At 46.4% G+C, this 72,089-nt stretch overlaps 1 protein-coding gene across 1 annotated transcript; it reads left to right on the top strand.

Annotated features, from left to right (window-relative positions):
* Positions 1-18,725: 18,725 nt before the first annotated feature.
* Positions 18,726-36,980, top strand: LOC138663509 (oocyte zinc finger protein XlCOF22-like). Its single transcript, XM_069749746.1, has 7 exons — positions 18,726-18,875; positions 19,587-19,736; positions 19,866-20,045; positions 20,129-20,252; positions 22,149-22,246; positions 25,891-25,981; positions 35,420-36,980. The coding sequence occupies exons 2-7, from the start codon at positions 19,659-19,661 to the stop codon at positions 36,775-36,777; spliced, it is 1,929 nt and encodes a 642-aa protein (XP_069605847.1). The 5' UTR covers positions 18,726-18,875; positions 19,587-19,658; the 3' UTR covers positions 36,778-36,980.
* The last annotated feature ends 35,109 nt before the right edge of the window (positions 36,981-72,089 follow it).

Genomic DNA, 72,089 nt, shown 5'->3' with positions numbered 1-72,089 from the left:
CACCTCAGGCTCGTGAGTGCCCCACCACCGCCAAAGCTCTTTCAACTCCTTCCTGTAGACCGAGCGCCCATAAATCCATCCCGATCTCGTTAAGATGCACTCCATCATCCCTCCAAAAATTACCGACCCCGGCCTCCAGCTCGAAATGCCTCACGGCAATACCCCCATTCCGGGACACAAAACTCGCCACCATCCTGTTCAATTTTACCCTGGCTCTGTTAATCCCTTTATGGGAACGGGCCTCCCGCCACGTCTTCCGCGGCACAATGTCTGACCACACAGTCAGCATACCGGGAAAAGATACCCACAGCCTCAACAAGTCATAACGGATATCCCGAATGAGTTCCCTCACGGGTTTTGCCCCCAAATCATTACCCCCCAAGTGAACCACTAAAATATCCGGAGGGCGATCCAGACGGGCGGCGCGGGAGAATTCCGGCAAAAAACTACGCCACGACATACCACGAGTCTCCATCCAACGGATGATCACTGCCTCTCGGCCGAAACCCAGTTGCCTACCATTCGCACGCGCATCAGCCCGGAGGGCGCCCCAATAAACGAAAGAGTGTCCGACAATCCACGCCAAAAGAGGGGTACGACCTGAAAAACACAACCATAATTAACAATCCGCAAAGACGTCCCTCCTCACCCCGCATTGTTGATTTAATGCCGCACATAAGACAGGTAACGATTAGAACTCCATCTGCCTATTTTCTTGATCACCTCCGGCCCAAGGCCCAAACCATCGGCCTCAGATGCGGCCCCAATCCTAAAAGAATGCGAGCCGAAATTTTCCGGGTTAACACCCAGCAAACCCAAGCCCTTCTTCAAAATGGCTACAAACTGGAAACGTGACAAGAAATCCCCCTCTTGGTGTTGCAACAGAGGGCCTGACCTGACTGATGACAAATTCCAATATGCCTCTAAGCAGCGTTGCGGACACATCCCGCTACCCGCCACCCTTCCTAGCACTATTTTCTTTCCCCTACCTAGCTGATCCGTCTTTGAACGCCTTATCCAAAAGGCAACTCCCCCTTCCCAAAAAACCACATCTTCCGCCAAAAGACCACCTGACCTGTCCTTGCTCGGGGAAACCAATTCACCCAGACGCAAAGCACCAAAAAACGCTAGAGAAAAGGCCAATTGAAACAGTACCACCTCAAACTGAGATGAACAAATTACGCCCAAGGCCTCCCCTAACCGCTGCAACAACCCAAAAGAAATGGGCCTGCGCTTATCAAAAGTCGAATTACCCTTACGAAAACCTTTCAACGCCTGCCGTATAACAAAGTCCTTTGTGACGTCCCTCAATCCTTGCAACTGAAAACCAAAAGCCAAACCTGCTATAAACTTGTTTAACCTAGACACGGACCAACCCCACTCCACGACCTTACCTACCAGTGCCAATAACGCCATTGCCCTGTCGCTATCTGACTCAGCCGAGCCGCATTGAAACAACCAACTTTCCCACATGGCCCATGACGCCGCATAATCTGACCATGTCCTGTTTGACACCGAGGCTTGGATCAATCGGCCTCCCCTTCCGTAACCACCTGCCACAGATGCAAAGGACATGCTGCTCCTGCCGCCTCCGAATCTGGAGCCAAATCCCGGAATCGGTCCCACTGCAAACGAGACAAAGCATCAGCTATATTGTTCTGAACTCCTGGCACGTGCACCGCCGTAATCCATGCATTCAACTCCAAGCATCTCAGTACCAACTCCCTGACCAACCTAATTACTGGAGGGGAAGAAGAAGATAAGCTGTTAATCACGGCCACCACGCTCGAGTTATCGCAATGGAAACGTACTCGCCGATCACGAAAGCTGTCACCCCAAACAAACACTGACACCACAATCGGGAACAACTCCAACAATGCCAAATTCTTGGTGAGCCCCTTCTTTCGCCAATCCTCTGGCCACACCCCGACGCTCCATTTTCCTCCACAGTAGGCCCCATAACCAACTCCACCTGCTGCGTCTGTGTAGATCTCGCAATCAAAAGCATTCAGATCCTCCTGCTGAATAAGCGACCTGCCATTATAGCCTTCCAAAAAACGTTGCCAAACAAGAAGGTCCTCCTTATGCTCTCTACCCAAACGAATAAAATGATGAGCCGACCGAACTCCAGCCGTCGCCCTGGACAATCTGCGGCAAAATATCCTGCCCATTGGCATAATACGACAAGCAAAATTCAGGCGGCCCAGCAGCGACTGCAACTCCTTCAATGAAGTCTTCCGCAATTTTCCAATCCGACTCACCTCTCGCTTAAGCAACTCCAACTTATCATCAGGCAACCTACACTCCATTTTCTCAGAATCAATGAGAACCCCTATGAAACTCAAGACCATGCAGGGGCCCTCCGTTTTTCCCTGTGCCAAAGGAACACCAAACTGTCCGGCCACCCATTCCATGGTCCCAAGTAAATGACAGCACACTGCTGAATCCGGTGGACCAACAAACAAAAAATCATCCAAATAGTGAATGACAGAAGGAACGGCCGATACATCTCTCACTACCCACTCTAAAAAGGTACTGAAAGTCTCAAACAATGCACAGGAAATAGAACATCCCATAGGCAAACACCTATCCAAGTAAAAACCACCCTCCCACCAACAACCTAACAAAGGAATGCTCTGCGGGTGCACCGGCAAGAGCCTAAATGCCGACTCGATGTCCGTTTTTGCCAGCAATGCTCCAGGCCCGTACATTCGCACCCACCGAACAGCCGCATCAAACGATGTGTAAACAACGGAGCACAACTCCTCCGCAATCCCGTCATTAACCGAGGATCCTTTGGGATATGAAAGATGCTGAATTAGCCGGAACTTGTTCGGCTCCTTCTTGGGCACCACCCCAAGCGGGGAAACAATTACACCCGCCATGGGCAACGAACTAAAAGGCCCCGCCATTCTTCCCAGCTCAACCTCTTTTGCCAATTTAGCCGAAACCACCTCCGCATGCAAGCCAGCTGATCTCAAATTTTTTGTAGAAAAAGGAACAACATGCATCGGGTGAGGGATCTTAAACCCCTCAAGAAAACCGTCCCTAATAACCTCCGCCTTTTTAACATCCGGGTATCTACTTAGATAGGGGGCCATCTTTTGAACCCTCACCGGAGTCACCCCCTTGACCGCCACCCACTGATGGCTTACCACGTGATTTCTTGAAACACTTAGCGGCTCCGTGAGAGGCCCCGTTGCAATGGGAGCACACGTGTTTAAATTTACAAGTGGTGCCATACTTGCACTGGCCCTCATTAAACTGCCAGCATGTCCCAGATTTTTCCTTTGAACCCTGAGACCCGTGTCCTCCACTTTGTCCTGACTGCTGACTGCTACCCCCCCCTCCCCCCTGAAAGGACTGCCCATAACGCACCGGAGCCATCACCTTCAGCCACAACCCGATGTCTTTTTGGTCCCACCTTATCTCCGGCCTCACTGCTTTTCGCTGCCTGAACTGTTCATCGTATCTCAGCCAAGCCTGGCCCCCGTAGGTACGATGCGCCTCACCAATAGCATCCAAATAACAAAACAGGCCCGAGCAATTCTCGGGGAATTTCTCCCCTATAACACTCGCTAGAATGGCAAAGGCCTGCTGCCAGTTAACGAACGTCTGAGGAATAAGGCGCCAACGCCTCTTTTCTTCCTCTTCCTTTTTGCTGTCGTCTTTCTTTCCTTTATCCAAGTTAAATTTTTCTAAAGGAAGGAGAGAGAAAATCTCTACGTATTCATCTTTCCAAATCTTTTCCTTGACTTCTTTCTTCAAATGGGCCCCCAGCGGACCCTCAAAACACACATATACCTCGCCTTTTGCCCTGTCGTCTAACTTAACGGTATCACCTTTTCCCGTTTCCGTTTGTACCGACACCGACACCCCCGCCACAGAACCAGGTGTCCCGCTACCCGAGCTCGCAATCTCGTTCGAACCCCCTGCTACGCCCCCGGCAACTGACACCCAGGCACCAGCGGGCGACGATCCCACACTGTTAGCAACTGAGCTACCCCCGCCCCCATCCAATCTACGCAAAATCTGCGACATACCCGCTAGAAGTTCTCTGACCCCCGGGACCTCATTACAGCCCCCACCCCGCTCCACCACACCCGAAACACCCGGCACTGGGGAAAGACTGGACATGTACTCACGTGGCTGCGCAGGTGCTGTGTCCCCACCAGCCGTGCTTCCTGAATCCTGCTGGTCCATTTCGTCGCGATGTTCGTTCCCGGAATCATCGCTTCCGCTCATCTGCCCCAGGCCCGCGCCCCTGGCCTCCACGTCACCAGGGGGGACCGAGACTGGCGAAGGCGACCGGTCCCTCGACCTCCTGCTGGATCTGGATCTGTCCGGCTCCGTGATTCCTCTGCCTCCAGCCGCTGGACTGTCTCCTCTGGACGCCGCTCCTGCGGCCCGACCGCGACCCGCTCCTTGCCGTGATGCCGCCGCTGTCCTGCCCGATAGTCTGGTCTGCCGTCCTGTCGCAGAGCCAGGCGCACTGGGGGGATGGGATCCGGGTGCCCCCGCCGCAATTGCGCCCGCCGCGATACTTCCCGGCTCCTGCCTGGTGGATGCTGCCGCCGCCGCTGGGCTCCTTCCCCGTCCCCCTGCTCGTGTTGCCGCCACCGCGGGAGGTGCTCCCCGGCGGGTAGAAGCTGCTGCTATCGGTGCTGCGGCGCCGCCGCGCCCTCTGCTAGGCCGCACCGGAAGTGCGGCCCTGACATCCTGTGCAGCGCCGGCGTCCTGCCGCGTCTGCACCGCTCGCCCAGCACCGCGCCGCCTCGCGCCGGCAGGGCCGCCAGGTGGATTCCTGCCGGGGGAGGGGGCGGGCAAGGTGGATCGGCCGCGTCTCCCAGCCCCCGCAGGGTCCCTGGAGGGGCTCCGCGGCCTGCGCCTGCCGCGCGGTGTAGTGTCGGGGGACAGCCTGTCTGGCGGCCTAGACCGCCTGGTTCTGCTGCCCCGGCTCCCGCTGTCCTGGCTCCCACTGCCTCCGAGCAGCCCTGTGAGCTGCTCCTCCAGCCATCCGGCCCTCCTGGAACTGGCCTCCCGACGAAGCTGAGCTACCAGGCTGTCCACAGAAGACATGGTGAGAGGGATGTGGCAGCAGGTCCACTCACTTCGCCCGTCTAAGGTAACTGATCTCCCCTTTTCCCGCACTTTCCCAAGCCCCCACCTCCCTTTTTGCATAAATCCCCACCCCAAATCCTACTCTTCCAATCCCCGGGCTCCTTTACTCAATAACACCTTTATTTTTTAAAAGAAAACCTACTGCACTGCTCCCATGGCAACGCAGTCATGTGGGGGCCTCCTTTTAGCTGCGCCCCATACAGCCCCCCCTCTGTACAGTGGCCACTTTCTCCAGTGAATGTTCTCATGCAGCTCCTAGGTCACCGGATCATAACAACAACCCCAGACGATGCAGTGGCCGGAGCAATGTGTCACAGGGCTACCACGACAGAGAGGTTCCAGAGAACCGCAGCACTCTGGACCTCGTTCACACACAGTGAACAGAAGCTCTTCACCTGTATTCTGACCTGGCTGCTTTGTGCCAGCAGTGCAGGAGTTAACCTTATTGCTGAGTTGCTGAGAGCTGGGTCTCTCTCAGCTGAAGTGGATTTTGTAATCTGATCCTCTATATAGACCCAGTCCTGACTTTAGATATTGTCAGTGATCAGTTCTACTGCCTGGCTTGGAGGTTGAAGGAGCGTAGTGTTGGCGTTGGAGGTTTATTTACAGAGATTGGTGTCTGCTGTTTTGGTTGCATGTTAAACCTGTTTTCCTTCCTAGTTTATTCCTTCTCTTCCCTTCTCTGTGTTTCCTCTGTGGTTGTGTGAGCATTTGGTGAGTTTGAGACTTTCAGTTACCTTTTCTGTATACCCTGTTATTTGTTGTGTTATTACACTGGTGCAGTCCACCTCCTTTGGGGGAAGAGGGGGCCACTGATAGGGCCTGCACAGGAGACAGGGATACGCTGGTGGCTCGGGCCTCCTAACCATCATAGGTACCCCTGAGATAAGGGAAAGCCAGGGCCCCATTAAAGTGGTAGGGACAAGTGTGGGTCCCAGTACGCCATCCTGCCCCTTTAACGCCGCTTACGGCGTGACACAATGTTATTGATGGAGGGAATTTCTGAGAGCAGCAAATTAATAAGAATGTTTTACCAGAACCTCCTGGGGCATCAAGGAAAACAGTCCCATTTCCACCTGGAATCTGAGCCATAATTGCCAAATACCCCGATCTGTGGTCATCAACCAGAAAAGGCTTATTTACTGGGACAAATCCTTTCATCTTTCCCAAATCCTGGCTTGTCTCTCACAGAATATCTCTCCCTGTAACACAAAGGCTGGTGGAGCTAGTGCCGGTAGCCTGATGCTATTAGAGTGTTACTACTGATATATTTGCTCCTTTCTTCTAGAGTCAGGAGGACTTTGGTGAATCTGTCGGCAGTGACATTTATGTCTAAGTCCGGATTACCTCTCCTGTGCTCTCTATGAATATCTTCTCTAGGATATTCTGTGTATTTGTCCCACAGAGCCCGGGGATTGGAATGTGCACAGGTTGTAGTTATTATAGGGAGCAGGTTTAGAAGATGAGGAGGAAAGCGAGTGAGGGACGCCTCCTGCAATGTCATGTCCCAGTGTGGGCCATCTTCCATCAGACCACGCTTTTAGCATGGCCTCGCTGTAAGTGTTTGTTGGTTCATTTGTATGTACAGAAGACGCTCGCTTTCCACCTTGGCATACATATCTACTATACATTGAGGCGAAAGTTGCCTCCATTGCTGTCTGATCATTATTTGGTAGGTGTAGAAGTCCATAGCTGATATTTTATCAGTTGGTTTATTGGTTGGCCTAGCAGTGTTGGTATCAGTCGGTGATTCCTTCTTGAATGTCCCCAGCGCCTGCGTCCCCGGCGCACGAAGGCCCTGAGTGACAACTGGGAGGCGTTTGTGTCAGGGGGGAAAAGACCTGCCCCCCTGACAAACTTCAGGTATGAGGGGCACATTATAAAAGCGATTATTTTAGAGTTGGCAGGGTCCCGAACTAAAAGAGTCACCTTGGCAGAAAGCAGCATTAGTGCAGCACAAGGTGGTTCTTTTAGTTAAAAATGCCTGGGGGAGGGGGGGGACAGGTTCCCTTTAAAGTTAAACCTTTTTTGCTGAACAATGTTCTCATATTAGGTCCATTTTGCTTATTATGACTTTCAGATGTGACCTAACTTCCAAACTCAAGTCAGCCTGCCTGACATTCCCATTGCTCAGATGTTTCTGCATGCTTTGATTCAGCCTGTCTCATCCATTTCTTTTAATGCCAGGACTCACATTGTTCACTTGTCTCAGCTGTTTGAGAAGGTTCACTTTCTTAGCTTTTGGATTAACTTGGCCAATAGAAGGTCGTTTTTGGGGCAGCATTTTAAAAACCATTTCTTAGTGTTATGACCCTTAGTAATCAGGCCACACTGATTAGAGAGCTAATAGGTGAATCTATATATATAAAGCAGAAAATGTGTGACTGCCTCCCAGTCAGGCTGTTCTAGTTGTCCATAGCAACCAATCAGAGTTCAGATTTCACTTTACCTCAGCAGCTTCAATGCTGAAAGCTGCACTCTGGTTGCTATAGGTAACTAGAACGATCTTACTGTGAGGCAATTCTCATAAATGAGGCCCCAGTTACTTCTGCAACAGCCGCTGCTATAATTACAGACGTTAGAGCAACTTTTCTGGTTGCCCCACCTTAGCGACTCTATGGTTGCTGTCCCCTTTAAGAGCGACTCTTTGGGCGTTGTCCCCCTAAATCTTTCGGACCTTTTGGGCAGCAACTGTCGTTTTGCATTCAACACACAGACACCCATTTTCTCCCTTTATTTCTATAGAGTCTTAATTCTGGGGGGCAAATCTTGCGAACAGGACCGCCATAGGGCATCACTGCCCTGACTAGCGTATGGGGTCCGATGAGCAGAGGGGCCCCACATCGGTCCCTGTCTCTTCTGCTCATCAGACCCCAGTGGCAGGCTTTTGCCGGTGCAATAACTGAACCTGCGTCCGGGCCCGTGCGGCAATAGTTAAAAGCCGCTAGCTAATCGGAGGCGGGCAGCTGACGTCAGCGCACACATCGCTGACGTATGACGTCATTGTCATTTGCTGGTGATTGCACGCTTGAACTGCATGGAGGGAGCATTGCCGCAAGAGCGCGGCCAGGTGAGGAAAAAGGTTCTTTATTATTTTTATTGAAAGCAGCACAAGGCAGGACGAGAGACACAGTGGGAAGAATGGAGACACAGTGGGAAGAATGGAGACACAGGGGGAAGAATGGAGACACAGGGGAAAGAATGGAGACACGGGGGAAGAATGGAAACACGAGGCAGGATGGAGAAACGGGGCAGGATGGGAGCATAGAAGGCAGGATGGGAGAAATGGGGGCAGAGTGCAGACATATGGGGCAGAATGGGAGACACAGGAGCAGGATGGGAGACACGGGTGCAGGATGGGAGACACAGGGAGAAGAATGGAGACACAGAGGGAAGAATGGAGGCACAGTGGAAGAATGTACATACAGGGCAGGATGGAGACACAGGAGGCAGGATGCGAGAAATGGGGGCAGGATGGAGACAGATGGGGCAGGATGCGAGACACGGGGCAGGATGCGAGACACAGGGGCAGGATGGGAGACACGGGGGCAGGATGGGAGACACGGGGGCAGGATGGGAGACACAGGGAGAAGAATGGAAACACAGGGGGAAGAATGGAGACACAGGGCAGGATGGAGAAACAGGGGGCAGGATGGAGACAGGATCATAGGACAGATGGGCAGGATCACGGGACAGATGGGGCAGAATCGCCGTTCAGATGGGGCAGGATCATGGGGCAGGATCGCCGTACAGATGGGGCAGGATCATGGGGCAAGATCACAGGACAGATGGGGCAGGATGGGACATCACATGTGGGCAGAATGGATGCTCATGAGAGCAGGATGGGAGAACATACAGTTAGGTCCATATATATTTGGACAGAGACAACATTTTTCTAATTTTGGTTATAGACATTACCACAATGAATTTTAAACAAAACAATTCAGATGCAGTTGAAGTTCAGACTTTAAGCTTTCATTTGAGGGTATCCACATTAAAATTGGATGAAGGGTTTAGGAGTTTCAGCTCCTTAACATGTGCCACCCTGTTTTTAAAGGGACCAAAAGTAATTGGACAATTGACTCCAAGGCTATTTCATGGACAGGTGTGGGCAATCCCCTCGCTATGTCATTCTCAATTAAGCAGATAAAAGGCCTGGAGTTGATTTGAGGTGTGGTGCTTGCATTTGGAAGGTTTTGCTGTGAAGTAAACATGTGGCCAAAGGAGCTCTCCATGCAGGTGAAACAAGCCATCCTTAAGCTGCGAAAACAGAAAAAAAACCATCCGAGAAATTGCTGCAACATTAGGCGTGGCAAAATCTACAGTTTGGTACATCCTGAGAAAGAAAGAAAGCACTGGTGAACTCATCAATGCAAAAAGACCTGGGCGCCCACGGAAGACAACTGTGGTGGATGATCGCAGAATAATCTCCCTGGTGAAGAAAACCCCTTCACAACAGCCAACCAAGTGAACAACACTCTCCAGGAGGTAGGCGCATCAATATCCAAATCTACCATAAAGAGAAGACTGCATGAAAGTAAATACAGAGGGTTCACTGCACGGTGCAAGCCACTCATAAGCATCAAGAATAAAAAGGCTAGACTGGACTTTGCTAAAAAACATCTAAAAAAGCCAGCACAGTTCTGGAAGAACATTCTTTGGACAGATGAAACCAAGATCAACCTCTACCAGAATGATGGAAAGAGAAAAGTATGGCGAAGGCGTGGTACAGCTCATGATCCAAAGCATACCACATCATCTGTAATAAACGGTGGAGGCAGTGTGATGGCTTGGGCATGCATGGCTGCCAGTGGCACTGGGTCACTAGTGTTTATTGATGATGTGACACAGGACAGAAGCAGCCGAATGAATTCTGAGGTATTCAGAGCCATACTGTGTGCTCAGATCCAGCCAAATGCAGCCAAACTGATTGGTCGTCGTTTCATACTACAGCTGGACAATGACCCAATCCATAAAGCCAAAGCAACCCAGGAGTTTATTAAAGCAAAGAAGTGGAATATTCTTGAATAGCCAAGTCAGTCACCTGATCTCAACCCAATTGAGCATGCATTTCACCTGTTAAAGACTAAACTTCAGACAGAAAGGCTCACAAACAACCAGCAACTGAAAACCACCGCAGTGAAGGCCTGGCAGAGCATCAAAAAGGAGGAAACACAGCGTCTGGTGATGTCCATGAATTCAAGACTTCAGGCAGTCATTGCCAACAAAGGGTTTTCAACCCAAGTACTAAAAATGAACATTTTATTTAAAATTATTGAATCTGTCCAATTACTTTTGGTCCCTTTAAAAACAGGGTGGCACATGTTAAGGAGCTGAAACTCCTAAACCATTCATCCAAATTTAATGTGGATACCCTCAAATGAAAGCTGAAAGTCTGAACTTCAACTGCATCTGAATTGTTTTGTTTAAAATTCATTGTGGTAATGTCTATAACCAAAATTAGAAAAATGTTGTCTCTGTCCAAATATATATGGACCTAACTGTATGGGGCCAGGATAGGAGAACATATGGCTGGAGCCAGGAATGAAACACACAGGGGCCAGGATGGGGGATATTACCATAAGGGCTAATTAATGAATATTATTATTGGAGTGATGTATTTATTTTATTTTTTGAGGATACTGTTTTAAATGCGGGTGGTGGTCCTGTTACTGTGCAGAGTGACACTGTCACCTTTTTTTTCTTCATCTGGTGTAGTGTAGAAGTTGGGAAAAGTTAAGTAATGTGTTCTGCAAGCGGTGCTCTAGCTAACTGCAGAGATGAGCCCTGGATGAAAGAAGTGATGGTGGTCTGTGACGGATGAAGATGAAAAGCAAAGATGAAGGACTTCACCTGGAGACATCACTGGTTAGTCAGTATGTTACCTGTACATTGACACTATACACTGTATATTATATACAGTGGTCCTGTGTACAATATCATCAGTGATCACTGCATTACCTTTACACTGACACTATATACAGAGCTCCTGTGTATAATGTCATTGATCACAGTATAACCATTACATAATTCTGTAATGCTGTAGATAAGCCCCTGATGTAACCTGAAAGATGAGAAAAAGAGGTTAGATTATACTCACCTGGGTGGGCGGTCCTTTCCGATGGGCGTTGCGGTCCAGTCCGGGGCCTCCCATCTTCTTACGATGATGTCCTCTTCTTGTCTTCATGCTGCGGCTTCGGCGCAGGTGTACTTTGTCTGCCCTGTTGAGGACAGAGCAAAGTACTGTAGTGCGCAGGCGCCTCCTGCACCTGCGCACTGCAGTACTTTGCTCTTCCCTCAACAGGGCAGACAAAGTATGCCTGTGCCGAAGCCATAGCGTGAAGACAAGAAGAGGACGTCATTGTAAGAAGATGGGAGGCGTTGGACCGGACCGCGACACCCATCAGACCACACCACAGCGGGCCCGCCCCTGCGTGAGAATAATATAACCTCTTTTTCTCATCATTCAGGATACATCGGGGGCTTATCTACAGTATTACAGAATGTTGTAGATAAGCCCCTGATGCCGGTGGGCTTAGCTCACCTTCAATTTTGGGGGTGACAGGTTCCCTTTAATATATGTATTTACTGTATACGGTATGAATATATATAACTGCAGAATTATACTGTTTAAAATAATTACAAATGATTAAATAATACATTGTATAACACATTTACACATCATATAATATAATTACATTTTTAGACAATTTCTAAACCAATTTTTGTCTCCTTGTTGATCATTTCCTGAAAAACTCTATTTAAAATTGCCATTCTTAGATTTATGGATTCTGTGGATTATGGAGTCTTCAGCTCACCCCCCATGCTCACCTGTTTCTTTCTGTCTGTCAATTTCCGCCATCTTTACAGACAGATCTTAACCTTCAGCTTTTAACCCATTCAGAGCAACTTCTTTATTGGACTCTTGAAACTTTTGATAGGGCTTGTAACAAATATGTAATTTTCTTCATACTTCATAGATTTGATTTTGGGGATAACTCAGTTTTGGAGATTTTGATTTTGGCTTCGGATAAGACTTAATTCTATCTGTTTTCAAAAACCTATTATGATTTATTTTCCTTTCAAGATTCTCATGTTTTCTAGAAAAATCAAGGGATTGCGCACATTCAAATAAAGAATCTTTTTGTGATGCAATAACACGAGATACAGAATTTAGGAATCCAAATTTGTTTACAAAACAATTTATCATTACATAGTAACATAGTTAGTAAGGCCGAAAAAAGACATTTGTCCATCCAGTTCAGCCTATATTCCATTATAATAAATACCCAGATCTACGTCCTTCTACAGAACCTAATAATTGTATGATACAATATTGTTCTGCTCCAGGAAGACATCCAGGCCTCTCTTGAACCCCTCGACTGAGTTCGCCATCACCACCTCCTCAGGCAAGCAATTCCAGATTCTCACTGCCCTAACAGTAAAGAATCCTCTTCTATGTTGGTGGAAAAACCTTCTCTCCTCCAGACGCAAAGAATGCCCCCTTGTGCCCGTCACCTTCCTTGGTATAAACAGATCCTCAGCGAGATATTTGTATTGTCCCCTTATATACTTATACATGGTTATTAGATCGCCCCTCAGTCGTCTTTTTTCTAGACTAAATAATCCTAATTTCGCTAATCTATCTGGGTATTGTAGTTCTCCCATCCCCTTTATTAATTTTGTTGCCCTCCTTTGTACTCTCTCTAGTTCCATTATATCCTTCCTGAGCACCGGTGCCCAAAACTGGACACAGTACTCCATGTGCGGTCTAACTAGGGATTTGTACAGAGGCAGTATAATGCTCTCATCATGTGTATCCAGACCTCTTTTAATGCACCCCATGATCCTGTTTGCCTTGGCAGCTGCTGCCTGGCACTGGCTGCTCCAGGTAAGTTTATCATTAACTAGGATCCCCAAGTCCTTCTCCCTGTCAGATTTACCCAGTGGTTTCCCGTTCAGTGTGTAATGGTGATATTGATTCCCTCTTCCCATGTGTATAACCTTACATTTATCATTGTTAAACCTCATCTGCCACCTTTCAGCCCAAGTTTCCAACTTATCCAGATCCATCTGTAGCAGAATACTATCTTCTCTTGTATTAACTGCTTTACATAGTTTTGTATCATCTGCAAATATCGATATTTTACTGTGTAAACCTTCTACCAGATCATTAATGAATATGTTGAAGAGAACAGGTCCCAATACCGACCCCTGCGGTACCCCACTGGTCACAGCGACCCAGTTAGAGACTATACCATTTATAACCACCCTCTGCTTTCTATCACTAAGCCAGTTACTAACCCATTTACACACATTTTCCCCCAGACCAAGCATTCTCATTTTGTGTACCAACCTCTTGTGCGGCACGGTATCAAACGCTTTGGAAAAATCGAGATATACCACGTCCAATGACTCACCGTGGTCCAGCCTATAGCTTACCTCTTCATAAAAACTGATTAGATTGGTTTGACAGGAGCGATTTCTCATAAACCCATGCTGATATGGAGTTAAACAGTTATTCTCATTGAGATAATCCAGAATTATCATTGATTGTGTATTGAAATTTGTAATGACATTTTTGTGCAACCTTTCAAATATGGACATGAATGTAAAAGTTCATTCTTTCTGGCCAGTCCTTAATTTTAGAAGAATATCAATATCTGGATAATTTTCTTTTAATCCACAGAATATCAAAATTTTCACTTTCAGTTTCATACATTGTAAGTAGGGGGGTTGGGGCAGCATGAGGTTAACCAAGTATAAAATTAGATAAGGGCAGTGGAGAACAGTGACACACAAGAAGTAAGAAATGTCTCTATCTCCAGCAGAACTGCTTATAACTGTTTTTCATAGTTTGATAGAACATATATATTTGAGTAACATTTATAAAATTCATATGAAAGTTAAATTATGAAATATTAATACATTTTTTTTAAAGCTGGAGTCGGAGTCGGTACATTTCTACCGACTCCGACTCCAACCAAAATTAACTCCGACTCCACGACTCCGACTCCACAGCCCTGGTTCTTACACAGGACACAGAGATCAGACAAGGTCTCATATTCAGGCCGCAGAGCCATGCCCCATTATACAGAAGAATAGCGCGATCTCCATAGTTCTTACACAGGACACAGAGATCAGACAAGGTCTCATATTCCGTCCCCAGCACCATGCCCCATTATACAGAAGAATAGCGCGATCTCCATAGTTCTTACACAGGACACAGAGATCAGACAAGGTCTCATATTCAGGCCCCAGCACCATGCCCCATTATACAGAAGAATAGCGCGATCTCCATAGTTCTTACACAGGACACAGAGATCAGACAAGGTCTCATATTCAGGCCCCAGCACCATGCCCCATTATACAGAAGAATAGCGTGATCTCCATAGTTCTTACACAGGATACAGAGATCAGACAAGGTCTCATATTCAGGCCCCAGCACCATGCCCCATTATACAGAAGAATAGCGCGATCTCCATAGTTCTTACACAGGACACAGAGATCAGACAAGGTCTCATATTCAGGCCCCAGCACATGCCCCATTATACAGAAGAATAGCGCGATCTCCATAGTTCTTACACAGGACACAGAAATCAGACAAGGTCTCATATTCAGGCCCCAGCACCATGCCCCATTATACAGAAGAATAGCGCTATCTCCATAGTTCTTACACATGACACAGAGATCAGACAAGGTCTCATATTCAGGCCCCAGCGCCATGCCCCATTATACAGAAGAATAGCGCAATCTCCATAGTTCTTACACAGGACACAGAGATCAGACAAGGTCTCATATTCAGCCCCAGCGCCATGCCCCATTATACAGAAGAATAGCCCGATCTCCATAGTTCTTACACAGGACACAGAGATCAGACAAGGTCTCATATTCAGGCCCCAGCACCAGGCCCACATTATACAGAAGAATAGCGCGATCTCCATAGTTCTTACACAGGACACAGAGATCAGACAAGGTCTCATATTCAGGCCCCAGCACCATGCCCCATTATAGAGAAGAATAGCGCGATTTCCATAGTTCTTACACAGGACACAGAGATCAGACAAGGTCTCATATTCAGGCCCCAGCGCCATGCCCCATTATACAGAAGAATAGCCCGATCTCCATAGTTCTTACACAGGACACAGAGATCAGAGAAGGTCTCATATTCAGGCCCCAGCACCATGCCCCATTATACAGAAGAATAGCGTGATCTCCATAGTTCTTACACAGGACACAGAGATCAGACAAGGTCTCATATTCAGGCCCCAGCGCCATGCCCCATTATACAGAAGAATAGCGCGATCTCCATAGTTCTTACACAGGACACAGAGATCAGACAAGGTCTCATATTCAGGCCCCAGCACATGCCCCATTATACAGAAGAATAGCACAATCTCCATAGTTCTTACACAGGACACAGAGATCAGACAAGGTCTCATATTCAGGCCCCAGCACCAGGCCCACATTATACAGAAGAATAGCGCTATCTCCATAGTTCTTACACAGGACACAGAGATCAGACAAGGTCTCATATTCAGGCCCCAGCACCATGCCCCATTATACAGAAGAATAGCCCGATCTCCATAGTTCTTACACAGGACACAGAGATCAGAAAAGGTCTCATATTCAGGCCCCAGCACCATGCCCCATTATACAGAAGAATAGCGCGATCTCCATAGTTCTTACACAGGACACAGAGATCAGACAAGGTCTCATATTCAGGCCCCAGCGCCATGCCCCATTATACAGAAGAATAGCGCGATCTCCATAGTTCTTACACAGGACACAGATCAGACAAGGTCTCATATTCAGGCCCCAGCACCATGCCCCATTATACAGAAGAATAGCCCGATCTCCATAGTTCTTACACAGGACACAGAGATCAGACAAGGTCTCATATTCAGGCCCCAGCGCCATGCCCCATTATACAGAAGAATAGCGCGATCTCCATAGTTCTTACACAGGACACAGAGATCAGACAAGGTCTCATATTCAGGCCCCAGCACCATGCCCCATTATACAGAAGAATAGCGCGATCTCCATGGTTCTTACACAGGACACAGAGATCAGACAAGGTCTCATATTCAGCCCCAGCACCATGCCCCATTATACAGAAGAATAGCGCGATCTCCATAGTTCTTACACAGGACACAGAGATCAGACAAGGTCTCATATTCAGGCACCAGCACCATGCCCCATTATACAGAAGAATAGCCCGATCTCCATAGTTCTTACACAGGACACAGAGATCAGAGAAGGTCTCATATTCAGGCCCCAGCACCATGCCCCATTATACAGAAGAATAGCGCTATCTCCATAGTTCTTACACAGGACACAGAGATCAGAGAAGGTCTCATATTCAGGCCCCAGCACCATGTCCCATTATACAGAAGAATAGCGCGATCTCCATAGTTCTTACACAGGACACAGAGATCAGACAAGGTCTCATATTCAGGCCCCAGCACCATGCCCCATTATACAGAAGAATAGCGCGATCTCCATAGTTCTTACACAGGACACAGAGATCAGACAAGGTCTCATATTCAGGCCCCAGCACCATGCCCCATTATACAGAAGAATAGCGCGATCTCCATAGTTCTTACAGAGGACACAGAGATCAGAGAAGGTCTCATATTCAGGCCGTTTCTATTTTACTCCAACCCTCTTTATATGACCAAGATCAGAGTCTCATTATACCGAGGAGAGAAGCTCCAGGGACAAAGACCCCGTCTGGTCCTAACACGCTGGGGGCCCGGAGTATCCAGCCACGGGACCCGAATTCTCTCATTTGTGGCCCCAGCGTTTCTTGTAGAATAAATCCCTTTCTCATACAGCCCTGTAGTAATTACTTTGTTCTCACATTTTGTAGGAGGGTTCGTCTGACTCCATCTTATGTTATGAGTGTATGTGCGAGAGACGAGAGGCCAACGGCTGCAGTGTCACCATGTGTGTCCGGGGTCAGTTCTACAGGGGGATAGAGCGCCAGGGGTCTGTGACCGAAGCTAGGCGTATACAGATGTATACAGCATACAAAGAGGGGGTCTGCGACCGAAGCTGGGGGTATACGGGTGTATACAGTGTACATAGAGGGAGTCTGTGACCGAAGCTGGGGGTATACGGGTGTATACAGCATACACAGAGGGGTCTGTGGCCGAAGTTGGGGGTATACAGGTGTATACAGTGTTACACAGAGGGGTCTGTGACTGAAGCTGGGGGTATATGGGTGTATACAGTGTACACAGAGGGGTCTGTGACTGAAGCTGGGGGTATATGGGTGTATACAGTGTACACAGAGCGGTATGTGACGGAAGCTGGGGGTATACGGGTATATACAGTGTACACAGAGGGGTTTGTGACCAAAGCTGGGGGGATACAGGTGTATACAGCATACACAGAGGGGTCTGCGACCAAAGCTGTGGGTATACGTGTGTATACAGTGTACACAGAGGGGTCTGCGACCGAAGCTGGGGGAATACGTGTGTATACAGTGTAAACAGAGGGGTCTGCGACCGAAGCTGAGGGTATATGGGTGTATACAGTGTACACAGAAGGATCTGCGACCGAAGCTGGGGGTATACGGGTGTATACAGTGAACACAGAGGGGTCTGCGACCGAAGCCGGGGGTATACAGGGTACACAGAGGGGTCTGTGATTGAAGCTGGGGGTATACGGGTGTATACAGTGAACACAGAGGGGTCTGCGACCGAAGCCGGGGGTATACAGGGTACACAGAGGGTCTGTGATCAAAGCTGGGGGTATACGGGTGTATACAGTGTACACAGGGGCTCTGTGACCGAAGCTGGGGGTATACGGTTGGTCAGTACACAAGACCCTATACCAACAGGGCTCCGCTCAGTACACACACGGCTCTGCTCCGTACACACATGGCTCCGCTCCGTACACACACGTCTCCGCTCTGTACACCTCGTACACATGACTCTGCTTTCCACCTTTTACACACATGGCTCTGCTCCATACATTTCGTACACACACGGCTCTGCTCTATACACCTCGTACACACACGGCTCTGCTCTATACACCTCGCACACACACGGCTCCGCTCCGTACACCTCGTACACACACGGCTCTGCTCTGTACACCTCGTACACACACGGCTCTGCTCCGTACATCTCGTACACATGTGGCTCCGCTCCGTACACCTCGTACACACATGGCTCCGCTCCATACACCTCGTACACACACGGCTCTGCTCCATACACCTTGTACACACATGGCTCCGCTCCGTACACCTCGTACACACACGGCTCTGCTCCGTACACCTCGTACACACACGGCTCCGCTCCCTACACCTCGTACACACACGGCTCCGCTCCGTACACCTCGTACACACACGGCTCTGCTCCATACACCTTGTACACACACGGCTCCGCTCTGTACACCTCGCACACACACGGCTCTGCTCCGTACTCCTCGTACACACGCAGCTCTGCTACATCCACACTGTAAACCCCTCCTGACCCCACACATAAACTTCCCCTCATCCAGCACCATGACAACCAGTACAGCAGAGTCCTGCATACACTGAGGCCCATGATCATGTGACCCCTGACTCCTCCCCTCCCGTGACCTCATCACAGGTCCTGTGCGCACAGAGCAGCCATAGAAATCTCAGGCCTCGGTGGTCTCACCCAACTTTTGCTCTTTCTCACACTTTTCTTGCAGGGGCCGTAATGGATTTCATCCTAGATCCATAGATCCGAATAGAGGAGCGAGGTTCCTTCAGTCTGACGGTAATTGATGGTGATATTTGTCCAACGTCCTCTTTACCGAGTAAATCCCACCAGGACTGTAGCAGATAAAGACCCCAATATCCTCAGGTGTCCCTTCTAATGGGGGGAAAGTACCAAAGAAAACCCATCATATCCTGAGAAAAATAAACCCTGTACATGGAGACATTGGCCTCATATATCTCCTGTCTTGGTTCTTACCAACAATCTCCTATAAAAGCCTCAAACTTCTGTGTGTGAATCAGAGCTGAGATCTAACGTGATAGAAGATTCCAGTGCGGGGAAGACGGGAAACCTTCATATAGACGGCCGGTGGTGATGGAGTCAGTGACGGACTCTGGACAAATATGTTTCTAGAGCCGTAGTAGAAGATGAAGATGTCGTCCTCATCATGAAGTAGTTATTTCTCCTGTCACGTGTAATGAATATCTCCTGCAGTATTGCTAATGCCGATTCCAGTGTCGGTAAATGAGACGAGAATTAGCGTTATGGAAGATGAGTCTATGAGGAACGTATTCAGCTGCCGACTCCGAGGAAGAAACTGCTTGTTGTCTGTGGCCTAAAATATATAGGTTTTATTAGTAGATGGAAAGAAGAAAACTAAATACTGTAAAATAATAAATCTCCTCATATGTTTCCCTTATTATCTCCAGTAATTGTATTATTACACAGGATTTTTATGATGTTACATCAGATCATCTTCTTCTCATTCAGGTCTCTACAATACCGGATCCTCTCAGTGAAGATCTTCTATATAAGAGAATTTTCCTGATTTACCCATCACAGATGGATATGGACAGAGACAAGATGGCGGAGAGGATATTACACCTCACCCTAGAGATCCTCTTCCGGCTTACTGGAGAGGTGAGAAATTCTGATGACGTCACATTACATCATTCTTATCTATGGGAATAACAGATGGACAGAACTAAAGAGGTGAGGACTCTGGAAATGTATGTAGTGAGATTTATTAATGTCTCTCTCCATAACCAGGATTACACAGTAGTGAAGAAAACCTCTAGTGAGCGCTGTCAGGATCCTGTGTCTGTGGGATGGGGAAGATCCCTGAGCCCAATCACAGGGCCTCCACCTCACCCCCTGATCCATGAGGACATCAATGACCAGAAGATCCTAGAACTCACCTACAAGATGATTGAGCTGCTGACTGGAGAGGTGACACTGCTGGGAATGCTGGGACATTATACAGTAACACTATGAAGGGATCGGGGGGATGACGGTATCATTGTATGTGTCAGGTTCCTATAAGGTGTCAGGATGTCGCTGTCTATTTCTCCATGGAGGAGTGGGAATATTTAGAAGGACACAAAGATCTGTACAAGAACGTCATAATGGAGGTTCCCCAGCCCCTCACATCTCCAGGTAATAGACAGGACTATTATAGGACACAGGGCCTATACAGTTAGGGCCAGAAATATTTCGACAGTGACACAATTTTCGCGAGTTGGGCTCTGCATGCCACCACATTGGATTTGAAATGAAACCTCTACAACAGAATTCAAGTGCAGATTGTAACGTTTAATTTGAAGGGTTGAACAAAAATATCTGATAGAAAATGTAGGAATTGTACACATTTCTTTACAAACACTCCACATTTTAGGAGGTCAAAAGTAATTGGACAAATAAACATAACCCAAACAAAATATTTTTATTTTCAATATTTTGTTGCAAATCCTTTGGAGGCAATCGCTGCCTTAAGTCTGGAACCCATGGACATCACCAAACGCTGGGTTTCCTCCTTCTTAATGCATGGGGCAGCATGGTGGCGCAGTGGTTAGCACTACAGCCTTGCAGCGCTGGGGTCCTGGGTTCTAATCCCACCCAGGACAACATCTGCAAAGAGTTTGCATGTTCTCTCCGTGTTTGATAAATAAATATTATAAAGATTATTTATTATTTATTTATTTGCCAGGCCTTTACAGCCGCAGCCTTCAGGTCTTGCTTGTTTGTTGGTCTTTCTGTCTTAAGTCTGGATTTGAGCAAGTGAAATGCATGCTCAATTGGGTTTAGATCTGGAGATTGACTTGGCCATTGCAGAATGTTCCACTTTTTGGCACTCATGAACTCCTGGGTAGCTTTGGCTGTATGCTTGGGGTCATTGTCCATCTGTACTATGAAGCGCCGTCCAATCAACTTTGCAGCATTTGGCTGAATCTGGGCTGAAAGTATATCCCGGTACACTTCAGAATTCATCCGGCTACTCTTGTCTGCTCTTATGTCATCAATAAACACAAGTGACCCAGTGCCATTGAAAGCCATGCATGCCCATGCCATCACGTTGCCTCCACCATGTTTTACAGAGGATGTGGTGTGCCTTGGATGATGTGCCGTTCCCTTTCTTCTCCAAACTTTTTTCTTCCCATCATTCTGGTACAGGTTGATCTTTGTCTCATCTGTCCATAGAATACTTTTCCAGAACTGAGCTGGCTTCTTGAGGTGTTTTTCTGCAAATTTAACTCTGGCCTGTCTATTTTTGGTATGGATGAATGGTTTGCATCTAGATGTGAACCCTTTGTATTTACTGTCATGGAGTCTTCTCTTTACTGTTGACTTAGAGACAGATACACCTACTTCACTGGGAGTGTTCTGGACTTCAGTTGATGTTGTGAACGGGTTCTTCTTCACCAAATTAAGTATGCGGCGATCATCCACCACTGTTGTCATCCGTGGACGCCCAGGCCTTTTTGAGTTCCCAAGCTCACCAGTCAATTCCTTTTTTCTCAGAATGTACCCAACTGTTGATTTTGCTACTCCAAGCATGTCTGCTATCTCTCTGATGGATTTTTTCTTTTTTTTCAGCCTCAGGATGTTCTGCTTCACCTCAATTGAGAGTTCCTTTGACCGCATGTTGTCTGCTCACAGCAACAGCTTCCAAATGCAAAACCACACACCTGGAATCCACCCCTGACCTTTTAACTACTTCATTGATTACAGGTTAACGAGGGAGACGCCTTCAGAGTTAATTGCAGCCCTTAGAGTCCATTGTCCAATTACTTTTGGTCCCTTGAAAAAGAGGACGCTATGCATTACAGAGCTATGATTCCTAAACCCTTTCTCCGATTTGGATGTGGAAACTATCATATTGCAGCTGGGAGTGTGCACTTTCAGCCCATATTATATATATAATTGTATTTCTGAACATGTTTTTGTAAACAGCTAAAATAAAAAAACTTGTGTCACTGTCCAAATATTTCTGGCCCTAACTGTAATTATCTGTATGTAAAGAATGAATTCACTCCCTGTATGTGTTTCCTGCAGATCTATCCAGTAAGATGTCAACACCAGAGAGATGTCCCCTTCCTCTTCTTCCACAGGACTGTAAACAAGAACATCCCAATGTTCCTCAGGATCATCAGGTAGATGGAGAGAAGGTGTCAGGAGATCTCCCCTATGATGTGTAGACGGCTGTGAAGGTCGGGTTCTAGGTTATTCCAAGTCAAATGAACCAATGAATATTACCACTAGATTTTTAATTCTTCTGAGAATGTGTTCTTTGGTAATACTGTGTTCTATAAATTTTATGTTTTTTTAAATTAATTTTTAAAGTTGTGAAAAAAAAAGTGAATTTCTGGGAAAAACACCATTCAACTTAGAGCAGTAGAGGATTCCAACAGATATGTCACGAGTAGCAGAGGCGTAGCTAGGGTTTTGGCTCAGGGGACGAAGCTTCTGAGTGGGCCCCTAACCAGGTAACCTTGATTACAACTCGGTGATGCACCCTAATACTGGAGGAGAACCTCAGCAGATGACTGCGCTATTACTGAAAATCTCTATATAACGACCAACATGGATATTAGCGCCATATGGTCAGTGGTAACTACAGTCCTACAGAACATATAACAGATCACTGCACAGTTACAGATAATGACTTACCGCTGACGATCTTTATGATGAAATCGTCACTTTTTCCATCTGGCCCAGACCGACATGACAACTTCTTCCAGAAACGACTCAGCTGCAGAGAATACAACAAAGGCACATTTCACTTCTCACATTCCAGCCCCATCACCATTTATTCCCAACCTGCACAAACTCCTCATCCTGCTGATACCCCAATACTGAGCCGCTGCTGGCAGGTGTCCCTATTACTGCACCTGATACCCCAATACTGAGCCGCTGCTGCCGTATGTGTCCCTATTACTGCACCTGATACCCCAATACTGAGCCGCTGCTGCCACATGTAACCCTATTACTGCACCTGATACCCCAATACTGAGCCGCTGCTGCCGTATGTGTCCTGTTTACTGCACCTCATACCCCAATACTGAGCCGCTGCTGCCATATGTAACCCTATTACTGCACCTGATACCCCAAAACTGAGCCGCTGCTGGCAGGTGTCCCTATTACTGCACCTGATACCCCAATACTGAGCCACTGCTGCCGTATGTGTCCCTATTACTGCACCTGATACCCCAATACTGAGCCGCTGCTGCCATATGTAACCCTATTACTGCACCTGATACCCCAATACTGAGCCGCTGCTGCTGTATGTGTCCCTATTACTGCACCTGATACCCCAATACTGAGCCGCTGCTGCCATATGTAACCCTATTACTGCACCTGATACCCCAAAACTGAGCCGCTGCTGGCAGGTGTCCCTATTACTGCACCTGATACCCCAATACTGAGCCACTGCTGCCGTATGTGTCCCTATTACTGCACCTGATATCCCAATACTGAGCCGCTGCTGCCATATGTAACCCTATTACTGCACCTGATACCCCAATACTGAGCCGCTGCTGCCGTATGTGTCCCGTTTACTGCCCCTGCTGTGTGTTTCTCTGTGCCCTCTAAATTCTAAGGCACCCCTCTATAATATAGCAATGCCACGTGCAAATGTCCTAGAAAACAGAGCCCATATTTTGCCCCTTAGAAAGTAATATTGTCCTGTGTGCCCTTTTGATAGTCACAGTAACCTATAGAGTTCCCCTATAACAATAAGTCCTCAATATAGTATAATGCACCAGATAGTCCTCAATATAGTATAATGTACCAGATAGTCCTCAATATAGTATAATGCACCCCCCATACCCAGACCCTGTAGTATAAAGGTAACACCCGCAGGCAGACCCTGTAGTATAAAGCAGCACCCCTATAGGCAGACCCTGTATTATAAGACAGCACCCCTATAGACATAACCTGTACTATAAGGCAGCACCCCTATAGGCAGACCCTGTAGTATAAGGCAGCAGCTCCATAGGCAGACCCTGGAGTATAAGGCAGCACCCCCATAGGCAGACCCTGTAGTATAAGGCAGACTCCCATAGGAAGACCCTGTAGTATAATGCAGACTCCCCCAAAGGCAGATCCTGTGGTATTAGGCAGACCCCCCATAGGCAGACCCTGTAGTATAAGGCAGACCACCCCATAGGCAGACCCTGTAGTTTTAGGCAGACCCCCCCCATAGGCAGACCCTGTAGTATAACGCAGACCCCCACAGGCAAACCCTGTAGTATTAGGCGGACCCCCATAGGCAGACCCTGTAGTATAAGGCAGACCCCCCATAGTCAGACCCTGTAGTATTAGGCAGACAGACCCCCTCCCATAGGCAGACCCTGTAGTATTAGGCAGACCCCCCCCCATAGGCAGACACTGTAGTATTAGGCAGACCCCCCCTCATAGGCAGACCCTGTAGTATTAGACAGACCCCCATAGGCAGACCTTCTAGTACTAGGCAGACCCCCCCATAGGCAGACCCTGTAGTATTAGGCAGACCCTGTAATATAAGGCAGACCCCCACAGGCAGACCCTGTAGTATTAGGCAGACCACCCCATAGGCAGACCCTGTAGTATTAGGCAGACCCCCATAGGCAGACCCTGTAGTATAAGGCAGACCCCCCACAGGCAGACCCTGTAGTATTAGGCAGACCCCCGATAGGCAGACTCTGTAGTATTAGGCAGACCCCCCATAGGCAGACCCTGTAGTATAAGGCAGACCCCATAGGCAGACCCTGTAGTATTAGGCAGACCCCCCCCCCTCTATAGGCAGATTGTGTACTATAAGGCAGCACCCCTTAAAAAAATTAATACTCGCCTCTTCTTCCTGGTTCCTGCGCTGCTCTGAGCTCCCACTCGTCTCAGCGCAGGGCAGTGACTCATCGCGCGCCGATACAGTTACAGTAGCATAGCTCCGGGTGGGCCCCCTCAGAGCACCGGGCCCAGGGCGCCCACACCCTCTGCCCCCCCGGTAGCTACGCTACTGACGAGTAGTGATGAGCGAATATACTCGTTACTCGAGATTTCTTGAGCACGCTCGGGTGTCCTCCGAGTATTTTTTAGTGCTCGGAGATTGTTTTCCTCCCCTCAACTGAATGATTTACAGCTAATAGCCAGCTTAATTACATGTTTGGATTCCCTAGCAACCAGTCAACCCCCACATGTACTTCAGCTAAGACCTCTTTCACACTGCCATCTTTTGTCTCACGTCGAAATCCGTCGATTTTGGAAAATGCAGGATTTTCCCATAGACTTGTATTAGCGACGGATTGTGATGGATGGCCATCCGTTTCATCCGTTGTGCACTGGATCTCTCTCTCTCTTTTTTCAAAATTGCGCATAAAAATTTTGAATTTGGCTAATCTTATGATATATCAAATTAAACCCTGTACCGTTCTAAACAAAATCTCCTCTCCAATATCTTTACCTTATTTCTAATACAAGATATGATAAAAAATGTAACATCATACAAGTCCAAAATTCAGACTTTCTTAAAACTTTAGAAATCTATAATATTTAATGGAGATAAAAATGGAAATTTTTTTTTGTAATTCGCTAAAATAGCACTTAATAAAATAAATAAAATAAAAATCTAAAGACATGAGGTAAAAAAATATTCAGATTGGGGACACTTGACATTGAATTACCCTGCTCAGTCTTGTTTTATTCACCATCATTATATGTTTTATACTTGTGTAATGAGAACGGTGGAGATGGCAGGATTATAGCTGATCATAGATGTGACTTCTCCATCTGTCTTTGACTTTTACAATGTTTGTTTCAGGGTGAAGATCTGACCCATATTAATACTACAGAGACATATGTGAGAGATGATGAGTGGTGTAATGAGGAGATTCCTACATATGACTACCCAGGTAAGTAGTAACCACTAAATGCAGAGAAGTCACAGATTCTTCTCAGTCACCGCCTGTGGCTGCTTTATCGGTGGTGTAGTCCGGCCGTATCACAATCCTGTGATAACCATTTTACCTCTAGACCAGAACTTTCTCCTCCACCCAAAACTGTTCAAATGGCTTTGGACATTGAAAGCCCTTTTCTATAGAACTTACAACCTGGAGGATCCACCTACCCCCTGGGATTAGATGACACTAACCCTTTCCTGCCCAGATCTGTAAACTACAAAGCCAAATGACAGCGTACGTAGAATGTGCTGACAAGTTAGAAAATCACTTGAAGAAAAATATTATGATGGTCCTCTAAGAGAAAGCAGAGGGTAATGATGCTGTTGGCTTCCTAGAATCCTGATATGTTGTTGGATGAATCTCCCTTCTCTCCCTTCTGTGCTGCTGAATGTGCTCATATGGTCCCTACAAGACCAGGTCCAGTCTGAATTTCTGTACAATAACAAAAGAGATTCCCGTTATCCTGACTTTTCAATTTCTTTTAAAACTGACCGCACTTTTTTCCTCCAAAATTGTGGAAGAAAATGGGGGGTGCGTCTTATAGTCCGGATGGAGAGGCTCTGGCTGTGATAGGCAGGTGGGGGTGTGGCATTGGCAGAGCAGCGGGTCACAGAGACAGCAGTCGGCTACTGTGGTTAACTCCTGTGCCCGCTATTAAAGAAATGAAGATTCACTGCATTCCACTCCCTTGGGCGTGGAGGGCAATGAATATTCATTTCTCATTAGCATCCTTGTATGATTGCCCCCATCCCCGTTCTGGTATGCATGGCCCCATCCTTATCCTGGTATGATTGGCCCCCATCCCCATCCTGGTATGCATGGCCCATCAGAAAACATTGAAAAAACCAAACCATTACACTTACCTTCCCGGCGCTCCCTCGCAGCTTCCTGCTCCATTGCCAGCAGCTGCTTTATGCCTTTAAGCAGTCCATGGCAGGTACGTCATGCGCTGCTTGCAAGCCAAAGGGTAACTGCCTGAATACTCACTGCTATGCACCCCAGGACTGTATGCGCGGAGAGCAGTGAGTATTCATAGCTTTTCAGTAGCACCCGCAGTGTCAGCCAGAGCCTTCCTGCAGCTGCCAGCGGTCATGTGTTCCCGCTACTAAAGAGAAATGAATATTCACTTCGCTCCACACCCATGGAGCTCATTTCTATTAAGTAGCGGCACATGTGATTGCCTGGCAGCTGCAGGAAGGCTCTGGCTGATACTGTGCATGCTACTGAAGAGCAATGAATACTCACTGCTCTCCATGCACACAGTCCCAGCATACATGGCAGTCTGTATTCATGGGGCCCTGCATACCAGGATAGGGATGGGGTCATGCATTTTAGGACAAGATGGGGACCCTGCATAACAGGATAGGGATGAAGCAGGAGGATGAGGGGGACCATTCCTACCAGGATGGGGATGAGGGGGCCATTCCTACCAGGATGGGGATGAGGGGGCCATTCCTACCAGGATGGGGATGAGGGGACCATGCACACCAGGATAGGGATGAGGTGGCCGTGCATACCAGGATAGGGATGAGGAACCATGAATACCAGGATAGGGATGAGAAGCCACGAATACCTGGATAGGGATGAGGAGCTATGCATACCAGTATAGGGATGAGGAGCCATAAGTACCAGGATAGGGATGAGGAGCTATGCATACCAGGATAGGGATGATAAGCCATGAATACCAGGATAGGGATGTGGAGCTATGCATACCAGAATGGGGATAAGGGAGCCATACATACCAGGATAGGGATGAGGAGACCATGCATACCAGGATAGGGATGAGGGGGCCATGTATACCAGGAGGATGAAGGGACCATGCATACCAGGATAGGGATGAGGAGCTATGCATACCAGAATGGGGATAAGGGGGCCATACATACCAGGATAGGGGTGAGAGCCATGTATACCAGGATAGGGATGAGGAGACCATGCATACCAGGATAGGGATGAGGGGGCCATGTATACCAGGTTGAGGGGACCATGCATACCAGGATAGGGATGAGGGGGCCATGTGTATCAGGAGGTGGATGATGGGGCCATATATACCAGGATAGAGGATATTAAGTACAGAATTGACCACATTTTTTTGCTTTATTTTTTTTCCTAATTTCCTCCTCTAAAACCTAGGTGCGTCTTATGGTCCGGTGCATCTTAGTCCAAAAAATACTGTAACTTCAAGGAGGATTCTTCTGAACTACATAAAAACCATTACACCTGTGCCATGATATATCTCTAAGCTGTGTGTGGCTGTTGGCTGTAATATACATTTATTCACACCTGTAGGAGATGTGTTGGCTCGAGCCCTGGTTTCATGACTTCTCTCCGTGTCATAAATTTCATTATGTTTTCAATTGTAAAGGATTCAGATTACTGCACAATCTCTCCTGAAATGGGGGCGCCAATACTTTCTCTACTCTTCTGGTCAGGACTCATAGTAGCTCCAATGGTCCACAATTAAATAAATGCAACTCCGGTTTACTGTTGGAGTTCTCCCCTCGTACATACGTTGTTGTTGGGGCTGTAACTTTTTTTTATTCTATGTCTTTTTTTTTTACATGTTCATTCTGTATGATAGTTTGATTGTGGTGGGATTGATCTGTCTGACTTATCTGAGTCTGTAACTCCCTGATGGCCTTTAAAAAAGGTGTCCATTGCCTTTTCCAAATGTCCGTGATCTAATTTTACAACACCTCAGCTCTGTACTATAAGGTTATGTGCGCATGTTGCGGATTTGCTTGCAGAAATTTATGCAATGTTTCTGCATCTCTTGGCAGAAAAACGCAGTGGAAAATCCACGCGTTTTCTATGTGGCTTTATATGGGACACTCGGTATTAAATGGACTATGGCGGACAGGGAGTATTTGTTGGTTTATTATTTTTGATTGTTTGCAGGAGACGCGGGTGTTGGGATTAGGGGTTTGATGCATGTATTTTGTATGTGAATATGTAAATGTTTTGATCTACAATTGAACACAGGCGTCGGATGATGAGACTATTCTTCCATCATCGGCTCATGCTGTCTCTGTTATATGTGACAAAAAGATGTAGCCAAATGAGAGTAGTAGTCCCATCAGATGACGCCTGGTTTCACATGTCACATGGGTACGCACACACACAGACACACGAACATATTCTCCACCCACACACAGAGACACGCACACAAGCTCCGTCCACACACTCTTCCTCCTTCTGACATAGTAACATAGTTAGCAAGGCATAAAAAAGACATTTGTCCATCCAGTTCAGCCTATATTCCATCAGAATAAATCCCCAGATCTTTGTCCTTCTAAAGAACCTAATAACTGTTAGATGCAATATTGTTACTCTCCGGAAATACATCCAGGCCTCTCTTGAACCCCTCGACTGAGTTCGCCATCACCACCTCCTCAGGCAAGCAATTCCAGATTCTCACTGCCCTAACAGTAAGAATCAACTTCTATGTCGGTGGAAAAACCTTCTCTCCTCCAGACGCAGAGAATGCCCCCTTGTGACCGTCACCTTCCTTGGTGTAAACAGGTCCCCGGAGAGATATTTGTATTGTCCCCTTACAGTGGGTATGGAAAGTATTCAGACCCCTTTAAATTTTTGACTCTTTGTTTCATTGTAGCCGTTTGGTAAATTCAAAAAAGTTCTTTTTTTTTTTCTCATTAATGTACACTCATCACCCCATCTTGACTGAACCCCCCCCCCCAGAAATGTAGATATTTTTGCAAATTTATTAAAAAAGAAAAACTGAAATATCACATGGTCATAAGTATTCAGACCCTTTGCTTAGTCACTCGTATTTAAGTCACATGCTGTCCATTTCCTTGTGATCCTCCTTGAGATGGTTCTACTCCTTCATTTCAGTCCAGCTGTTTAATCAAAATGATAGTACTTGATTTGAAAGGCACACACCTGTCTATATAAGAACTCACAGCTCACAGTGCATGTCAGACCAAATGAGAATCATGAGGTCAAAGGAACTAGCCAAGGAGCTCAGAGACAGAATTGTGGCAAGGCACAGATCTGGCCAAGGTTACAAAAGGATTTCTGCAGTACTCAAGGTTCCTAAGGACACAATGGCTCCATAATCCTTAAATGGAAGAAGTTTAAGACCACAAGAAGTCTTCCCCGACCTAGCCATCCAGCCAAACTGAGCAATCGTGGGAGAAAAGCCTTGGTGAGAGAGGTAAAGAAGAACCCCAAGATCACTGTGGCTGAGCTCCAGAGATGCAGTAGGGAGATGGGAGAAAGTTCCACAAAGTCAACTATCACTGCAGCCATCCATCAATTGGGCCTTTATGGCAGAGTGGCCCGACGGAAGCCTCTCCTCAGTTCAAGACATATGAAAGCACGCATAGAGTTTGCTAAAAAGCACATGAAGGACTCAAAGACTATGAGAAATAAGATTCTCTGGTCTGATGAGATGAAGATAGACCTGTTTGGTGATAATTCTAAGCAGTATATGTGGAGAAAACCAGGCACTGCTCATCATCTGCCCAATACAATCCCAACAGTGGAGCATCATGCTATGGAGGTGTTTCTCAGTTGCAGGGACAGGATGACTGGTTGCCATTGAAGGAAACAGAGCTATCTTGGATGAAAACCTCTTCCAGAGTGCTCTAGACCTCAGACGTTGCTGAAGGTCCACCTTCCAACAACACAACGACCCTAAGCACACAGCTAAAATAACAAAGAAGTGGTTTCAGAACAACTCTGTGACCAGCCAGAGCCGTGACCTAAACCCAATTGAGCATCTCTGGAGAGACATGAAAATGGCTTTCCACCAACATTCACCATCCAACCTGATGTAACTGGAATGATCTGCAAGGAAGAATGGCAGAGGATACCCAAATTCAGGTTTGAAAAACTTGTTGCATCATTTCCAAGAAGACTCATCGCTGTACTAGCTCAAAAAGGTGCTTCTACTCAATATTGACCAAAGGGTCTGAACACTTATGACCATGTGATATTTCAGTTTTTCTTTTTTAATACATTTTCAAAAATGTCTACATTTCTGTTTTTTTTTCAGTCAACATGGGGTGCAGAGTGTACATTAATGGGAAAAAATGAACTTTTTTGAATTTACCAGATGGCTGCAACGAAACAAAGAGTGAAAAATTTAAAGGAGTCTGAATACCTTCTGTGCCCACTGTATATACATAGATATATATAGATCACCCCGCAGTCTTCTTTTTTCTAGACTAAATAATCCTAATTTTGCTAATCTCTCTGGGTATTGTAGTTCCCCCATCCCTTTATTAATTTTGTTGCCCTCCTTTGTACTCTCTAGTTCCATTATATCCTTCCTGTTCACCGGTGCCCAAAACTGTACACAGTACTCCATGTGCAGTCTAACTAGAGATTTGTACAGAGGCAGTATAATGCTCTCATCATGTGTATCCAGGCCTCTTTTAATGCACCCCATGATCCTGTGTGCCTTGGCAGCCGCTGCCTGGCACTGGCTGCTCCAGGTAAGTTTATTATTAACTAGGATCCCCAAGTCCTTCTCCATGTCAGATTTACCCAGTGGTTTCTCGTTCAGTGTGTGATTTTGATTCCTTCTTCCCATGTGTATAACCTTACATTTATTATTGTTAAACCGCATCTGCCACCTTTCGGCCCAAGTTTTCAACTTATCCAGAACCATCTGTAGCAGAATACTATCTTCTCTTGTATTGACTGCTTTACATAGTGTTGTATCATCTTCAAATATTGGTACCGCCTCACCAACACCGGAGCGCCTGCAACCCCCAACCTACTGTCTCCTTCCCCATAATCCTGTAGAATGTAAGCCCGCAAGGGCAGGGTCCTCTCCCCTCTGTATCAGTCCATCATTGTTAGTTTGTTTACTGTATGTGATATCTGTAACTTGTATGTAACCCCTTCTCATGTACAGCACCATGGAATCAATGGTGCTATATAAATAAATAAATAAATAATAATATTTTACTGTGTAAACCTTCTACCAGATCGTTAATAAATATGTTGAAGAGAATAGGTCCCAACACTGACCCCTGCATTACACCAATGGTCACAGCGACCCAGATAGAGAATATACCATTTATAACCACCCTCTGCTTTCTATCACTAAGACTATCACTTTCTATCATTTGCCATTGACAATTTGCAGCATTTCTGGCAGCAAATACGCAGCAAGTTCGTAAACCTTTTTACACCTGCGTTTTTGCTGCGGATTTCACTGACTGAATGGAAGTCAATGGGTGCAGAAACGGTTAAGATCCGCAAAAAGAATTGACATGCTGCGGAAAATAAAAGGCTGCAAATAAGGATGGGAATTTCTGGATCATGTGCACAACACTTCAGGAATGTAATTGATTAACATTGCTTAAGTAATCCATTGCGTTTTTGGAGCATTTCAGCGTGGAAAAAAACGCTGCGGAAGCACTACAAATCCGCATCGTGTGCACATAGCCTAATAAATAGTTATCTTTAAAAGTATATTTCTTCTTGAAACGCATGTGATAGAAAATATTGGTGATAGTTTAGATTGCCAAGAGCCACAGAGCCTCATACTCTAATTACCTCAGAGAGGTTTCACCATTTTTTTTTATACCTAAGAAGGCTATTCAGCTTGATCATTTCAGTAGATGTGTTATTGTCTATACTCAAAGTTTTGCCCATCACTCTTTAACTTCTTTAACCCCTCTACATCTGGACTTGCACGGAGACCTCTAGGTTGGACCACCCTGTTACTTGCTTTTCTGTAGTGTAAGATGGTAAGAAGAATAATATGGTAGTCAGGTCACGACCATGAAGTCAGAGAAAATACAAAATCAACAGACACAAGAATAGTCAGTAAACTGGCCGGGGTCATAACAGGAAACAAATAAACAAACCAGGAGCTGAACACAGGACTGAACCAGAGGAGAACAAGGCTGTATCTGTCAGTTTCCTGCAATATGTTTTGGGCTTTAGTAGTGTTTGGTGTTTTCCAATTGGCTGAAACAGGGAACAGATTACTTCAGCTGAGCTACACACACACTCCTAGTGCGAGATTGGATGGTACTACATGTCCCAGGTACCCTAACCTTAGTGGCTGGACAGAACCGGTGCCACTCATAGCTTCTGGTTCTGATATCTCCTCCATTACCAGCGCCACCTGCAGAATGAATAAGGCGGAGCCTCTTGACAGAAACAGACATCTCAATAGCAGGTTCCAGAGGAGATAGGACACACCATTTGCTCTAAAATGACAAAATATCAGAAAACCAGAGCAGTAAAAATCCCCCAAAAGTGACTATATTTTGGACAGCGTAACCCTCAATGAATTGGTCTATAGGAGTAGTAACTATTTTGACTCCACAGGCACTTCCAGGTGTTTAGCACTCAATGGATTTTGGAGAGTAAAAATGGCAAATATGCAATTTTTTTACCCAGCATGTAGTTCCCAGATTGTGCTTCAGGAGACACACACCGTAAATTAAATGGGTTCTTGTCACTGCAGCAATACCAAATACATAGATGCTAAATGTGGTTTGTGCACACTGCAAGGCTCAGAATCGAGGGGGAAATTTACTTTGGGAGAGCGGATATTGCTGGATTGGTTTATGGAAGCAAATGTTGCTTTTCAAGAACCTTTGAGCCACTAATAGTGTGGAAACCATATTTTATTCTATTGACGAGTGATGGACCTGAGTGGGGACTTTTGTAAGATGAGTAGAACTTTTTTAGTATTATTTTCACCTACATAACATTTTGGTGGCTTTTTATTCCATATTTGTGAGTCAGAATGAACAAACAGTTGAACACCATGCTCCTTTTGTTCATGCTATGAGGCTTTCTATTAGACTGTGAACTGTCATTGTCTTGGTGAATAATTCAAACTTCTTTACATAACTTGCCATTTTTACTGACAGTTTAAGGAGAAATGTTAAAAAATATAAAGTTTGAGGATATTTTAACTCCTTGAGCAGCATGTCCATGCTCACCTTTCCTCCCACCTCCCATCTAACTCTCTCCTTGACAACCTCCAATCTGGCTTCCGTCCCCACCACTCAACCGAAACTGCCCTGTCAAAAACTGCCACTGCCTACTGCTACAGATTCTATCTTCTCTTGGCTTCAAAGACCTTGCCTTGTCCTGGATTGCCTCACACCTTTCTGACCGCACATTTACCGTTTCCCACTCCCACACTACCTCCTCATCCTGCCCTCTCTCTGCTGGAGTACCTCAAGGCTCTGTCCTAGGGCCCCTACTTTTTTCCATCTATACCCTTGGCCTAGGACAACTCATAAAGTCCCATGGCTTCCCGTACCACCTGTATGCAGATGACACTCAGGTCTACCTCTCTGGCCCAGATGTCACCTCTCTGCTGTCCAGAATCCCGGATTGTCCATCAGCCATATCCTCCTTCACCTCTCGCTTCCTAAAACTCAATGTAGACAAAACCGAACTCATCATCTTTCCCCATCTCGCGTATCCCCCCTTCCTGATCTATTATGGTAAACTGCATCACGCTCTCTCCCGCATCTGAAATCCGCTGCCTTGGGGTAACTCTCGACTCTGCCCTGTCCTTCAAACCGCACGTCCAAACTCTTGCTATCTCCTGTCGCCTCCAACTCAGAAATATTGCCAGAATCCGTCCTCTCCTCAGCCCATAATCTACTAAAACTCTTGTGCATGCCCTCATCATCTCCCACCTCGATTACTGCAACACACTCCTCTGTGGCTTCCCTGCTAACTCTCTTGCACCACTCCAGTCTGTCCTCAACTCTGCTGCCCGGCTAATCTACCTCTCTCCTTGCTACTCCCCTTCTTATCCCTTCTGCAAATCCCTCCACTGGCTCCCAATTCCACAAAGAATCCAGTTCAAACTACTAAAACTAATCTACAAAGCCATCCACAACCAGTCCCCTCTCTATATCTCTGAACTAATCTCCCAATATCTTCCCTCACGTAATCTTCGATCCTCCCAAGACCTCCTACTCTCCTCCACACTTATTCGTTCCTCACACAACCGCCTCCAAGATTTCTCACGATTATCCCCCATCCTCTGGAACTCCACGCCTCAACACATCTGATTATCCACCACCCTCGGATCCTTCAGATGGAACCTGAAAACCCATATCTCTTTAGGAAAGCCTACAGCCTGCAATAACCATTCTGCCGCCTCACCACCACCAGAGCTGCCGCCTCACCACCACCAGAGCTGCCGCACCCCCAACCTTCTGTCTCTTCCCCATTATCCAATAGAATGTAAGTCCGCAAGGACAGGGTCCCCTTCCCTTTGTACCAGTCTGTCATTGTAAAGTTGTTTACTGTAAATGATATCTATTACTCTGTACATAACCTCTTTCTCATGTACAACACCATGGAATTAATGGTGCTATATAAATTAATAATAATTTTATTCTAAAATAATAATTGTTTTTTTCTTGGCAGATGACTGTACCAAGAAATCAGAGGGACAGCTGACAACTTCAATTTTTAAATCATATGATCTTGAGATCCAACAGGATACAATTGAAGTGAATGCCATTACTCCAGATATACCATCATCCCTTCACAGCAAAGATCTGTCATCTGATCCTTTGAAACAGGTCCTGTCTTCTGATTCATTACCGACTACTAAAGCAAATCATAGTCGCAAAATAAGCATTAAAAAGCAAATTACTCCTAAATCAAAGAATCCATTATCATGTTCAGAATATGGAAATAGTTTTCCCCTCGAAAAGTCTTTTCTTAAACATAAAAAAATTCACACAGCAGAGAATAGATTTTCTTGTTCCAAGTGTGGGAAATGTTTTAACTGGATATCCGTTTTTGTTAAGCACCAGAGAACTCACACAGGGGAGAAGCCTTTTTCCTGTTCAGAATGTGGGAAATGTTTCAGCCAGAAATCAGATTTGGTTAGGCACCAGAGAACTCACACAGGGGAGAAGCCATTTTCATGTTCAGAATGTGGGAAATATTTTACACAAAAATCAAAACTTGTTTGTCACCAGAGAACGCACACAGGGGAGAAGCCTTTTTCCTGTTCCGAATGTGGGAAATGTTTTAACCAGAAAGATCATCTTGTTACACACCAAAGAACTCACACAGGAGAGAAGCCATTTTCCTGTTCAGAATGTGGGAAATGTTTTAATTATAAATTAAGTTTGGTTGCGCATCAGAGAACCCACACAGGGGAGAAGCCTTTTTTCTGTTCAGAATGTGGGAAATATTTTATCGAGAAATCATGTTTGGTTAAGCACCAGAGAACTCACACCAGGGAGACACCTTATTCCTGTTTAGAATGTGGGAAATGTTTTATTGAGAAATCATATTTGGTTAAGCACCAGAGAACTCACACAGGGGAGAAGCCTTTTTCATGTTCAGAATGTGGGAAATGTTTTACAAATAAATCAAATTTTATCACACATCAAAGAACTCACACAGGAGAGAAGCCATTTTCCTGTTCAGAATGTGGGAAATGTTTTAATTATAAATTAAGTTTGGTTGCGCATCAGAGAACCCACACAGGGGAGAAGCCTTTTTCCTGTTCAGAATGTGGGAAATGTTTTACAAATAAATCAAATTTTATCACACATCAAAGAACTCACATAGGGGAGAAGCCTTTTTCATGTTCAGAATGTGGGAAATATTTTAACCAGAAATCAAATTGGGTTAGGCACCAGAGAGCTCACACAGGGGAGAATTCTTTTTCATGTTCAGAAAGAGGGAAATGTTTTACCCGAAAAGCGCATCTTGATCACCACCAGAGAACTCACCCAGAGGACAAGGCTTTTTCATGTTCTTAATGTGGGAAATGTTTTAAACGGAATTCAACTCTTAAAAAACATCAGAGAACTCGAGCTAGGGAAGAAGCCTTTTTCATGTTCAGAATGTTGGAAATGTTTTAACTGAAGATTGTATTTTCTTAAAGGGGTTGTGCACTACTATGGCAATCCTTTGTCATTTGTCATCTATGGCTTTGTTAAAATAAAAAAAAATTCATACTCTCCTTCCGTGCTGATGCTGTTCCAGCGGTGTCGGCACTCGCGTTCCCGGGGCTCATATGAGGTTGTTGCATTACACGAGCCCTGAGCCCAATCAGCTCTGGCTTTACTTTCTCCGCCTTTGGACGTATTGGAACATCAACAGGAAGCCAGGGCTGCGACTTATCTTTGATTAACTCTTATTGTTCAATTTGTCCGAAGGTGAGAACAGTGACGCCAGTGCTATTTGGACGCAGGGTTCATATGACATAACTACCGTATTTTTCAGATTATAAGACGGACTTTTTTTCCCCAAAATGTCTGGGAGAAATGGGGGTGCATCTTATAATGCGGACATACCTTACCGGTCGCGATGGAGCAGGGTCCCTGGGTCGCTGCTGGAGGAGGCAAGAGTGGAGCGTTGCTGCAGGCTGGGATGAGGGGGTTTTCAGATGTGCGGTGCGTCGCTGCGGGTGTTTGGCCCTGCGGTGGCTCTGCTGACATTTTGTGAAAGCCTGCAGCTCCTGCAATTACATGCTTTCCTATTCTATATGTGGAGTGTGGCTCTGCGGGTGGAGGTCGGTGCTGGAGGCTCCATTATCCTCTATGTGGAGTGCGGCTCTGCGGGTGGAGGTCGGTGCTGGAGGCTCCATTATTATCTATTATTATTATTATTATTTATTTATATAGCACCATTAATTCCATGGTGCTGTACATGAAAAAGGGGTTACATACAGAGTTATAGATATCGTTTACAGTAAACAAGTTTACAGTGACAGACTGGTACAGAGGACTGCGGACTTACATTCTATGGGGAAGAGTGGGGAAGAGGCAGAAGGTAGGGGGCAAGGCGGCGGCTCTGGCAATGGCAAGGCGGCGGCTCTGGCGATGGCGAGGCGGCAGAACGGTTATTGCAGGCTGTAGGCTTTCTTGAAGAGATGGGTTTTCAGGTTCCGTCTGAAGAATCCGAGGGTGGTAGATAATCGGACGTGTTGAGGCCTGGAATTCCAGAGGATGGGGGATATTCGGGAGAAATCTTGGAGGCAGTTGTGTGAGGACCGATTAAGTGTGTAGGAGAGTAGGAGGTCTTGGGAGGATCAGAGATTACGTGAGGGAAGATATTGGGAGATTAGTTCAGAGATATAGGGAGGGGACAGGTTGTTGATGGCTTTGTAGATCAGTGTTAGTAGTTTGAGCTGGATTCTTTGGGAATTGGGAGCCAGTGGAGGGATTTGCAGAGGGGAGAAGCAGGGGAGTAGCGAGGAGAGAGGTGGATTAGCCTGGCAGCAGAGTTGAGGACAGACTGGAGTGGTGCAAGAGAATTACCGGGGAGGCCACAGAGGAGTGTGTTGCAATAGTCGAGGCGGGAGATGATGAGGGCATGCACAAGAGTTTTGGTAGATTGTGGGCTGAGGAAGGAACCGATTCTGGCAATATTTTTGAGTTGGAGGCGGCATGAGGTGGCAAGAGTTTGGACGTGCAGTTTGAAGGACAGGGCAGAGTCGAGAGTTACCCCAAGGCAGCGGATTACAGATGCGGGAGAGAGCGTGATGCCGTTTACCATAATAGATAGATCAGGTAGGGGGAATACGTGAGATGGGGGGAAGGATGATGAGTTTGGTTTTGTCTACATTGAGTTTTAGGAAGCGAGAGGTGAAGGAGGATATGGCTGACACACTTCTTGATTCTGGACAGCAGAGAGGTGACATTGGGGCCAGAGAGGTAGATCTGAGTGTCGTCCGCATACAGGTGGTACGGGAAGCCATGGGACTTTGAGTTGTCCCAGGCCAAGGGTATAGATGGAAAAAAGGAGGGGCCCTAGGACAGAGCCTTGAGGGACTCCAACAGAGAGAGGGTGGGATGAGGAGGTGGTGTGGGAGTGGGAAATTCTAAATGTGCGGTCAGAAAGGTATGAGGCAATCCAGGACAGGGCAAGGTCTTTGATGCCAAGGGAAGAAAGAATCTGTAGCAGTAGGCAGTGATCGACTGTGTTGAAAGCAGAGGACAGGTCAAGAAGGAGGAGGATGGAGAACTGTCTGTTAGCTTTGGCTGTGAGTAAATCATTAGTAATTTTTGTCAGGGCAGTTTCGGTGGTGTGGTGGGGGCAGAAGCCAGATTGGAGGTTGTCAAGGAGAGAGTTAGATGAGAGGTGGGAGGAAATTTGAGCATGGACATGCTTCTCAAGGAATTTTGAAGCAAACGGGAGCAGTGATATGGGGCGGTAGCTGGGCATAGCAGTTGGATCAAGGTTAGTTTTTTTGAGGATGGGTGTGATGGTGGCATGTTTGAAGGCAGACGGGAAGGTACCAGGAGATAGCAATAGGTTGAAGAGATGGGTTAGAGCTGGAATGAGCATGTTAGTGAGGTTGGGGAGCAGGTGGGAGGGGATGGGGTCAAGTGCACAGGTGGTGAGGTGTGATTTGGAAAAGAGGCGAGTAAGCTCTCCTTCAGTGATGTTGGAGAGGGAGGTTATTAGGGAAGGGCAGAGGTCTGGTATATGGAGAGGTTGGGGTGGTGGAACAGTTAGGGTTTGCCTTGTTTCGTCAATCTTGTTTTTGAAGTAGGTGGCAAAGTCTTCAGAAGAAATGAGGGGAGTTGGAGGTGGCAGTGGTGGGCGGAGGAGGGAGTTAAATGTGCTGAATAGTTGTTTTGGGTTGTAGGATAGTGAAGATACAAGGTTAGTGAAATAGGTCTGTTTAGCAGAGGTGAGGGCTAATTTGAAGTCAAATGTAGCATGTTTGAAAGCAGTGAAGTCGTCTGGCAGGCATGTTTTCTTCCAACACTGCTCTGCAACCCTGGATGCTTGTCGAAGTTTTTTTGTGAGATTGTTATGTCAAGGTTGCCTTTTGGTTCGGCGCACTGTGCCATGCATGAGAGGGGCGACTGAGTCTATGGCTGATGTGAGGGTGGAGTTACAGAAAGCGGTGGTGCTGTCCGTGTTGTGGAGTGAAGATATGGAGGACAGGGGTAGGAGAGAGTCTGATAGTCTGTGAATGTCTAGATGTGCGAGGTTTCTGTGAGGATGTGGTAATGGCTGGACATGGGGGCAGGTGAGGAGGACAAGGATGAGAAGGTGAGTAGATGGTGGTCAGGGGGAAGGGAGAGGTTTGGTGAGATTAGATAAGGAACAGAGGCGGGTGAAGATGAGGTCTAGTGTATGTCCGTCTGTGTGGGTGGCTGTGGAGGACCACTGAGTGAGTCCAAAGATGAAGTAAGGGCCAGTAGCTTGGAGGCTGGTGGGTGTCAGTAGGGATATTAAAGTCACCCATAATGATGGTTGGGATGTCAGCAGAGAGAAAGTGAAGGAGCCAGGTGGAGAATTGGTAGATGAAGGCAGTGGCTGAGCCCGGTGGTAGGTATATGACAGCCATTTGGAGATTGGACGGAGCGTAGATACCGACAGAGTGAACCTCGAAAGAAGGGAGGGTGGGGTTGGATAGGGTTGAAGGAACAGTTTTTAGAAAGAAGGATACCCACTCTTCCACCATGTCTGTTGCCAGAGCGAGGAGTGTGGGTAAATTGGAGGCCACCCTAACTCAGTGCTGCAGGCGAAGCCGTGCCAGGGTTTGTCAGCCAGGTCTCAGTGAGGGTCAGGAAGGAAAGGTTGCGGATAGTAAAGAGATTGTGTATCACCTGGAGCTTGTTGCATATAGAGCAAATTCCAAATTGCCCCAGAGAGAGGAAGCAGGGGGGTGGGGGTCAGTGGCACAGATTTTTAAGTGTGAGGGGTTGTGATAGTTTCTCATAGTGTGAGAAGGATAGGGTGAGGATTAGTGAACAATGAGGTGGGGGGGCAGGATTGGGGGATGTGTCGCCAGCAGTGAGAATAAGCAGAGAAAGAGAAGCAGGTGGGTGAAGGAGAGTGATTGGCTTATATTATATTTTGGTATATATATATATATATATATATATATATATATATATATATATATAATTAGGCAATTGGAGTCAAAGACTGTATTTTTGTTAAAAAGTTGTAACATCTATTAAATAAAATAATATATTTTATACAGTAATAAAGGTATTTTTAGTACAAAACACACATAATCGCTAAAGGGTTACTCTATGAGCAAAGGATCTAGGTAAGTGATCCATGCATCCACACTAAAAAAATAAAGTCCGACCAGAGGTTCAAGTTCACATAGTATAAAGTCTAGGTGGTGGTAGTGAACAGTCACTGTTCTATTAGCACTTCAATCATACAAATATATATAGGACTGACCCTCACCCATGATGGTCGTAGTGTGGATGTTGGAAACCGCCAGCCCCTACGTGCGTTTCGCGTAGGCTTCTACGGGGGGCCCGACTGGGCTGTTAACTTGCAGGGTTATAATCTGTTCAGAAATGACCGAATGGATAGGCGAGGGGGAGGGGTGTGTCTATATGTAAAATCATCCTTAAAACCCATCCTGCGTGATAATATAGGTGAATCTAATGAAAATGTAGAGTCCCTGTGGGTGGAGATAAGAGGAGGGGGAAAAAATAATAAATTACTGTTAGGGGTTTGTTATAAATCCCCAAAAATAGTGGAAGCAATGGAGAATATCCTCGTAAAGCAAATAGATGAAGCTGCAACTCAAGGGTAAGTCATTATTATGGGGGACTTCAACTACCCTGAAATAGATTGGGGAACAAAAACCTGCAGTTCCAGCAAAGGTAATCGGTTTTTGACAACTATGAGAGACAATTACCTTTCACAATTGGTTCAGGACCCAACAAGAAGGGGGACACTGCTAGACCTAATATTAACCAACAGGCCAGACCGCATAGCAAATATAAGGGTTGGGGGTCACTTGGGGAATAGTGATCACAAAATAATACGTTTTCATGTATCCTTTAAAAAGATGTGTAATAGAGGGGTTACAAGGACACTAAACTTCAGGAGGGCAAATTTCCAACGGATGAGAGAGGATCTTGGTGCAATTAACTGGGACGATATCCTGAGACATAAAAATACACAAAGAAAATGGGAGACATTTATTAGCATCCTGGATAGGACCTGTGCACAGTATATACCGTATGGGAATAAACATACTAGAAATAGGAGGAAACCAATATGGCTGAATAGAGCTGTAATGGGCGCAATAAGTGACAAAAAGAAAGCATTTAGAGAATTAAAGGAAATAGGTAGTGATGAGGCATTAAATAAATACAAAAAATTAAATAAATTCTGTAAAAAGCAAATCAAGGCAGCAAAGATTGAGACAGAGAGACTCATTGCCAGAGAGAGTAAAAATAATCCCAAAATATTCTTTAACTACGTAAATAGTAAGAAACTAAAAAATGATAGTGTTGGCCCCCTTAAAAATAGTCTGGGTGAAATGGTGGATGAGGATGAGGAAAAAGCCACAATGCTAAATGACTTTTTTTCATCAGTATTTACACAAGAACATGGCAGACAAAATGACTAGTGATAAAAATTCCCCATTAAATGACGGGCACAAGGGGGCATTCTTTGCGTCTGGAGGAGAGAAGGTTTTTCCACCAACATAGAAGAGGATTCTTTACTGTTAGGGCAGTGAGAATCTGGAATTGCTTGCCTGAGGAGGTGGTGATGGCGAACTCAGTCGAGGGGTTCAAGAGAGGCCTGGATGTCTTCCTGGAGCAGAACAATATTGTATCATACAATTAGGTTCTGTAGAAGGACGTAGATCTGGGGATTTATTATGATGGAATATAGGCTGAACTGGATGGACAAATGTCTTTTTTCGGCCTTACTAACTATGTTACTATGTTACTATGTCACCTGCTTAACCCAGCAGGAAGTACGTCGGCATCTAAAAATCTCTAAAATTGACAAATCTCCGGGCCCGGATGGGATCCACCCCTGAGTACTGCAGGAATTAAGTACAGTCATTGATAGACCATTATTTTTAATCTTTAAAGACTCCATAATAACAGGGTCTGTACCACAGGACTGGCGTATAGCAAATGTGGTGCCAATATTCAAAAAGTGGACAAAAACTGAACTCGGAAATTATAGGCCAGTAAGCTTAACCTCTACTGTGGGTAAAATCCTGGAGGAGAAAATTCTACCAATCCCAAAAATTAGTAAGCAGCAAGGTAGATATGGTACCAAATTGATTAAAATTTAGCTTTTAATAATAGTATTTAAAAACCTTATAGACAAGAACAACATGACAAACATAAATTACAAAAACTACAGATGATACTAATATATACACCTAGACTATATGTCTGTTCCTTATAGGTGTATCCAAAACTACTCAAATGCACTTCAGAGTCACCGGACTCATAGATGCTTACAATTTGAGCAATAATAAAGCATTGACCTTTGGCCTCATGCAGCTATTCATCTATATTCTCAACAACCAGCACAGTCTAGGTATAATGAATAGGTATCACATAATACATGACAGCCATAAACATAGAAAGACATACGCTGAGGTATTGGAACAGTCTCACCCAGATAGTGTGCGTTGATTTCACCTGGTATCACGGACGGTTCCACACAGATGCCTCAAATCGATCCCCAAAAAATGTGGGGAAATGGGTATAACTCAGCCCCCGTACAATTAAGAACCCACTATTGGAATATAAGTGCATCAGAATTTTTATCCCCGTGGCCTCCCAACGCGTTTCATTTTTTTCAAATCATCAGGGGAGGAAGGTTAAATAGATAAGTTGCCAATTTGGGGGAGAGGGGAGATGTTTCCCTCACAAGGGATAAACAACCTCCTTGTTCAATATCATCCTGCGAGAATAACCTCATGACCCAGTATCAGCACGGGTTTACTAGGGACCGTTCGTGCCAGACTAATCTGATCAGCTTCTATGAAGAGGTAAGTTCCGGACTGGACCAAGGGAACCCAGTGGACGTAGTGTATATGGACTTCTCAAAAGCTTTTGATACGGTGCCACACAAAAGGTTGATACATAAAATGAGAATAATGGGGATAGGGGAAAATATGTGTAAGTGGGTTAAGAGCTGGCTCAGGGATAAGAAACAAAGGGTGGTTATTAATGGAGCACACTCGGACTGGGTCGCGGTTAGCAGTGGGGTACCACAGGGGTCAGTATTGGGCCCTCTTCTTTTTAACATATTTATTGATGACCTTGTAGGGGGCATTCAGAGCAGAATTTCAATATTTCCAGATGACACTAAACTCTGCAGGGTAATCAATACAGAGGAGGATACTTTTATATTACAGGAGGATTTATGTAAACTAGAAGCTTGGGCTGATAAATGGCAAATGAGCTTTAATGGGGATAAATGTAAGGTCATGCACTTGGGTAGAAGTAGTAAGATGTATAACTATGCACTTAATTCTAAAACTCTGGGCAAAACCGTCAATGAAAAAGACCTGGGTGTATGGGTGGATGACAAACTCATGTTCAGTGGCCAGTGTCAGGCAGCTGCTATAAAGGCAAATAAAATAATGGGATGCATTAAAAGAGGCATAGATGCTCATGAGGAGAACATCATTTTACCTCTATACAAGTCACTAGTTCGACCACACTTAGAATACTGTGCACAGTTCTGGTCTCCGGTGTATAAGAAAGACATAGCTGAACTAGAGCGGGTGCAGAGAAGAGCAACCAAGGTTATTAGAGGACTGGGGGGTCTGCAATACCAAGATAGGTTATTACACTTGGGACTATTTAGTTTGGAAAAACGAAGACTAAGGGGTGATCTTATTTTAATGTATAAATATATGAGGGGACAGTACAAAGACCTTTCTGATGATCTTTTAACTCGTAGACCTGAGACAGGGACAAGGGGGCATCCTCTACGTCTGGAGGAAAGAAGGTTTAGCCATAATAAGAGACGCAGATTATTTACTGTTAGAGCAGTGAGACTATGGAACTCTCTGCCGTATGATGTTGTAATGAGTGATTCATTACTTAAATTTAAGAGGGAATTGGATACCTTTCTTGAAAAGTATAAGGTTACAGGGTATATATACTAGATTCCCTGATAGGGCGTTGATCCAGGGAACTAGTCTGATTGCCGTATGTGGAGTCGGGAAGGAATTTTTTTTCCCCAAAGTGGAGCTTACTATTTGCCACATGGGTTTTTTTTTTTTGCCTTCCTCTGGATCACCATGTTAGGGCATGTTAGGTTAGGCTATGGATTGAACTAGATGGACTTAAAGTCTTCCTTCAACCTTAATAACTATATTACTATGTGTAACGCGGTCTACCAAGCTGGGGTACCTCTTTCAGTACCACCCCGTGTTTCAGGAGGTCCACTCTGCCTTTGCTGGACTCTGAATGAAGGAAGCCGGCTGGAATTCCTTGGCCACGTGAGAGCATATAAAAGCTGACTGCTACCCCACGTATTTCCAGTCTAAAAGAACAACCTTTATTTACAGCACACAGAATATATAACACAGATACACAGGACAGGCCAATAGGAAAACAGCAGGCCAGACATACATTACAATAGCCGCAGGGGGCTGGAGCCTGCCAATATTTACTGTGGGAATTACAAAGGTGGGGGGAGATCAGAAAGAGAATATCTTGTCCTGGGGCGCAGCCTGTGGACTGATGCATTTCACATGGCAACTATTATACATACATATACTGCATAACATTCTTGGTGCTGGGGGTTCTGTAACACGGCTCCCCTTTTCAGTGACGCGATCGGCATACATTCTGATCCTTAACGGATCGGTTTGGGGATGACCGAAGTTTATGGGGTTTGTACAAGTTCCGTTTGTCAACTTAGTCCATCGGCGTTACCATTTTGTTTGCCGGGTCGGTAGTGGATGGTGAAGTCCAGAGGTTGTAGGGCTAAACTCCACCGCAGTAATCTGGCGTTGTCTCCGGAGACCCGATTAAGCCAGGGGATTATGGTCCGTTAGGAGGGAAAACTGTCATCCATACAAATATGGTTGTAACTTTTTGAGTGCCCATACTATTGCCAGGCACTCCTTCTCGATAGCCGCATAGCTCACTTCACGGGGCAGTAGTTTCCGACTCAGGTAAGCTACCGGGTGTTCTTGGCCGTCCGGCCCGACTTGGCTTAGTACTGCCCCCAATCCAAACATAGAAGCGTCTGTGTGGACAAGGAAACGTTTAGTTGGATCGGGTGCGGCCAATACAGGGGTATTGGTGAGGGCGTCCTTTAGCTGGCGGAAGGCTTCCTCACACTCTGGGGTCCAGGTTACCTGGCGGGGTTGGTTCTTACGGGTCAGATCAGTGAGGGGCTTGGCTACGCTGCTGTAATTGGAAACGAATTTCCTGTAATACCCCGCTGTCCCTAGAAACGCCATGACCTGGGTTTTAGTGCGTGGGGTGGGCCATTTGGCTATGGCCTCAATCTTGGCTGGTTATGGTCTCTGTTTCCCACTTCCCACCCAATGCCCTAAATACTGAACCTCTGCTTTGCCCACGTGACACTTGTTTGGGTTCAGGGTGATTCCGGCCTTGTGGATCCTGTCTAATACTGTCTCTAGGTGACTTAGATGCTCTTCCCATGTCGCGCTGTAGATGGCGATGTCATCCAGGTAGGCACACGCATAGTCCTGGAGACCATCCAGAAGCCGGTCAGCCAGCCTCTGGAAGGTCGCCGGGGCAGTCTTCATCCCGAATGGCATAACTCGAAACTGGAAAAAGCCAAACGGGGTGACAAATGCCGACTTGGGAATAGTGTCAGGACTAAGGGGAATCTGCCAGTAGCCTTTGCATAGATCGATGGTGGTCAAATACTTTGCCCCTGCCAGCCGGTCTAACAAGTCATCCACACGCGGCATGGGATACGCATCCGTCACTGTTTTCTCATTGAGCTTACGATAGTCTACACAAAACCGTGTAGTCCCATCCTTCTTGGGCACTAACACTACGGGGGATACCCGGGAACTATCTGACTCTTCAATGACCCCTAAATGCAACATCTCTTGTATCTCTTGTCGCATCCCTTCTCGTACAGACTCAGGGACGCGGAAGGGGGGTTGTCGCAGGGGGGTCTGATCCTGGGTCTCAACCTTGTGTTGTGCCAGGTGAGTGTACCCGGGTTTCCCCGAAAACATGCGGATAACCCTGGGGTCGTCACAATCGGCGACATTATAGGTGGTGTCGGCTATTTTCCCCACTACCTGGTAGGGCCCCTGCCATGCAGCTTGGAACTTGTTCTGCCTAGTGGGCTCTAACACCAGGACCTTCTGCCCTATTTCCAAGGTGCGCTCTCTGGCCCTCCGATCGTACCATACGCGCTGGCGCCGCTGGGCCACCTGCATGTTCCCACGTACAGCCTGGGTGAGCTCCTGTAGGCGGTCCCGGAATTCCAGCACCTAGGGTACAATAGGTACCCCTTCTATGGTGCCCTCCCCTTCCCAGTGTTCTAGCACTAAGTCTAGGGGTCCCCTTACCCGTCTCCCATATACCAGTTCGAATGGGGAGAACCCCGTGGATTCTTGGGGCACCTCTCGATAGGCAAACAGGAGGTGAGGCAAGAATTTCTCCCAGTCCCTGTAGGTCCTGGTAAAAGTCCCAATGAGTCGTTTTAATGTCCCATTAAAGCGTTCACACAACCCATTGGTTTGCGGGTGGTACAAGGCGCTTCTAATGGACTTTACACCACACAGCTTCCACAGTTGGTTGGTTACCTCTGCTGTAAACTGGGTACCCTGGTCTGAGATAATCTCCCGGGGAAATCCAACCTGTGAGAAAACCTGGAGCAGGGCAGCCGCCACCGTCTCTGCCAGTATGTTAGGTAACGCAACCGCCTCTGGATACCGTGTGGCATAATCTACCACTGTCAATATATACCTTTTCCCTGATGGACTGGGTTTGGCTAACGGCCCTATCAGATCAACCGCTACTCGGCTAAATGGTTCCTCCACAATGGAGAGGGGGCATAATTTGGCCTTGCATCGATCTCCCCTCTTGCCAATGCGCTGGCAACTGTCACAGGTCTGGCAGTACTAACGAACATCATAGGTTACCCCCGGCCAAAAGAAGTTTTGTGTCAGACGATGCCTGGTGTGACTGACGCCGAAGTGCCCAGCCAAGGGTATGTCATGAGAGATTCGCATTAACTCCTGCCTATATTTCTTGGGAACTACCAGCTGTCGTTTTATAGTGGGGCTTGTCCCTGTGTGGTGCTGCTCTGTGATCCGGTAGAGGAGTCCCTGCTTCCATATAAACTGTTCCCCTTCCAGTACCCCTCTCCCCTCCTGTGCCTTCCCACGATATCCCTCCAATGAAGGATCCTCAAGTAACTCCATCTTAAACTCATCTGGGGTGGCCCAAGAAATGTGTCTGGCTATGGGAATACGTGTAGGGCTGGGATGTCTTACCTGGGCCTCCTCTGAGTGTGATTCCGCCTCCGCAGCTCGAGCTTGTCTCCGGGTGGTCACAGGATATGTCTCAGCCAGAGGGGCAACCGAGAAGGCAGACAACATGGGCCCCAAGTCATTCCCCAGCAAAACGTCTGCAGGCAAATCCTCCATCAAGCCGACCTCAACAAGGCCATCCCCAACTCCCCAGTTCAGGTGAATCCTGGCAGTGGGCAGTCGATGTATGGCTCCCCCTGCTACACGGACTGCCACTGTCCAGTCCGTCTACTCTTGGTCCCGGATGAGATGAGGCTTCACAAGGGTCAAAGTTGCTCCGGAATCTCTTAGTCCCTGCATGCGTTTCCCATTAACCCACACGACCTGTTGATGCTGTTGTGGATTATCTGCCCGGGCTGCCTGCACGGGGTCTACTTCATGCAGCACTTCCTTCAGCTTCGCCTTGGTAGCAGTGTACAGCGGCCCGGCGGAAGGTAGCTGTTCCCGCCTTTGGCCACTGGGTATGCTGAGTCCGGTTGGGACATTGTCTTTGCAGGTGGCCCAGCTGACGGCAAGTGTGGCATCGCGCCCCAGGGGAACTGTGGTAGGCCGGGTTTCTAGCTGGTCCCCCTACAATCTTCGGTGGTTTGGGGCCCTCCAGGTCCATGGGCGGACCCCTAGTGACCATCTTTGATCCGGACAACTGAGGCCTCCTGGCGTCATGATGTTCATCGGCCAGACGAGCGGCTTCCTCAAGAGTCCTTGGCCGCCTGTCCCGAAGCCATTCCTGTGTCTCGGGGTTTAGTCCATTATAGAATCGTTCTAACAAGAAGAGCTGGAGGACGTCCTCCTTAGTGGTTGCTTGGCTCCCTTGTACCCACTGTAGCAGTGACCGCCATAATTTACAGGCCCATTCAGCGTGGGTATCGGTTACTCGTTTTATAATTCCGCGGAACTTTTGGCGGTATGCCTCTGGTGTCAGCGCATACCGGGCCAAGATCACTTCTTTGATCTGCTCATAGTCCATACAGTCCTCATCGGGTACCGTGCGATAGGCGTCCGCTGCCCGGCCTGTCAGCTTGCTGGCCAGAATCTGAACCCGTTCCTCCGGCTTCACTTGATGAAGGACACACTGCCGCTCAAGGTCCTGCAGAAAGCCATCAATGTCTTCCTCTGCCTCCCCCAACTGTCGGAAGGCATTATACTGGATCTTTTTGTGGCTTACTGTTGAAGGTACCTGGGCGGAGGCCAGAGCTCCCCTTGCTCGCTGACTCTCCTCTCTCCGCTCTGCCATCTCCATCTTGGCCAGCTCCACTTTGGTCCGCTCTGCCATCTCCATCTTGGCTAGCTCTATCCTGGTCCGCTCGGCTATCTCTTCCTTCAGATCAGTACGCACATCAGCCATCACCTCTCGTATGATCTCTACTGCAGGGTTTGGGCCATAGAACGCCAGTCTGTTCTTTACCTCCCTCTGGAATTCAGTGTCCTCCACGTTCACATTGGGGGGCGCTGCACTGCCGTGTTACATGATGGCTACTATCAAATCCGCTTTTATTTTGTTGCTGGCGATTAACCCTCGGGCTTCCACCAGATCTTTTAATGTAGTCCTCTTTAACTTCTGGTAGTTGTCTTCCATTCATTCCTTTCCTCCTTTAGAAGGGATATCACATCCCGCTGTCTGCCACCAGTGTAACGGGGTCTACCAAGCTGGGGTACCTCTTTCAGTACCACCCCGTGTTTCAGGAGGTCCACTCTGCCTTTGCTGGACTCTGAATGAAGGAAGCCAGCTGGAATTCCTGGGACACGTGAGAGCAGTCAGTAGATGACTGCTACCCCACATATTTCCAGTCTAAAAGAACAACCTTTATTTACAGCACACCGAATATATAACACATACACAGGACAGGACAATAGGAACACAGCAGGCCAGACATACATTACAATAGCCGCAGGGGGCCGGAGCCTGCCAATATTTACTGTGGGAATTACAAAGGTGGGTGGAGGTCAGAAAGAGAATATCTTGTCCAGGGGTGCAGCATGTGGACTGAAGCATTTCACATGGAAACTATTATACATACATATACTGCATAACATTCTTGGTGCTGGGGGGTTCTGTAACACTATGTTACCTAGATCCTTTGCTCATAGAGTAACCCTTTAGCGATTATGTGTGTTTTGTACTAAAAATACCTTTATTACTGTATAAAATATATTGTTATTTAATAAATGTTACAACTTTTTAACAAAAATACAGTCTTTGACTCCAATTGCCTAATTACCGTATATACTTGAGTATAAGCTGACCCCCCTAATTTTGCCACAAAAAACTGGGAAAACTTATTGACTCGAGTATAAGCCTAGGGTGGAAAATGCAGCAGCTACCGGTGAATTTCAAAAATAAAAATAGGTGCTCCATACTGTTCATTATGGCCCGTGTTATGATCTGGTGGTTTAGGAGCAACATGGGACAAGCTCTGAAGGAGGTGGTATCTGTACTGACCGCAAACCCTGAACCTAGCAGCGCAACTAGAAATAGCGGTGGGGGGTACCTGACACTCCCTAGACCCCTCGGCACAGCCTAAGATCTAACTACCCCTAAAGATGGAAACAGGAAACCTATCTTGCCTCAGAGAAAATCCCCAAAGGAAAGATAGCCCCCCACAAATATTGACGGTGAGAGGAGAGGGAAATAACATACGCAGAAATGAAATCAGATTTTAGCATAGGAGGCCATACTAGTAGATAGATAGGACAGGAAAGGATACTGTGCGGTCAGTATTAACCCCTTAGCGACCGCCGATACGCCTTTTAACGGCGGCCGCTAAGGGTACTTAAACCACAGCGCCGTTAATTAACGGCGCTGTGGAAAAAGTCCATAGCGCCCCCCAGAGGCCGATTTTCTCCGGGGTCTCGGCTGCCGAGGGTAGCCGAGACCCCAGAGAACATGATTCGGGGGGTTTTTAACCCACCCCGCATTTGCGATCGCCGGTAATTAACCGTTTACCGGCGATCGCAAAAAAAAAAAAAAAAAAATGCGATCTCTTTTTAATTTCTCTGTCCTCCGATGTGATTGCACATCGGAGGACAGAGAAAAGGGGTCCCAGGTGGCCCCCCAATACTCACCTAGCTCCCCCGATGCTCCTCGTGTCTCCCGGTGGGCGCCGCCATCTTCAAAATGGCGGGCGCATGCGCAGTGCGCCCGCCGGCCGGCACCGGGAGAATCTTTGGGGTCTCGGCTGCCAGGGGTAGCCGAGACCCCAAAGAGCACGATCGGGGTCGGTATTACCGACCCCTGTTTTGCGATCGCCGGTAATTAACTGTTTACCGGCGACCGCAAAAAAAAAAAAAAAAGTAAAGTGTAATTCTCTGTCCTCTGATGTGATCGCACATCAGAGGACAGAGAAATAGGGGGATTCGGGGACCCTAGCATACTCACCTAGGTCCCTGGATCCTCTTGCTGCTCCTCCTGGCCGCCGGCAGCAGAACATGGCGGACGCATGCCCAGTGCGCCCGCCATCTGTCTCCATCTGCCGGAAGGCAGGAGAACAGCAGTTGGGGCTAAAATTAGGGGTAGGGTTAGGGGTAGGGTTAGGGTTAGGGGTAGGGTTAGGGGTAGGGTTAGGTTAGGGTTAGGGGTAGGGTTAGGGTTAGGGGTAGGGTTAGGTTAGGGTTAGGGGTAGGGTTAGGTTAGTGTTAGGGGTAGGGTTAGGGGTAGGGTTAGGTTAGGGTTAGGGGTAGGGTTAGGGGTAGGGTTAGGGTTAGGTTAGGGGTAGGGTTAGGGGTAGGGTTAGGTTAGGGGTAGGGTTAGGTTAGGGGTAGGGTTAGGTTAGGGGTAGGGTTAGGGTTAGGTTAGGGGTAGGGTTAGGGGTAGGGTTAGGTTAGGGGTAGGGTTAGGTTAGGGCTAGGGTTGGGGCTAAATTTAGGGTTAGGGTTGGGGCTAAATTTAGGGTTAGGGTTGGGGCTAAACTTAGGGTTAGGCTTCTTTCACACTTACGTCGGTACGGGGCCGTCGCAATGCGTCGGCCCGACATACCGACGCACGTTGTGAAAATTGTGCACAACGTGGGCAGCAGCTGTAGTTTTTCAACACATCCGCTGCCCAATCTATGTCCTGGGGAGGAGGGGGCGGAGTTACGGCCACGCATGCGCGGTCAGAAATGGCGGATGCGACGTACAAAAAAACGTTTCATTGAACGTTTTTTGTGCCGACGCTCCGCCAAAACACAACTGATCCAGTGCACGACGGACGCGACGTGTGGCCATCCGTCACGATCCGTCGGCAATACAAGTCTATGGGCAAAAAACGCATCCTGCGGGCACATTTGCAGGATCCGTTTCTTGTCCAAAACGACGGATTGCGACGGAATGCCAAACGACGCAAGTGTGAAAGTAGCCCTAGGGCTAGGGTTAGGGTTGGGGCTAAAGTTAGGGCTAGGGTTGGGGCTAAAGTTAGGGTTAGAGCTGGGATTAGGGTTAGGGTTTGGATTAGGGTTCGTATTAGGGTTAGGGTTGGCATTAGGGTTACGCTTGGGATTAGGGTTAGGTTTGGGATTAGGGTTAAGGTTAGGGTTGTGATTAGGGGTGTATTGGGATTAGGGTTAGGTTTGAGGCAGAGGCGTAGCTAGAGCTTTTGCCGCCCGGGGCTGTTCCCGAGTTTGGCGCCCCCCCCCCCAGCTCAATACACACAAAGGTTACCAAAAATGGTTTTCCTGTTTTGTAGAACTTAAACTGGGCCTAATGGTGTCACCCCCACATGCCACACCTGTGACTTAATACCACCACACCATGACCAGGCCACATAGTGACCGAATAATACTACATACAAGGGACAAATACCACCGCACCATTTCCAGACCACATATTACCACCACATAGTGACTGAATACTACAATACTGATCAGTAATAAAAAAAAAACCACAATACTATCACCATAAGTGCCAGTATTCACAGGAGATCTGTACTTAGTATGCAGTGTCTGTGTAGAGGTAATACAGAGATCACTGGTGACATTATACACAGGAGCTCTATATAGTATACAGTGTATAGTGTCAGTGTATAGGTAACACTGACTCACCAGTGACGTCTCTAGGTGAAGTCCTTCATCTTTCATCCAGCACAGACCGCCATCATTCCTTCCAGCCAGGACTCGTTTCTGCAGGAAATAACACAGTTATCTCGAGCTCCGCTTGCAGAACACATTACTTAATTTTTCACAACTTCTACATTACACCACATGAAGAAAAAAAGGTGATATAGTGTCACTCTGCACAGTAACAGGACCGCCCCCCCATTTAAAACAGTATACTCAAAAAATAAAATAAATACATCACTGCAGTAACAATATCCCTTAATTATCCCCTATGGTAATAATATTCCCCACCCTGGCCCCGTTTATCTCATTCCTGGCTCCAGCCATATGTTGTCGTATCCTGCCCTCATGAGTATCCATTCTACCCCATATGATCTCCCCATCCTGCCCCACCAGCCTCCATCGTATCCGTCCTGCCCCATGATCCAATCCTGCCCCATGATCCAATCCTGCCCCGTATCTACATTCTGCCCATGCCTCAAGTCCTGCCCCCAGTGTGTCCAGCATATTACCCCCATGTTGTCCAGCAATCTGCCCCAGTGTGTCCAGCATATTACCCCCATGTTGTCCAGCAATCTGCCCCAGTGTGTCCAGCATATTACCCCCATGTTGTCCAGCAATCTGCCCCAGTGTGTCCAGCATATTACCCCCAGTGTGTCCAGCAATCTGCCCCAGTATGTCCAGCATATTACCCCCAGTGTGTCCAGCAATCTGCCCTCAGTGTGTCCAGCAATCTGCCCCAGTGTCCAGCCTTTCCCCAGTGTGTCCAGCAGTCTGCCCCAGTGTGTCCAGCATATTACCCCCAGTGTCCAGCATTGCCCCAGTGTGTCCAGTATATTACCCCCAGTGTGTCCAGCAATCTGCCCCAGTGTCCAGCATTGCCCCAGTGTGTCCAGAAGTCTGCCCCAGGGTCTCCAGCATTGCCTCAATGTGTCCAGAAATCTGCCCCAGGGTCTCCAGTATTGCCCCAGTGTGTCCAGCAATCTGCCCCAGGGTCTCCAGTATTGCCCCAGTGTGTCCAGCATTCTGCCCCATAGTCTCCTGTACTGCCCCAGTGTGTCCAGCATTCTGCCCCATGGTCTCCAGTATTGCCCCAGTGTGTCCAGCAATCTGCCCCATGGTCTCCTGTATTGCCCCAGTGTGTCCAGCATTCTGCCCCATGGTCTCCAGTATTGCCCCGGTGTGTCCAGCAATCTGCCCCATGGTCTCCAGTATTGCCCCAGTATGTCCAGAAGTCTGCCCCAGGGTCTCCAGCATTGCCTCAATGTGTCCTGAGATCTGCCCCATGGTCTCCAGTATTCAGTGTGTCCAGCATTCTGCCCCATAGTCTCCTGTACTGCCCCAGTGTGTCCAGCATTCTGCCCCATGGTCTCCAGTATTGCCCCAGTGTGTCCAGCATTCTGCCCCATGGTCTCCAGTATTGCCCCAGTGTGTCCAGCATTCTGCCCCATGGTCTCCAGTATTGCCCCAGTGTGTCCAGCATTCTGCCCCATGGTCTCCAGTATTGCCCCAGTGTGTCCAGCATTCTGCCCCATGGTCTCCAGTATTGCCCCAGTGTGTCCAGCATTCTGCCCCATGGTCTCCAGTATTGCCCCAGTGTGTCCAGCAATCTGCCCCATAGTCTCCTGTATTGCCCCAGTGTGTCCAGCAATCTGCCCCATGGTCTCCTGTATTGCCCCAGTGTGTCCAGCAATCTGCCCCATGGTCTCCTGTATTGCCCCAGTGTGTCCAGCAATCTGCCCCATAGTCTCCTGTATTGCCCCAGTGTGTCCAGCAATCTGCCCCATAGTCTCCTGTATTGCCCCAGTGTGTCCAGCAATCTGCCCCATGGTCTCCTGTATTGCCCCAGTGTGTCCAGCATTCTGCCCCATGGTCTCCAGCATTGCCCCAGCCCCAGACAGTCAGAAATAAAGAAAAAAAAAAAAAAAGTAAAATCCTCACCTCTCCCGTTCCCAGCGCAGGTCCGGTGCAGTCAGCGTCTCTCCGGCTCTGCGACGCTCAGGACAGAGAGGCAGAGCGGCGCGCACAGTAGTGACGTCATCGCGCCCTCTGCTCTGAGACGTCGCAGAGTCAGAGGACGCTGAAGCCGCAGGAACCAGGAGAGGTGAGTATAGAGCGGGGGGCGGGTTTTTTATCTTCTTCTCCTGCAGCGCCGGCCGCCCCCAGCATTGTGCCGCCCGGGGCGGACCGCCCCCCCCGCACCCCCCTTCCTACGCCACTGGTTTGAGGTTAGGGTTGAGATTAGGATTAGGGGTGTGTTGGATTTAGGGTTTTGATTAGGGTTATGGTTAGGGTTGACTTGGGGTAAGGGTTGTGATTATGGTTAGGGTTAGTGATTAGGATTATGGATGAGGTTGGGATTAGGGTTAGGGGTGTGTTGGGGTTAGGGTTGGAGCTAGAATTGGGGGGTTTCCACTGTTTAGGTACATCAGGGGGTCTCCAAACACGACAACCAATTTTGCGCTCAAAAAGTCAAATGGTGCTCCCTCCCTTCTGAGCTCTGCCGTGCGCCCAAACAGTGGGTTACCCCCACATATGGGGCATCAGCGTACTCGGGATAAATTGGACAACAACTTCTGGGGTCCAATTTCTCTTGTTACCCTTGTGAAAATAAAAACTTGGGGGCTACAAAATCTTTTTTGTGAAAAAAAAATATTTTTTATTTTCACGACTCTGCATTCTAAACTTCTGTGAAGCACTTGGGCATTCAAAGTTCTCACCACACATCTAGATAAGTTCCTTGGGGGGTCTAGTTTCCAAAATGGGGTCACTTGTGGGGGGTTACTACAGTTTAGGTACATCAGGGGCTCTGCAATCGCAACATAATGCCCACAGACCATTCTATCAAAGTCTGCATTCCAAAAAGGCGCTCCTTCCCTTCCGAGCTCTGCCGTGCGCCCAAACAGTGGTTTACCGCCACATATGGCGCATCAGCGTACTCGGGATAAATTGGACAACAACTATTGCAGTCCAATTTCTCCTGTTACCCTTGTGAAAATAAAAACTTGGGGGCTACAATATCTTTTTTGTGGAAAAAAAAATATTTTTTATTTTCACAACTCTGCATTCTAAACTTCTGTGAAGCACTTGGGCATTCAAAGTTCTCACCACACATCTAGATAAGTTCCTTGGGGGGTCTAGTTTCCAAAATGGGGTCACTTGTGGAGGGTTTCTATTGGTTAGGTACATCAGGGGCTCTGCAAATGCAACATAATACCCGCAGACCATTCTATCAAAGTCTGCATTCCAAAACGGCGCTCCTTCCTTCCGAGCTCTGCCGTGCGCCCAAACAGTGGTTTACCCCCACATATGGGGTACCAGCATACTCAGGACAAATTGGACAACAACTTTTGGGGTCCAGTTTCTCTTGTTACCCTTGTGAAAATAAAAATTTGGTGGCTAAAAAATCTTTTTTGTGGAAAAAAAAAATATTTTTTATTTTCACGGCTCTGCATTATAAACTTCTGTGAAGCACTTGGGCATTCAAGGTTCTCACCACACATCTAGATAAGTTCCATGGGGGGTCTAGTTTCCAAAATGGGGTCACTTGTGGGGGATTTCTACTGTTTAGGCACATCAGGGGCTCTCCAAACGCGACATGGCGTCCGATCTCAATTCCAGCCAATTCTACATTGAAAAAGTAAAACGGCACTCTTTCTCTTCAAAGCTCTGCGGTGCGCCCAAACAGTGGTTTACCCCCACATATTGGGTATCGACGTACTCAGGAGAAATTGCACAACAACTTTTGTGGTCTAATTTCTCCTGTTACCCTTGTGAAAATAAAAATTTGTGGGCAAAAAACAATTCTACATTGAAAAAGTAAAACGGCACTCCTTCTCTTCCAAGCTCTGCGGTGCGCCCTAACAGTTGTTTACCCCCACATATTGGGTATCAGCGTACTCAGGAGAAATTGCACAACAACTTTTGTGGTCTAATTTCTCCTGTTACCCTTGTGAAAATAAGAATTTGTGGGCAAAAAGATCATTTTTGTGTAAACAAAAGCGATTTTTTATTTTCACGGCTCTACGTTATAAACTTCTGTGAAGCACTTGGGGGTTCAAAGTGCTCACCACACATCTAGATAAGTTCCTTAAGGAGTCTAGTTTCCAAAATGGTGTCACTTGTGGGGAGTTTCCACTGTTTAGGCACATCAGGGGCTCTCTAAACGTGACATGGCGTCCGATCTCAATTCCAGCCAATTCTGCATTGAAAAAGTCAAACGGCGCTCCTTCACTTCTAAGTTCTGCGGTGCGCCCTAACAGTGGTTTACCCCCACATATGGGGTATTGGCGTATTCAGGAGAAATTGCATAACAAAATTTATGGTTACATTTCTGTTTTTACACTTGTGAAAATAAAAAAAATGGTTCTGAATTAAGATGTTTGCAAAAAAAAGTTAAATGTTCATTTTTTCCTTCCACATTGTTTCAGTTCCTGTGAAGCACGTAAAGGGTTAATAAACTTCTTGAATGTGGTTTTGAGAACCTTGATGGGTGTAGTTTTTAGAATGGTGTCACACTTCATTATTTTCTATCATATAGACCCCTCAAAATGACTTCAAATGTGATGTGGTCCCTAAAAAAAAATGGTGTTGTAAAAATGAGAAATTGCTGGTCAACTTTTAACCCTTATAACTCCCTAACAAAAAAAAATTTTGTTTCCAAAATTGTGCTGATGTAAAGTAGACATGTGGGAAATGTTATTTATTAACTATTTTTTATGACATATCTCTCTGATTTAAGGGCATAAAAATACAAAGTTTGAAAACTGCAAAATTTTAAAAATTTTCGCCATATTTCCGTTTTTTTCATAAATAATCGCAAGTAATATCGAAGAAATGTTACCACTAACATGAAGTACAATATGTCACGAAAAAACAATCTCAGAATCAGCGGGATCCGTTGAAGCGTTCCAGAGTTATAACCTCATAAAGTGACAGTGGTCAGAATTGCAAAAATTGGCCTGGTCATTAAGTACCAAATTGGCTCTGTCACTAAGGGGTTAAAACTACAAAAAATCCACACAGAGTTTACAAAAATCTCCACACCTGACTAAAGGTGTGGAGGGTAAATCTGCTTCCCAGAGCTTCCAGCTACCAGAAATAATCCATACTGACAAGCTGGACAAAACATAGAATGCACAGAACAATAAGTCCACAACATGTGGACAGAAATGAGCACAGCCAGGACTTATCTTTGCAGAACTGGTCAGGAAATCAGGGAAATCCAAGAAGAGATGTGAATCCAGCCAGGAAACATTGACAAGTGGCACTGGCTGAAGGGAAGAGCCAGGAATAAAAGCCGAGCAGAAAGACAATTAGTGGAAGCAGCTGCAGACTACTAAATCCAAGGAGCAGCCATTCCACTTAAAACCACCGGAGGGAGCCCAAGAGCAGAATTCACAAAAGTGCCACTTACAACCACCGGAGGGAGCCCATGAGCGGAATTCACAACAGGCCCTATAGCTGTGCCATATAGTGCTCTGTACCGTTCATTATTTCCCCATAGATGTACCATAGAAAGCTGTGCCATATAGTGCTCTGCACCGTTCATTATTGCCCCATAGCTGTGCCATATAGGACTCTACACCGTTCATTTTTGCCCCATAGCTGTGCCATATAGTGCTCTGCGCCATTCATTATTGCCCCATAGCTGTGCCATATAGTGCTCTGCACCGTTCATTGTTGCCCCATAGCTGTGCCATATAGTGCTCTGCGCCGTTCATTATTGCCCCATAGCTGTGCCATATAGTGCTCTGCGCCGTTCATTTTTGCCCCATCGCTGCCATATAGTGCTCTGCACCGTTCATTATTGCCCCATAGCTGTGCCATATAGTGCTCTGCACCGTTCGTTATTGCCCCATAGCTGTGCCATATAGTGCTCTGCACCGTTCGTTATTGCCCCATAGCTGTGCCATATAGTGCTCTGCACCGTTCATTATTGCCCCATAGCTGTGCCATATAGTGCTCTGCACCGTTCGTTATTGCCCCATAGCTGTGCCATATAGTGCTCTGCACCGTTCGTTATTGCCCCATAGCTCTGCCATATAGTACTCTGCGCCGTTCATTATTGCCCCTTAGCTCTGCCATATAGTGCTCTGCACCGTTCGTTATTGCCCCATAGCTCTGCCATATAGTACTCTGCGCCGTTCATTTTTGCCCCATAGATGCTCCGTATTAAGCTGTGCCATTGCTGCTGCAATAAAAAAAAAAAGCCATACTCACCTTTCTTGCTTGCAGCTCCCAGCGTCCGGTCCCGGCGTCTCTCCGCACCGACTGATCAGGCAGAGGGCAGCGCGCACACTATATGCGTCATCGCGCCCTCTGACCTGAACAGTCAGAGCAAGAGGACGCGAAGACAGAGCGGCGCCCGGCGTGTGGAACACGGACAGGTGAATATTACATACTCACCTAGTCCCGGCGGTCCTGACGCTCCCTCTGCCCGTCCCACGGTCTTCGGTGCCGCAGCCTCTTCCTCTATCAGCGGTCACCGGCACCTCTGATTAGAGAAATGAATAGGCGGCTCTACCCCTATGGGAGGTGGAGCCGCATATTAATTTCTCTAATCAGCGGTCCCACGTGACCGCTGAACAGGGGAAGAACTGCAGCACCTAAGACCGTGGGACAGGCAGAGAGAGCGTCAGGACCGCTGGGACTAGGTAAGTATGCCTCAGCGCCCTCTCCCCCTCACCCGCCGACCCCACTGCTACCGTGACTCGAGTATAAGCCGAGAGCGGCACTTTCAGCCCAAAATTTTGGGCTGAAAATCTCGGCTTATACTCGAGTATATACGGTATATATATATTGTTGGGAGTTTTCTGCATTATTCTTATATGTGGCTCTGATCTATTTAATTATATTTTGGTAGTAGAGGTCTTAGGTTTAGAGAGCAGGTCTGCAGATGAAGTGAGGTGGGGGGTAAGAGATAGGGGGAGATAGTTATGTGGTTTGAGTTGAGGGTGCGAGGGTATGGGGTTAGTGGAGGGGAGTGAGGATTAGTGGAGCAAAAACAGTGGGGGAAATATGAGCATGGTTAAAGGGAACCTGTCACCCCCCTCAGGCGTTTGTAACTAAAAGAGCCACCTTGTGCAGCACAAATGCTGCATTCTGACTAGGTGGCTCTTTAGTTACAAATGCCTGCACATGCTGAAATAAACACTTATAAAATTTGCCCTCACATACCCTGAATCCGTCCGGGAGGCGGGTCTTCCCTTTCTAATTAGACACAGCACAGCCGTCACTCCAGAGCTGTGCGTGCCGGGCGCCGCCTCCTCTTCCTGCATTATTGTTCCTGGCACCTTGTCAGAATACAGCATTTGTGCTGCACAAGGTGGCTCTTTTAGTTACAAATGCCGTATTGTTTTGGTCTTTTATAGTAGTAATATTAGTCTTTGCATTGTGTATTTTTGGTTAGCAACAGTGGTATACTGTAATTATTTGTACATGCTATATTAAATGGCTAAAGGTTGGTCGTATGGGGAAACATGCACTTTCGGGCTTGGGCCCTTGATCTTTAAGGACCCTAGTAATCTGGGGATTTATTATGATGGAATATGGGCTGAACTGGATGGACAAATGTCTTTTTTCGGCCTTACTTACTATGTTACTATGTAATGCCCCTGCCGTATTGTGTGTTTACATGTCCGGTTTTCTGGAGTTGTATGTATGTTTGCAAGTAAGCTCAGTTATGGTACCATATCTAAGCAGTAACCTTGGTTCTGGTACTGTATCAATGTAGTAACCTAGATTCTGGTACGATATGTATTGGTTCGGTTATCTTGTAGTAGACATAGTAAGCTCGGTTCTGCTCCCTTATCTCTGTAGTAAGCTCGGTTCTGCTCCCTTATCTCTGTAGTAAGCTCTGTTCTGCTCCCATATCTCTGTAGTAAGCTCGGTTCTGCTCCCTTATCTCTGTAGTAAGCTCGGTTCTGCTCCTATATCTCTATAGTAAGCTCTGTTCTGCTCCTATATCTCTGCAGTAAGCTCCGTTTTGCACCTTTATCTCTGTAGTAAGCTCTGTTCTGCTCCTATATCTCTGCAGTAAGCTCCGTTTTGCTCCTTTGTCTCTGTAGTAAGCATGGTTCCGCTCCCTTATCTCTGCAATAAGCTCTGTTCTACTCTCATATTTCTGTAGTAAGCTCGGTTCTGCTCCCATAACTCTGTAGTAAGCTCTGTTCTGCTCCCATATCTCTGTAGTAAGCAAGGTTCTGCTCCTATATCTCTGTAGTAAGCAAGGTTCTGCTCCCATATCTCTGTAATAAGCTCGGTTCTGCTCCCTTATCTCTGTAGTAAGCTCAGTTCTGCTCCCATATTTCTGTAGTAAGCTTTGTTCTGCTCCCATATTTCTGTAGTAAGCTTTGTTCTGCTCCCATATTTCTGTAGTAAGCTCCATTCTGTTCCTATATCTCTGTGGTAAGTTTGGTTCTGCTCCCATATCTCTGTAGTAAGCTTCGCTTTGCTCTCTTATCTCTGTGGTAAGCTCGGTTCTGCTCCCTTACCTCTGCAGTAAGCTCGGTTCTGCTCCCATATGTGTAGTAAGTTATATTTTAATGGTTTCAAACACTCCAGTTAATTAATACTAATTTTTGAAAAATTGATATGGTTTCAATCAGTTTATTATATAATATATTCAGTATATCCTTACTGTGTGGAGTTAGCAAAAAGTCATTGAAGTTTAAATGTCCAACCAGATGACCCACCTAGCAGAAGGTCATTTGTTGTTTGGTAAATGACCAGTTATTTATTAGATTTATTTGTTGTTAGTAACTGAAAAAACAGCAAAATAAGGCAGAGATCCTTACCTGCCTAGGCCTCAAACAAATGCACTATCAGGATGCAGTGGACCCATGTGGTTAAGATAGAAAAAACACAGGTGCAGCATAACCGATGAGGCAGCCACTCTCGACCTGCCAAACTAATGGAGGGGGTGGCTGCTTGGCACATTGCTGCACATAAAAGACTTGTATGCAGCGCTGTTCACACAATGGAGATGCACAGCATCCAGGCAGGCCTAGTAGTGACACCCTTCTATTAGATCAGGCGGGCCTGCCCAGCGCTAAACAAATGCACCCCATGTGAACAGACATCACAGTTTACAAGACAAAAATGGGCCCATCTGCACCCCGGAAAAAAGTGCAAAAAACATAAAAAAATATATGTGAGTTATTAGTTGATATTTTGGCCAAAATACGGAAGTTCATGACCCGCGACAAGGGTCCCCACGCTCATGAGTCCTAATTCTAAATAGCAAGAGCACAAAAAGAGGATTCCAAGATCCTCCAAAAATTTGAAAAAACAGCAAAATAAGGCAGAGATGCTTACCTGCCTAGGCCTCAAACAAATGCACTATCAGGATGCAGTGGACCCATGTGGTTAAGATAGAAAAAACACAGGTGCAGCATAACCGATGAGGCAGCCACTCTCGATCTGCCAAACTAATGGAGGGGGTGGCCCGCCTGATCTAATAGAAGGGTGTCACTACTAGGCTTGCCTGGATGCTGTGCATCTCCATTGTGTGAACAGCGCCGCATACAAGTCTTTTATGTGATGTAATGTATGAATAATGTTAGGTTACTATTTTTAGTGACTGTTTATTTCTTATTATTTATTAACTAAATTTATTTTTGTTTATTATTCATCACAATCCTTGAACCTGTAACAAAACACCATATTTCTATAGTAAGCTCCTTTCTGTTGCTATTTCTCTGTGGTAAGCTTGGTTCTACTCCCATAGCTCTATAGTAAGCTCTATTCTGCTCCCTTATCTCTGTAGTAAGCTTGGTTCTGCTCCTGTATTTCTGTAGTAAGCTTGGTTCTGCTCCCGTAGCTCTATAATAAGCTCCATTCTGCTCCCATATCTCTGTAGTAAGCTCTGTTCTGCGCCCATATTTCTGTAGTAAGCTCGGTTTTGCTCCCATGTCTCTGTAGTAAGCTTGGTTCTCCTCCCTTATCTCTGTAGTAAGCTCCGTTCTGTTCCCATATTTCTGAAGTAAGTTCGGTTCTGTTCCTGTATCTCTGCAGTAAGCTCGGTTCTGCTCCCATATCTCTGTAGTAAGCTCCGTTCTGCTCCCTTATCTCTGCAGTAAGCTCGGTTCTGCTCCCATATTTCTGTAGTAAGCTCCGTTCTGCTCCCATGTCTGTAGTGAGCTCATTTCTGCTCCCATATTTATGTAGTAAGCTTGGTTCTGCTCCCATAGCTCTATAGTAAGCTCTGTTCTGCTCCCTCATCTCTGTAGTGAGCTCGGTTTTGCTCCCATGTCTCTGTAGTAAGCTTGGTTCTCCTCCCTTATCTCTGTAGTAAGCTCCGTTCTGTTCCCATATTTCTGAAGTAAGTTCGGTTCTGATCCCATAGCTCTGCAGTAAGCGCGGTTCTGTTCCTGTATCTCTGCAGTAAGCGCGGTTCTGTTCCTGTATCTCTGCAGTAAGCTCGGTTCTGCTCCCTTATCTCTGTAGTAAGCTCGGTTCTGCTCCCTTATCTCTGCAGTAAGCTCGGTTCTGCTCCCATATTTCTGTAGTAAGCTCCGTTCTGCTCCCATGTCTGTAGTGAGCTCATTTCTGCTCCCATATTTATGTAGTAAGCTTGGTTCTGCTCCCATAGCTCTATAGTAAGCTCCTTTCTGTTCCCATATCTCTATAGTAAGCTCTGTTCTACTCCCATATTTTTGTAGTAAGCTCAGTTCTGCTCCCATATCTCTGTAGTAAGCTTGTTTCTGCTCCCATATCTCTGTAGTAAGCTCCAGCATAAATCAAGCATAGATGACAGACAGCACTCCCTTATTTGGGCGCACGTTCCATATCCAGGAAACCCACCTGGGTAACACGTCACAGTCTGCACAAAGGAACAGCGCTCCACCGGGTGTATAGATTAAAATAAATCCTTTATTCGGCCATAAAGCACAAGCGACGTTTCGACCATATGCTGGTCTTTTTCAAGCATACAAACATGGCTGACAGGCGGTCGTATATAGGCGGTGAGATCGAGGCAAGCTAAAATATAAACAAGCACTGGGTTTTAGTGTTTTAAGTGATCGTTTCTCACCGGTATTGAGATGAGGATGAACGTTATTATGTTTATATGTATATTATAATGCCTGATGTCTATTTTGTTTATGTTTACACAATGTTGTTTTATATTGTGAGATGGGCGGTACTTGTTAGCGATTGGCTCCCTCTGTGGTGTCCACGCTATTTAAGACCGCCTGTCAGCCATGTTTGTATGCTTGAAAAAGACCAGCATATGGTCGAAACGTCGCTTGTGCTTTATGGCCGAATAAAGGATTTATTTTAATCTATACACCCGGTGGAGCGCTGTTCCTTTGTGCAGACTGTGTAGTAAGCTCCAGTCAGTTTCTTGGTCTACGTAGCAATCTTGGTTCCGGTCTCATGTCTATGTACTGTAGTCAGCTTGCTTCTGTTACAGTATCTATGTAGGCAGCAAGCTTTGTTCTGCTTCCATATATGTGCAACAAGCTCCGTTCGGTTCCCATATCTATGTACCACCCTGTTTTTAAAGCCAGTTATCTCTGATGCTTTAATGCAGTGGCCAGAGATAAGCAGGGCAAAAGCACCGCAACTGTAGGGCCACTGCCTTGTGATTGCCCACCAGGCTGAAAAGTGCCAGCCAGCCCCTGCTATCAAGGTTGAAATGATATTAAATGCACCGTATTTATTGAGTATAAGATAAATACATACATACATATATAATATATATATATAAACGATTTGTAGATATATCACTCGATATCAGTTTATAAGGTCAATAGATACTGTGCACTTATAAATAGCTTATATAATGAGAGGACACAGAGCAAAGGGTGTATATATAGTAAGAAAATAAAGAGCTAACAGTGCATTACATTCCTGGAATAAAAATATGAGAAAAAGTGGAGACTATTAAAGCAAGTAAAATGTAAAAAAAAAAATTTTTTTAAAAATAGTAAAAATATAAGGGTATGTGCACATGTTGCAGATTTGGCTACGGTTCCACAGCGGATTTGTCCCTGTATATCCACAGCAGTTTTCCATGCATTGTACAGTAGCATGTAACCTATGGAAAACCAAATCCGCAGTGCACATGCTGCAGAAAATTCTGCGCAGTAACCCAGCAGTTTATTTTCCGCAGCATGTCAATTCTTTGTGCGGATTCCGTAGCGTTTTTACACCTGTTCCATTATAGGAATCTGCAGGTGTAAAAGCGCAGGCAAAATCCGCAGGAAATCTGCAGGTAAAATGCAGGTCATTTTACTGGTGGATTCTGCGGAATCCGCGTGTAAAAATCCACAATGGAATCCGCAAAGTGTGTACATACCCTAAAAGTTCAAATCACTCCTCTTTTGCCCCATTCAAAATAAAACAATAAAAAAATCAAATATACATATATTTGGTATCATCGCATTCAGAATTGCCCAATTTATCAATATAAAAAAAATCCAATCGGTAAACAGCATAGCGAGAAATATCAAAATGCCAGAATTACGTTTTTGGTTGCTGAAACATTGCAATAAAATAATATCAAAAGATCGTATCTACAACAAAATTATATCAATAAAAATGTCAGATCGGCTCACAAAAATTAAGCCCTCAATTGGCCACAGATCCCAAAAAATAGAGACGCTACGGGTTTCGGAACTTTTATTCACCACTTAGATAAAAAAGGAATCTAGACATTTTTTTGGTGTCTATGAACTCGTAATGACCTGCAGAATCATAATGATTGGCTTTTTTTTTTATAAATGCTAAAATTGACCTAACAAAAACTAGTGTGGGGTTGCACTTTTTCTTTGCAATTTCACCGCACTTGGAATTTTTTTTCCATTTTCTGTTACATGACATGGTAAAACCAATGGGGTCGTTCAAAAGTACAACTTGTCCTGCAAAAAAAACAAGCCCTCACATGGCCATATTGATGGAAAAATAATAAAAAAAAGCTATGGCTCTGGGAAGGAGGGAAGCAAAAAAATGAAAATGCAAAAACAAAAATACCCCTAGTCATTAAGGGGTTAAGGTTTACCATGACAAGTTTGGGGGATTGATCGGATTACTCCTAGGATATGGGGCAGCAAAACCAGCCAAAAATTGGCGCAATTAGAGACAAATGGATTTGGACATTGAAGGAGATTCATCCATTTCCAACGGGGCACGTCCTTCTGTTGTTCTTGCTGGTTGTCTAGCCAAGCATTTCCATGTTTGCTGAGGCAGTACATAGATTAGCTTATTAGTTTGAGTATGTGGAATATGTGGTGTGAACTTCGAATTTGTCGCAGTCCGTGATATGTGACAGATGAGCAGCTGTTAAAGGGAAGGTGCCATCAAAAAAAATTTTTTTCCAGCAATTGAAAAAAATGTAAAGAATTAATGTTTACATTTTCTTAAAAAATATCATTTGTTTATAATTTAGTAAAATATGAAAAATAATTTGAAAAGGTTTGACATTTCCACTTTTAAACACTAGGGGGAGCAGCTGCTGAAATTTGACAAAAACCTTGTGAACAACTAGCTCACATTACTGCACTGCAGTAAATATGGGCGGAGTCTGCTGACGTGTGTGATGTCACTCCTCTCCTCCCCTTCTGGGTGTTTGCTAAGGGATAAGAACGGATGATATTCAGGAACCCAGTCAGCAGCCATTTTGTTTGTGATTGCAAAGTTCTACTGACAAGTAGACAGTCAGCGAGGATGGCAGGCAGCAAGGATTCTGGGAGATATATGGTGGAGGGAGCAGGGTGACAGCAGCGCAGAGTATTTCAGGAGAGCAGTGTGCTGGTCTATGGGTGGGCCCCCTGTTTGGTGCATGGAGCAGTCAGGGATTGTACATAGACCGCTGTCTTTTCTACACATGGATGGACCGTCCCCTCAGAAATCCAGGAAACATTTCTGTGGATTGATGGCCTGTTCTGATCCAGACTTTGCATGTAAAGACCCCATTCCCCTCCTCAGCTCCTGTCCTGGCGATGTGTAAAAGCGAGGCGACAGGCGCAGTACGGGGTGACGCTGGGGGAAATGTAGCCATATAGTAATGATAAAAATGAGACCCCTCTCTTCAGCTGCCTCACCATCCCTCCCATGACTGCACCTAACTGGAGGTCATGCTGCCCCCTCTATTACCCCAGACCTGTGTGGAGGTGCTCAGCCAGAACTACCCTAGAATGGGTCCCCTTTTTGAAGATAATACTGCCATAGTGTTCTCACACAATGCCGCCATATAGATCACACATAGTGCCGCCATATAGATCACACAATACTGCCATATAGATCACACATAATGCCGCCTCATACATCTCACATAATACCGCTATATAGATCACACATACCACCACATACGTCTCACATAATACCACCACATAAGTCTCACACAATATCACCATATAATTTTCACATAATACTGCCACATATCACACATAATCCCACAATATAGTTCTCATATAATACCGTCATATAGGTTTTACATCATTCCACAATACTGATCAAGCATAATAACGCCATATAGATCACATATAATACAGTCATATAAATCACACATAATGCCATAATACAGCATAATACAGCTCCTGTTATCGCACACACTGAGCTGTGTGTGCAATGGGGAAAGACATGCAGGGGGGAGAGGAGTGCATAGGAGAGGATTAGATACACAGCTCAGCAGACAGTATCGCACAGGAGAAGATTAGATACAGAGCATAGCAGTCAGTTTCACACGGGATAGAATTAGATACACGGCTCAGCAGTCAGTATCATACAGGAGAGGATTAGATACACAGGGCGGCAGTCAGTTTCACACGGGATAGAATTAGATACACAGCTCAGCAGTCAGTATCATACAGGAGAGAATTAGATACACAGGGCGGCAGTCAGTATCACACGGGATAAGATTAGATACACAGCTCAGCAGTCAGTATCATACAGGAGAGGATTGGATACACAGGGCGGCAGTCAGTATCACACGGGATAGGATTAGATACACGGCTCAGCAGTCAGTATCACACAAGATAGTATTAGATGCACGGCTCAGCAGTCAGTATCACACAGGAGAGAATTAGATACACAGGGCGGCAGTCAGTATCACACGGGATAGGATTAGATACACGGCTCAGCAGTCAGTATCACACGGGAGAGGATTAGATACACAGCTCAGCAGTCAGTATCACACAGGAGACAATTAGATACACAGGGCGGCAGTCAGTATCACACGGGAGAGGATTAGATACACAGCTCAGCAGTCATTATCACACAGGAGAGAATTAGATACATAGGGCGGCAGTCAGTATCACACAGGATAGGATTAGATGCACGGCTCAGCAGTCAGTATCACACAGTAGAGGATTAGATACACAGGGCGGCAGTCAGTATCACACGGGATAGGATTAGATACACGGCTCAGCAGTCAGTATCACACGGGAGAGGATTAGATGCACAGCATAGCAGTCAGTATCATACAGGAGAGGATTAGATACACAGGGCGGCAGTCAATATCACACAGGATAGGATTAGGTGCATGGCTCAGCAGACAGTATCACACAGGATAGGATTAGATGCACAGCAGAGCAGTCAGTATCACACAGGATAGGATTAGATGCATGGTTCAGCAGTCAGTATCACACAGCATAGTAATAGATACATGGTCTGATGTCCTTGATCAGTGGCTGCAGTGAGAGGCAGGGAGCAGCACAGAGAGACTCTTCCCCTCCCCGTGTTACCTTTCTGCATGATAAGGACATCAGACTACAGCACTTCATTATCTCTAGCGATTCTAGAGATCACACACCAGGCAGCAGAGAAGAAGATAGGGAATGGCCACTGACAGTGTGAAGAAGAGACAGCTGTCCCTCCTATAACAGCATGGCTCTCAAGACACAGTGGAGCTCACAGGTACACTCCACTGTGGCTGAAGAAAGATGGCGCCGACCTCCTACCTCTGCTGTGATGTGGAGACAGCCCAGGTGGCGTGGCCACATCAGAGCAGGGAGCAGCACAATGATAGCTATGGGGTCGGCTCCCGACCGCAGCCTCCTATGCCCAGGGCTGCCGTATTTGCAGAGTGTAAGTGTCGTGCTGGGACTCTTAGGGTACCGTCACACAGAGGCATTGTGATCGCTACGACGGCACGATCCGTCACGCTCCAGCATCGTAACAATATCGCTCCAGCGTCGTAGACTGCTGTCACACTTTGCAATGTACGACGCTGGAGCGATAATTTCATGACGTATGTGCGATGTAGAAGCCGTTGGTTACTATGCGCACATCGTATACAATATCGTGCACACCTTTGTTACACCATGCGATCATGCCGCCACAGCGGGACACTAGACGACGAAAGAAAGTTTCAAACGATCTGCTACGACGTACGATTCTCAGCGGGGTCCCTGATCGCAGGAGCGTGTCAGACACTGCGAGATCGTAACGATATCGCTGGAACGTCACGAATCGTGCCGTCGTAGCGATCAAAATGCCACTGTGTGACGGTACCCTTACACTCCTGCAAAGCAAAATGGCGGCGCCCAGTGGCTGAAATAATAATTTATAATAAAAAAGATCTTAAAGTTAAAAAAATTAATTTTGTATTAAAAATAATTGTTTATATAAACAATCGTTTTTAATACAAAAACAAAATTGCGGCACCTTCCCTTTAAGAGAGAATATAACGTAAAAATAGCGCGGTATGTGTGATATGTGAAAGAAGCCTTATGAGTTGTGATCAGCGAAATAGTGTACAACTCTCTCACTTTACTGCACTGCACTAATTATGGGTGGAGTCTGCTGACCTGTGTGTGATGTCTCCTCCTCTCCTGGGTGTTTGCTAAGGGATGAGACTGACATTTAGGAACACAGTGAGCAGCCATTTTGTTGGTGATTGTAAAGTTATACTGACAAGTAAACAGTCACGGAGGATGGCAGGCAGCAAGGATTCTGGGAGATATATGGTGGAGGGAGCAGGGTGACAGCAGCACAGAGTATTTCAGAAGAGCAGTATGCTGGTCTATGGGGGTCACAGAGGGAGATATATGGTGGAGGAGCATGGTGACAGCAGCACAGAGTATTTAAGGAGAGCAGTGTGCTGAATTATGGGGGGTTACAGAGAGATATATGGGGGAAGGAGCAGGGTGACAGCAGCACAGAGTATTTCAGGAGAGCAGTGTGCTGGTCTATGGGGGTCTCAGAGGGAGATAAATGGTGGAAGGAGCTGGGTGACAGCAGCATGGAGTATTTCAGGAGAGCAGTGTGCTGAACTATGGGAGGTCACAGAGGGAGATATGTGGTGGAGGAGCAGGGTGACAGCAGCATAGAGTATTTCAGGAGAGCAGTGTGCTGGTCTATGGGGGGTCACAGAGGGAGATATATGGTGGAAGGAGCAGGGTGGCAGGAGCACAGAATATTCCAGGAGAGCAGTGTGCTGGTCTATGGGAGGTCACAGAGGGAGATATATGGGGAAGGAGCAGGGTGACAGCAGCACAAAGTATTTCAGGAGAGCATACACAAAGAGAAAAACAGACAAGGTCCTAAGAAAGGGGATCACCACAACGAGGATATGGCAAAAGATATATACACAGCTTTATTGAAATATATATACAAAAAAGGGTAACAAACACATAGACATATAAAAACACTTAAAAAGCATACAAATGCTATACACAACAGCCCCTAATACGGCCGTACCCCACATAGGACTCGATCTATATGCACATAATATAATAACATAGAACCAGAATGGTCATAGAGTGATATATATAGGCCAAGCTACCTAGGCACTCCCCTGGGTACTACAAATAGGAACAAAACACTGCTAGTGTGAATACACGATAACAAACTATAAAGCCCACATTGACATATAAATCCCTGCACTACAAGTGCTAAATAAAGGACACAAATACACAAACCTGCCTAAAGTATAAAAACGACAGGTGTGTACAAGACGGTACAAAATGTCAAGTAGCAAAGGCTATAAGCCAGCAGCATAGTACCTCAATAGCATGTGACCAACAGTCTACCATGCCACTGTACAGAAAAATAGCACCAAGATAGTATAGGCTGTAAAAATAGCATATTACCCAGGGCACATAATGCCCAAGCCTGTAACGCCTAGAAAAGGAGTCCTAATGTGGGCTACTAGGAGACCCAACGCGTATCGCCACCACACCAGGTGGCTTAGTCAGGGGTAATCTAAAGACCGAGTGCTTGCCCCTTATATATCAAATGAATAAATAGCATTACTGTGATCAGCTGTGTTGCTGCTGAATCGGCCGCATGGAGTAGTATGAGTCACACAATCAAGGAGAATCTCCCCCGTTTGCGCATGCTCCGGCGTCGGACGCTGATTGGTGTGTAAATAAGGTTGCCGGGGAGACAAAGAAAGCTTCCAGAGTCGAACCCTCCTAGTGAGAGGAAACCACTCCTGGCACCACGCTGCGATGCCATCCATAGCTGCAGTAAATACAGGCGCCGACTAGCACATACCGATCAGATGCTAGTGCCACATATGTACAGCCTGGAGCAATACTGAGATCGCTCTACACAGGCTCCTACGTCGCATAATGATAAATACCCAGACCGAGTAACACAGGCAGTCAGAACGCCATACAGTGAGCGCTTCAAAATAGAAGTGCCCACACAGTGTAAAATATGATGTATCCACTGCAGTAACTGTGCAGGAATGCTATCAAATACCAGTCGGATGAATGAGCGCAGCCACCGCTACAAAGAACCAACCAGTTAACCACTCATGTCCTATATGTTAAGGAGCTGCGTAACAATCGCACTGCGCATGCTCCTGCGCCGCATAGTGATAGAAGCCTGGATAGAGTTACCAGGGCTGTCA

Source organism: Ranitomeya imitator, chromosome 2 (genome assembly GCF_032444005.1).
Source record: "Ranitomeya imitator isolate aRanImi1 chromosome 2, aRanImi1.pri, whole genome shotgun sequence".
Classification (NCBI taxonomy): domain Eukaryota; kingdom Metazoa; phylum Chordata; class Amphibia; order Anura; family Dendrobatidae; genus Ranitomeya; species Ranitomeya imitator.
The sequence above is the reverse complement of the archived record's forward strand: the minus strand, read 5'-3'. Positions and strand labels throughout refer to the sequence as shown.

Coding starts and splice junctions, on each gene's coding strand:
- LOC138663509 (XM_069749746.1), top strand. CDS start 19,659: ATGGATATGGACAGAGACAAGATGGCGGAGAGGATATTACACCTCACC. Junction 22,247..25,890: donor ATGTTCCTCAGGATCATCAG/GTAGATGGAGAG, acceptor TGTTTGTTTCAG/GGTGAAGATCTGACCCATAT. Junction 25,982..35,419: donor TCCTACATATGACTACCCAG/GTAAGTAGTAAC, acceptor TTTTCTTGGCAG/ATGACTGTACCAAGAAATCA.